The 69309-nt window shown below is 52.1% G+C and overlaps 3 protein-coding genes and 1 non-coding gene across 5 annotated transcripts; 2 read left to right on the forward strand and 2 right to left on the reverse strand.

Moving 5' to 3' along the window:
• Window positions 1–876: 876 nt before the first annotated feature.
• Window positions 877–18181, reverse strand: Rab3il1 (RAB3A interacting protein like 1). Of its 2 annotated transcripts, XM_076844685.2 has the most exons (11): window positions 18015–18181; window positions 10285–10537; window positions 9736–9831; window positions 9570–9647; window positions 8739–8957; window positions 7867–8013; window positions 7283–7411; window positions 7071–7183; window positions 5585–5684; window positions 2550–2616; window positions 877–1906 (listed from the first exon to the last, which is right to left on the reverse strand). In XM_076844685.2, exons 1-11 carry the CDS (start codon window positions 18023–18025, stop codon window positions 1824–1826), a joined length of 1296 nt encoding a protein of 431 aa, XP_076700800.2. In that variant the 5' UTR covers window positions 18026–18181; the 3' UTR covers window positions 877–1823. The 2 variants fall into 2 exon arrangements, with proteins under 2 accessions (XP_076700800.2, XP_076700801.2); XM_076844686.2 differs by lacking the exon at window positions 7867–8013.
• Window positions 18182–27403: 9222 nt separating this feature from the next.
• On the forward strand, window positions 27404–27486 carry Trnaa-cgc (transfer RNA alanine (anticodon CGC)). Its single transcript has one exon. It is a non-coding gene; the product is annotated as a tRNA-Ala (tRNA).
• Window positions 27487–48545: 21059 nt separating this feature from the next.
• Best1 (bestrophin 1) lies at window positions 48546–56718 on the forward strand. Its single transcript, XM_076842932.2, has 9 exons — window positions 48546–48697; window positions 49897–49991; window positions 50466–50699; window positions 51234–51388; window positions 51774–51851; window positions 52141–52293; window positions 53643–53723; window positions 54012–54163; window positions 55806–56718. The coding sequence occupies exons 1-9, from the start codon at window positions 48546–48548 to the stop codon at window positions 56716–56718; spliced, it is 2013 nt and encodes a 670-aa protein (XP_076699047.2).
• Window positions 56719–57930: 1212 nt separating this feature from the next.
• Window positions 57931–60413, reverse strand: Fth1 (ferritin heavy chain 1). Its single transcript, XM_076847328.2, has 4 exons — window positions 60099–60413; window positions 58707–58853; window positions 58319–58444; window positions 57931–58229 (listed from the first exon to the last, which is right to left on the reverse strand). The coding sequence occupies exons 1-4, from the start codon at window positions 60210–60212 to the stop codon at window positions 58065–58067; spliced, it is 552 nt and encodes a 183-aa protein (XP_076703443.1). The 5' UTR covers window positions 60213–60413; the 3' UTR covers window positions 57931–58064.
• Window positions 60414–69309: the final 8896 nt, after the last annotated feature.

A 69309-nucleotide genomic window follows, 5' to 3' on the forward strand; every position in this document is an offset into this window, starting at 1 on the left:
AGGGAGGCAGCAAAGGATTCGTATCACAGTGGAGTGGGAAGGGGACAGGGGAGCAGTGGGGTGCTGAGGAGGCAGGAGAATCCTGAGAAAAGGCTACTGGTCAGGGAGGGCAAGACAGAGCCCTGACCAGTCCATAGCAGAGCTGACCGACCAGCTGAGTTGGCCAAAAGCAAAGTCCCAAGGAGGCACCATCTGCCCCCATGAGCAATGACCCATCGCAGAAGCTGCTGTGCCCTGCTGCCAGGAAAGTGTGAATTCCTACAAAGGAGGCCAGGCACAAGCCACCTCCTCAGTCCCACCCTGGGTCCCCAGAGGCTCTGGTTACCCCCACCTTTTTCCACCTGCAACTGCTGCCCCGCCTAGAGCTCATCTCCGACCCAGACTGGCAAGTCCAGAGCTTCCCTAATCCCCACCTGTGCTGCGAGCAGACATGGCCAATCCATCATGCTAACGTCCTGCCCAGCCCCGGCCGTCTCAACGCCTTTGGCTCTGTGCTCCCCACGTCTAGAAGTCTGGAACAGGCTCTCTGAGGGTTAGGACAGCCGGACAGAACTGTCCAAAGTGCCGCAAAGAGAGCCCCAGCATGGTTCTCCCCAACAGCAGGCTGCTCCTCATGGAGAGAGGGACCCGAGAGCATCTCCAACACCCCGTAACTCCACGGAGCACAAGGGGGGCTCAAATGGTCTTCCCTACAGTAAGGAAGTGGTGGTGGTGGCGGAGGGAGGTGGCTTCAGGATTTGGGTTTAATCCCAAGCACGAGGGCAGGCAAGGAAAGGATTTGGTTTCATTCCTTCAGATGCCCAAGCCCTGGCCAGAGCCCCAGGGTGCAGCAGTGAAGGCAAGCAGCCGCCTGGCCCTACCAACAAAGCCCTCCTTTATTAAATAGAGATCGCGTTACATTCCATTCAGAGAAGGAAATCAGGGCGTGGTGAGGGACATGTCCAGGTTGGATCCCCTAACCTTGGTCTTGGTAGGCTGTGATGGGGGTCAGGGAGGGCCAGGTCCTGCCTGCCCCACTTGGCCCCACATGCAGGGGTCCCCGTTGTATGAGGGGCTAGAAACAGGCATGGGTTCCTGAGGCCCTCTCTGCATCTCACTCTTGGAGAAAAGCGACCTAGACCTCCAGTAGTTTGGGGAGAAGGGACTCCTGGAGCCCAAGCTGAGATGGGGGAGGAGGGGACGGGGGGCCTTTATGAAGGGGGCGGAGGAAGGGCCCTGACTCATCTTAAGAACGGTCTCAGTTCTCAACCATATACAGGCTGGAGGGAAGAGGCCCTGCCAGCCCCTGCTGCCAGAGGCCCTTGACATGGCCAGGGTCACTGGGGCAGTCTGCTGAGGGGCCACCTGGGAACTGGGTGAATGATGGCCACAAGAAGGTGCTGGTGGCCCAGGACCTGAGAACTGAGGTGGCGGATAGCTGGGAGACCCAGCCACCCCAGGACAGTCCCTTTCTGAAGAGGTGGCAGCAACAAGGCACCTGCAGGCAGTAGCTCCAGGACCGGGGTGGGGTACAGACTTCCAGGGGTCCCTCCCAAGGGCTGAACCCCTGAATATGGCTCCTTGGTCTTCGGTGCTTCCTGAAATTCTCCTGGTGGTTGCAGAACCCAGTGGGGGAGACAGAAGGGTCATTTCATGAAGTCCAAGTTTGACTGTCCCTCTGTCTGTCCCAGGATGGGTGTCTGGTGCTGTCTCGGTGCTGCCCTATGGCCTGGCCGTCTGTCCATACTGTCAGTGTCTGCTCAGGGCTGGCTCCAGGACTGCACTTGGTGACTGTCTTGCGGCAGGCATGCTCCAGCTAAGAGCCCTCTTGAGCCGGCCGAGCCCTAGGCCTCCAGGGGGAAGAAGCCAAGCTTGGCCAGGGACATCTCCTTCCGCAGCCTCATGACCTCCCAGAACATGGGCTCTGCTGTAGGTAGACAGAGGGACAGCTCAGGGTCATCTCAGCAGCTGGCTTGGCCCTCTCCCCTGGCAGTGGGCGGCAGCAGATATGACACCTCCCAGTCTGACCAGTCTATGCTTGCACACGGTGCCCCACTCAGCAGTGATGACGGAGGCCCCAGGACGGCAGTTGACAGGTTACCAAACACTTTCCAGCCCTGACTCGGGGCTGGCGTGGGTCTGGGAGGCATCGGCCCCTCAGAGCAGGCAAAGCCTGGAGGCCAGTGAGCCCGCCTTCTGGCGGGCAAGGAGGCAGCCACAGTGGGTGTGGGGGAAGATTCACTGGAGGACCCCACTGTGCGGGCCCTTGAATGCCAGGCCAATAACGGGAAGACTGTCCCTGGAGGACGGGCAGGTGGGACTTCTCTGGTTTGCTGCCCTGGTGGAGAAGGGCCCAGAGGCTCCTACGGCTCATCTCTGTGGAATTCTGAACCCAGGAGGATCCTAATCCCTTTAGACCCACATCTCCTCCTTTGATTGCTTCCTGGGAAATGAGCCCCAGCTCCTCCCTCTGCCCTAGGGCAGGTGGACCCAAAAGGCCTCTGCGGCACTGCCCTGCTCCACCCCTCCCTTGGGTGCCATCCCTACATTGGCCACCAGGGGGTGCTCACCATCCTGCCGCACCAGGCCTTGCTGGATGTAGCGTATGTAGGTGAAGAAGTTGCAAACGGCAGTGATCTGCAGGCAGAAGTAGGAAGATTATGACCTGCCAAACTCCCACCCTCGGGTTCCCCAAAAAGCCACGTGGACCTGAAACAGCAGTAGGTTCCAGGTCCCTGGCAGAGCTAGATACCACTCCTGGCCTGGAACAGGGCTGGGGCTTTGAAGTTTTAATAAACAGCAACAAGATTACTAGTACTGCTCTAATAAGGGCAGGGCAGCCACAGCGCGCTGCCTGTCCATCAAGCATGGGTCTCAAATGAGGCATGCTAATCATTCCCATCTAACCTGTGGAGAAATCAGAGTCCCCAAGAACAAAGCACTTGACAACAGCAAGCCCTGGAGCTAATCAGCAGCTGAGTTGAGCAATGCAGCCAGGTAGCCGGTAGCCTGCCCCAGAGTCTAAGCTCACCTGGGGAGCTGGGCCTGCTGAAGTGGAGGCTGGGCAGTGTTATCATACCAAGAAAGGCGAGGATTCAGTCTCTCTCGGGGCCCTCCCAGCCCTGTGTTATGGTTCAGATATGAGGTGTCCCCCAAAACCTCATGTCAGTCAACGCAATAATGGTCAGTGGTGAAATGATTAGCTGTTAGAGCTTTACCAGAATCAGAGGATTAACCCAATGATATGGATTAACTGGGTGGTAACTGTAGGCAGGTAGGGTGTAGGTCACCAAGGGGTGTGCTTTTGGGGTTGATATTTTGTCCCTGGTGAGCTGAGCTCTCTCTGCTCCCTGCTTGCCGGGTCCTGAGCTGCTCTCCTCCACCTTGATGTTTTGCTTTGCCCCAGGCCCAGAGTTATGGAGTTGGCCATCTATGGACTCAGCCTCTGAAGATGTGAGCCAAATGAACTTTTTCTCTTCTAATTGTTCTTGTCAGATTTTTTGGTCACAGTGAGGGAAAAGCTGACTGAACTATCCAGCCAGCACCTGAGGGCCCAGTCGGTCCTGGGGCTGCTCCATGCCAAGCCCTGGAGACCCTCCTTTGGCTCAGGTACTGTCACAAGGACTCTCTTACAGTGAAGAAAGAACTGTGGGTCCCCTTCCCAGGGGCCATCCCCAGATTGGGGGGGGGGGGTCCCTGTCCCAGCGGCTGAGAATGTAGGCCACTTGTGGCTCACAGATGTCCCCTTCTGCATCCCATACCCTAGCAGAACTAATGACTGACTGGCATGGAGGGTATGTGAGGCCTGCCCCTCGACTAGGGTGGAACCAGCCCTGTGCTCTAGAGTCCCCGTGGGTCCAGCTGAACATGTGCCCTGAGGCCCTGTCCTGGTGTGGCTCCTTTCCCTCCCCTATTCTGTGACCACCACTCTCCTAAGAGTTGCATCAACTCCCCATCTTGGCTCCAGGGAGCCCAGTGGTACAGCGTGGGAGGTGGCCTGGCAGCTGGGCCCACAGCAGCCCTTGTGGAACAGGACTCTGGGGGAGGGATGTCCCATGTGTGGGGCACAACTTGGCTGGGGGTGGAGAAGGTTGCAGGAGGGGCTGTTCACAGGAGCCGGGAGCCTAGCGAAGGCAGGAGGTGCAGGACAGCACGAGGGCCGGCCAGGCGTGCTGGGCTCTGCATGGGGGTGAGACGAGAGCAGCCCAGGGTGGGTGTGCACCAGGCAGTGGCTCCCGCTACAAGCTCCTGAGCAGGAATGGTGGAGCTGTCCCCTGGGACTGTGCTCCTCCTTGTCAATCCCACAGGTCTGGATCTCTTGGGGTGGGGACCATATCCTAAAATGCCAGACCCTCCTCAGTTTACTTCCTATCCTCATTTTTGCCCAGCACAGCTGGACACCTAGGCCAGGAAAAGAAACAAACTAGTAGATGTGATTTTGCAGGGCACAGGAATGGCTGGCGTGGGCCCTCTGCTGAGCTCTGGTTGGGATTTGAAAGGAGCAAAGGGGACCTGCGGCCACAGAACAAGGCTCTGGGCACCAATCCATGGGGCAGCAACTACAGACACAATGCAAAGCTGGGAGGCCCCAGGTCTAGGCCACATGGCCCTGGGCACACCCCTTTACTTTGCAAAGGGGCACACTCCTTTCCTGTAAACAGGTACTCACTCACCACCAGAAGAGTTCCTTTGAGTGTTCGACAACATGTGCAGAAACCAAGAGCAGACACGGTCCCTGTCCAGCCGTGGGGCCCCTCTGTCCACTCTGGTCCTGCCCTCCCAACAGGGGCCTCTGGCAGGTCAGAGGGGGAGGTGGTGCCTCACAGCCCATCAGCTTTGCATGTGGGTCAAACATGTCCCCTTCCATCCTCAATCCTCTTACCACTCAATGGTGGGGCAGAGGAAGGGGAATCCCCAGCCTCAACCCCCAGCTGGGTAAGGTCCCCTGACCCAACCTGGGGGACTGCAGGTGGCAGATGGGATTTCTGGAGACCTGCAGCACCCAGGCCTGATCACAGCCTGTGTGCCAGACACACCCCTGAACTTCCTCAAATGCCAGAGCCCTAGCCTGGGGGTCTGAGCATGCAGCTTTAACCTGAAATCCAGCCACTCTCTTGATTAGGTTACTAATCAAAGGACAGAGGTGTGGATGCCACTCCCAGGAGGACATTTCTTACATAAGACCAGGTCTGGAAGACTAGAGGTTCTCCTGGTGACTTTGAGAAGGCCGTGTGGCAGGCTGTGGACAGCCTCTAGAGGCGACAGTGTCCCTGGCCAAGAGTCCTGAAACACGGGGAACTGAATTCTGCCAGCAGCCACGTGAGCCTGGAAGAGAACCCTGAGCTCAGGAAAGAACACATCCCAGCACATCCCTGCCGAGCTTCGCGCAGACTCCCGGCCCTGGACAACAGCAAGACGGGAGCAGTGCATCGCTTTAAGTTTGCAGTCATTTGTCATGTGGGAAAACAGATTATCACGCCTGGCCTGTCTGTGGCCCACGTCTCTGCACCTCTCTGAGCCTGTTCCCTGCTCTCTAGACTGAGGTACAGTCCAGTTGTGCTCCCAGCCCAAGGAACCGAGGGACACATAGCGAAGGATGACTCACCCTGGCCCGGGAGGATGGGGAGATGTAGTAGTGGCTCTCCGAGTCCCCGAGCCGGATGCGGTGGCGGCAGATGCGGGCCAGCCCACTCAGGGCACACGTGCTGGGGGGACAGCAGAGGTGGCCGTGAGGCCTGAATGGACTTATGCAGAGAGGCAGGCCAGGGGACGTGGGGTGGGCCTGGCCTCGCCTGCCCCGCCAGCCCCTCAGGGTTCTCTGCTGCCTGCTGACCAGCTCCCGCTCAGAGCCCCACCCTGCACCCCCCTCTCTCCTTAGTCAGGCCTGGGCGAGCTCATTCAGCACCTTCAGCCGCTCATGTGCAGGGCCACCTGGGCTGAGCGGACAGCCCACCATCTGGCCTCCCACTCTCTGGCTCCTCTGGTGGTCCCAGCCTCCATAGCTAACACTGGGCATCGCCTACGGGGGTCTCTCCTCCCCTCCACTTGGTGAGCCACCATGTCCCCAGGTTAGGTCTGCCTTTAGCCCTGATTCCTCAGCTCCTGGCCTCACCTCCTCCGCTCTCCTCCATGTACCGGCCAGACGCTCCTCCCAACACCCACATCTATCTATCGCCCTTCCCCGTGGCTTCCCTGATGCCCAGGAAGTGGTTATGGAGGGTTCCGAGTCAAAGGAGGATGAAACACCATGGCTTATCCCCCTGACCAGCCTCCTGCTGCACATGACCATAAATGAACCAGAGCACCCTCCTTCCAGCGTCCCTCCGCTACAACATACGAAAAGCCAGCCTCGGTGGCTGATGCCCAAACCTGCACAGCCTCAGCCCCGGTGCCCCGCCCACCCCACCACTCTGACCCGGGCCAAGGTGCTCCCATCCATACGCAGCACCTCCTGCCCTCCTGCACTCTGTGCCTCCACAGGAAGGGCTCTTCTCTCCCTGGCTAACTCCTCCTTCAAAACCTGGCTCAGCTGTTCCCTCCTCCAGGATGAGGCTCCCCATGGTGCTGCCCCTCCTGGGCCAGGTCTCGGGCTGTCCAGGGGACTCCTCCCCACACTGTGCTTCTGGTTCTGCCCTGGCCGTTGTGTGCTGCCACTGCCCCTGCTCAATGCGGGGTGAACAGTGGGGAGGACAAGATGCCAGGGCCACCGAGTTACTGATTGGCAGGAGGCAGAGCCAGTCACTGACAATCACTTATGTGTTGACTGGGGTCCAAAACCCCCGGTGGGAGAGACAGGGAGGGGCAGGGCGCATGCAGAGGTCAGCCAGGAAGAGCCTGGGCTGGGGGCGGGGCTGGACCCTGATGTTCTGTCACACATGCCTCCTGGCCCTGCAAGGGGCAACTGTGCCCCTCTTATCAGGTCACCACGTTCCCAGGCTAGGTCAAGCACCAGGGGCCCCTGCCCACCCTGGGGCCCTACAGCAGGCCCAGGCAACCTGAGCTCGGCCTTTCCCGACCACCACCTCGGTGCGGCTCCAGGCCCCGTGGGGGCTTCCCCATGGTGCAGGGAAGGCTGAGGGTGCCCAACTTACTTGGCACTGCCACAGTCCACCTCAGCCGCCTTCCCTGTGGGCAGGGGCTGTGAGGCCACGGGCTCGATGGTGAGCGTGTTGTCCTCCACGGCGGCCCGGACCAGCGCCGAGAGCTGCAGCAGACCAGGGCAGCAGGTGGAGCGGTGAGGGCTGGGCAAAGGGGGAGGGGCGGCTGGGCCGGGCCTCCCGGACGGCCGCCCTCCCCGCCTCACCTCCTGCATGGTGAAGTCCAGGCAGGGGCCCACGTCCTCGCGGTACACTCTTTCCAGGAAGGGGCAGGCCTTGTCCAGCGTGGGCGACGCCCTCCAGGCCTGGAACTCTGCAAACAGGGTCGTGTCCACCTAGCAGGGAGGGAAAGCGAGGTGGTCAGGGCAGAGAGCGGGCATCGCAGGGGAGGCAGAGCTAAGGGAGAGGAGAGCCAGGGAGGTGTGGGGCAGGCTCAGCAGCCACCAGACTGTCCCCAGCAGCCGTGCAGGGGAGCCGCATCCAAGAGAAGAACTCTCTGCCCTCTACACCCAACAACTTTTAATTCAAAGTTTTGTTCCAGGTGTGCTTTAAGCTTTCAGTGCTACGAGACTCCAGATGTGGGTCCCGCCTCGTCCTGATGACCCTCACTGCCTCTTCAAGCAAACTGGTGGGAACCCACAGGTCCTTGAGGGCACGGGACACACTCAGGCACATACACACAGGCCTCCTGCTGCCCACTCAGAGGGGCAACTGTGGCCTGCCCTGGGCTGCATGCAGTGTGTGGAGAGGTAGCGGGGCAGACGGGACGGCCCCTCTCTGGAGCCATTACCTGCTGGGAAAAGGAGAGAGAGGTGGCAGAGGTGGGGGCTGCGGGCGGCTCCCCGGGCGGGAGCTGCCAGGCCGGCTCGTAGGTGAGGTGGATGGCCTTGCTGGGGATCACGCAGAGGAGCAGGGAGAGGAGAGGGGGAAGCCCAGGCTGGGCCATGGGGTAGACAGACAGACAGACAGGTGGACAGAGACAGGAGGAATGAGGAGATATCAGTGTCCGACTGGAAGCTCAGAGCTCAGAAGTGGGCCAAGAGGTCTATTTGCTCCTCCTCCCTGTAAGCTCTGGAGACAGACAGAGGACAGGACTGAGCCGGGTGGGCTGGACACGACACCCGGGAAGCTGAATCCCATTACACCTGTCTCGGTGTCCACTCGATGTGGCCTGAGCTGGCTCTTGACATCAGTGTGTCATTAGTTTCTCCCGTGGTCCCAGGACACTCCATTGACCACAAGAGGGAATGAGGGTGCTAACAGGTGGTTTCGTTTGCCTTGGGACCTGTAGCCATGAGTGCCAGCCCAGCCAGCTCAGGAGAGACACCTGTCCAAGGCCAGCTTGTACCAAGAGCTGCCGAGGACTCTGAGTACAAAGAGTGTCACAAGGTGGTCCTGGGCCTTAAGGCCAGAGAGCCCAAACAGAGCCCCACCAAAGCCAGTCCAGGTGCAGAAACTGCCGCCTGCCGCTTGGAGCAGACAGGGATGATTATCAGGCCCCAGGCTGGACACTCTAGAGACCAAAGGCTAGACACCTCAGCACAGAGAGGGGTGAGCCAGACTGCAGATCACACAGCAAGGGCGCAGGTGTCCTCATCGGCCTCTCCTCTGTCACTGGGCACTCCGTTCCCTCCCATGCCCACTGCCCACCTGCCTCCTTACCTCTTTGCCCTCCTTGTCTGGGGTGAGGGTGTGCCCTGCAGCGGGGCACATGACAGGGCAGAGGGTGCTACTGGTGCTCTTATGGCGCGAGTGACCCTTTCTGGGCCCAGCCTTGGTGGGGCTCAGCAGCTGCGGGTGGAGCTCTCGGTTGGGAGAGGCTGGTGTGGATGTGATGACCAATGTCTTCAAGGCCGTCACCTCTGCCTGCAGCATGTCGATCTGGCCCAGATGGATGGCTGTCAACCTAATCCAGTTGTCACCCCCCTGGCTCCCACCATCCATCGGCCCAGCGCGGGACAGCCTGTGCCTAACAGCAACCAGCGCCTAACCCCACCTGCCCCGGGGAAACTGAGGCTCAGAGAGGCGAGGTGGCCGGCCAGAGGTCACACTGCAAACAAGACTTTGTGGGGAACAAGTGTCTGGGAGCTTCCCTGGTGACCCACTGAGTGTTCTGGGGTCCCTGGAAGGCAGGAGCAGCCCTGCTTCACATTTTCCTGATGATCCAAAAGGCTCCAAGAGAGGAAGCTCCTTGCCCACTACACGGCCAGACCCAGGTTTCTGCTTTGCTAAGGAGGGTGGGAGGAGGGAAGAGAAGTTCCAGCAACCCCAGGGTCCTTCCAGTCCCCAGGAGGCTCCAGGAAAGTCTCAGTGGTTCAGAAGGAACACTAGTGGGGTCCAGGGCTCTGGGCTATGGGATCTCAGACACCCCCACCTCCCTGGGCTGGGGCTGGCCTGGAGGATCTGGTTGGAGAGCCCAGGCCAATGCTCGGGGTGGGGTGCGCCCTATGGCGGGCGCCCCAGGCTGGCCTGGGCAGGGGGCACAGGCCTCACCTTGCCCCGGGCCTCCTTCAACTGTTTTTCTGATGCTGCTTGCTTCATGTTGGCTTCCCGAACCATCTTGTGGGCTTCCTGGAAGAAGGCAGCCTCCATGTGAGTGGCTGGGAGCTGGACCCCCGGGCCATCCGCCCCGCAGGCTGTGCCTACCCGCCGGGCGCACCTCGAACAGGCTGGCCGTCAGCTCCTCCAGCTCCTGCTCCAGCTGCTCCCGCACCCGGCACAGCCGCTCACATTCCTCGTCCTTCAGCTTCAGCTCCTGGGACAGAGGGGACTGTCAGCCTCGTGGGAGGCCCCAGCCCCGGGTGGGCCCGGCCATCGTGAGTGGGGCTCTGGGCTGCCAGCCGACTTCCTTTGGTGCCCCCCACTCTGACATGCCTCTTCCACCAGCCGGCAGCGCGAGACCCAAAGCCCACCCGACAGCCCCTCGGATCAGGGAACAGGTTTTCAGACAAGTCAAGGTCGCGTGAGAGTCACTAAAAAGACTCGGAACGCTGGAGCGTGGCCAGATGGCCAAGCCCATGAGGGCCCGGGTTTGAGTCCCAGCACCCCCCCAAAAAAAAGACACAAAAATGGGTTCCTCCTTTGCAGTTCTCAGGTGCCTGCACTGGCCTGGCTTGCAGTTGGCCGTGTCAGTCACGGTGTCACCGTGTCACCTGTCATGGTGTCTCTCGGCTTTCCCAGGCTGGCTCCTCCTCTCCGAGGTCCCTACCTTTTGGGCTTTGTGCAGCTCCTCCTTCAGGAACTCTGAGCCCTTTTCCCGGATCTCCATGGAGGAGCTGCGCAGGCGGGACACGTCCAGTGGGGCAGCCGCGGGCTCCTCCTCCCCTTGGGTCTTCTCCCCTGCAGAGGCCTCCACCAGGGATCCTGGGGACTCCCTGTGGCCTTTGCAGGAACCCACGTTCTTCCAGGGGACAGGGACAGATGCGAGGGGTGGAGGGGGGGCCTCGTCTGGCTGGGGTGGGCTGCAAGGCAAACAGAGGCATCAGTAGACACAGGGCAGGCTTCTGAGACCTGACCGAGGGACAAGCCCCGGGTACCACACCTGCCACCTGGCCTCCGCCTTTCCATCTGTAAAACGGGACCACAGGCCGTAACCAGGCTGTCACGAAAGCATGTTGGTCGAGCACATGTTCTCTTAGGGGCAAGGACGGGGCTCTTGAACCTTTGTCAACCCCCAGCCCAGGGACTGGGCCGGCAGCAGATGCTTAGCACACAGCTGTGCTCAGTTTGCGTCTGTCGAACAGATGACTGCGGATGCTGAGGATCGGTCTCCACCTTTACACAGCAGGGAGATCCAAGTGACTGTCAGCCCCAAGGATGGGGGTGTGTGTGTGCGTAAAACCTCGTCACCCGGGAGGCACTTAAGTGAGAACTACCTTCATTGATAGTTAGTACAAATTCAGTGATGTAGTTAATATGAGAATTAATGCAAATGTCAATACGAAATAGTTATTACAAATTCCACTCCTTTGGGTGGGGGGGAGTCAGAGAGGAAGCCTGAGGCTAGAGTAAGCAGGAAGATTCTGCAAATAGCCCAGGCAACACAGACCCACTTCCTGTCCCCCTGGACTTTGTGGGGGGCAGTTCCAACTCTCCCCTGGCCTACAGTGTATCCTCCGAAAAACACCCCCTTCTCTAGGCCTCGGACCTCCCGACCCTGAGGCTGAAGACGCTGGAGTGCTGGGGCCTCTGCCCTCCACCCGCCCCCCAGCCACACTCGCCCTCTGGAAGGGGATCCTGCGGAGGGAAGGGCGGGAGGGCTCGGCCAGCAGGGGTTTGTGCCAAGACAGCACCTCTGGATTTGCTCACTCAGCAAAAGCTGGGGGCTCCTGAGCCAGCAGCTTCTGAGCAGCGGTGGCTGGGCTGGTAGGGTGGGGGGCTGGGCTGGTAGGGTGGGGGGCTGGGCCTCCGCTGATAACAGTGGGGAAGTGAGGGGAGGGGCCCAGAGAGGCCCACTGGAGGAGAGGAAGGACAAGGCCAAGGAGACGGGGACTTGGGATAACTGAGGAGGAAGGGTGAGAGGCTGGTCTGGGGCCTGTCCCTCGTCCCTGTCCTCAGGTTCCCAATAAGGCCACCAAACAGCTTCTGAACCCTAGCCTTCCTCTTGGTAACACAGACACTGCGCACCCAGAGACTCCAGTCTTCCACACGGCCCTGTCCTGCTGCCCACTGAGCCTGCCCTCTGCCTGGGAACTGGCCCAGCATGGGGCCTCCAGGTCCTGGGGCTGGACTTGGCCTGGCAGGGACTTGGCCTTGATGAATGAGGCCAGGAATCCAGGGTCCACCAGCTGTGGTGGTGGGGGGGTGGGGGGTCTTGTTGGCACAGGGTCTCTAAGGCTGGAGGGGCTCTGGCAGGTCCTTCAAGCCCCCTACAGTTCTACTGTGGCCCCACGGGCTGGGGTCTGTGCCCAGGGGGTCACACTGTGCCAGGCCCCATCCAGGGTGCTCTGTCCTCATTCAGGACTCTGCGCAGCACTTACAGATGGTTCCCATTCTACAGATGAGGGGAGGGAAGCTCAGAGGGGGAAGGGACTTGACAGGTCAGTGACAGTGCCAAGACAGGCAGTCAGGTCTTCAGCCCAGGCCCAGAGCTTCCTGACCGGTGGCCCAGCAGGGTGGACAGGAGCATGAGTGTTGGAATCCATGCCTGTCTCAGGATCAGGGACTGCTGCGCCCCGGGGGACTCAGGAGGCTCCTCCTTGGCTGCCACAGGGACATCTGACCCAGGTCCCTCCCCAACTGCGGTCACCACCTTTCTAGGAGGGAGAGCCTGGGCCAGGAGAGCTGTGGCCAAGAGGACAGCCAGGCTGTGTCCTGGGGTACCTACGTGTGAGCCCCTGGAAGTGTTCTGAAATCCTCCGATCCAGCCACCCCTGTGGGGTGGGGGTTAAAACCCTGGAGGAGGCGCTGTAAGAAGTCACTTGACATGGTGCCAAGTGAGCAGTGTTCAATCCACAGCCAATTTGACAGAGACCATCGCCTACGGAGGCTCTGGGTCCCTCAGCTGAAACCCCAGGCCCAGAGAGAGGGGAATGTACTCCTGGAGGGCTCTGCCACTCAGGTGGCATTAAGGCCACGCCAGAAGCAGCAGATCCCATTGGATGGGGCTACCCACTCTGACAGAGTAAGAACTGCAATCTAAGGGCCAGTGGTGACCCACAGGACAGCCTAGGACATGGGACAGGATCCCAGGTCTCAAACACCAAGAGCTGGTGCCTGTCCCCAGGCAAGGACCTCCCTGGAGGACCTACACCCCACTAGAGGAACAAGACTGCCCGCCCTTCCCCAGGGACCAGCGTGGGCCTCTGGGTCGCAGGGAGGGCCTCCAAGGGCAGGGCTGGGGCTGGGGCTAGACATTCCCCCCAGGCTCTCCTTCAGCTCCCTGTCAGGGGGATGGACCTACTTTGCAGCCAGAGGACACAGTGGCCCAGGAGGCCTGAGACAAGGTCTCTGGGACATCTTCTCTTCCCCCGGGTGGAAAAGCCCAGGCTCACATCCTAACGACAGGAAGCGTAGGGACAGCAGGGCCACCCCACAGACACCAGCTCCCCATTGCCTGGGCCACAGCAGCAGGAGTGAGAGAGGAAGAGGGCCCAGCCTGGGCTGGGAGGGAAGCTCCCATCTGCAGACCCCCCTCCCCTCCTACTTCCGGACTGCGAGGCCAGCTCCTGTGACTCAGAAAATTCAGAGGAAGGGATGATCCAGTCCTCCAGGTCCAGCAGAGCTAGAATCCCCGATCCTCCTCACCCTGCAGCCTCCTGGAGCAGGGGCTCCCAAACCTGGGTGTGCCTCAGGCATCGGAAAGGGTGGCCACCAGGTATCCCTAGCCCTCGTCAGGCCCATCCCTATAGGAACAGAGTCCTGTTTCCAGGAAGGGTCTGCCTAGGGGTGGGAGCTCCTCAGAGTCAAGGTCAGAGGTAGGTGGGTGGCCAGCATCTCCCTAGAAGTCAGGTCCCAAGCCCAGGGAGCCTGCAGCTCATACAGGAAAGGCCACACGGGGCCACTTCCCCAGGAAGCACACAACCAGGGGGAAAAGCAGACTCTGAGGTCCTCAGCCCACCAGGCCTGCCCCGAGGGGCCCCGCTGGGTTTCTGTCCCACTCACAAAACAGCAAAACAAGGACTCCAGGACTCTGTGGCCCCCAGTCGCTCAGTCACCCTGACTGGGCCAGGAGAGCCTGGTCAGAGGCCAAAGAGGACCCAGTGTGGCCCTCTGAGGGTTCCACCCTTCCCTGCCTGCCAGACCAGCCTGCCCCTTGATAAGTGCCCAGGATGTGCTCGCAGTCACCTTCTGCAGTAATGGGCAACATGGGTTCACAAAATAAGCAGGGAAGGGGACACTCAGGACAGCTCTGAAACTGGGAAAAGGGCCGAGCAGGGAGGACACACTGGGAGCTTGACCCTATGCCCAGGGGCACCAAGTCTGATCTCCAGGCAAGCTGCAGACACCTGCCCAGGGCCAGCTGAGACGGACACTCAGGGTGACCAGGCAGACTGAGGCGACCGAGGCTGATAGCCACAATGTGAAGGGCTCCCAGGAAAGGTTCTGTGGCCAGCCTACCAGCCCAGCACAGGTCAGAGAGGGCCGATCTTCAGAGCAAGACCCACCAGCACACAGGGTTCCCACGCTTTGGACCATGTTCATGGCAGCCCACTGCCTGAGCATCCACAGGTGTTACTGGTGGGGACTCAAGACAGCACTGCGGAGGGTGCATTCTCCACCCTGGTTCAAACAACCAGGCACCTGAGGTTCAGAGAGGGTTGGTGACCTGGCTGGAACACCCAGCAAAGCAGCAGCAGGATGGGGATGAATCTGGAGTGCAGGCACAGTGTCACGTGACCTGTCATCGGGAGGAGAGGGGATGAAGGATGGTTTCAGAGAAGTGAGGCAGGATGCGGATGGGGTTTGAGGAAGTTTGAGATCGGACTAAGTGGGGGGTGGCGATGGTGGAGGGTGATGCCCAAGGAGGCTGTACCAGCCAGGCAGGCCCTGGCCTGGAGGGGACAGACAAAGACTCTGAGGGGGAACCATGGGAGGACAAGGGGGTCACAGAAAAAAAATACATTAGAGTAATTGATTAATTAAGTAATTAAACAACAAGGAAGAGGAGGATGAGGGAATCGGTGGTCCCCATGATGGAAATGAGGAACTGGGACAGGGCTCTCGGGGAAACGAGAGGGGGTGACGAGGCATCTGGGAAGTGGCACCGGCTGCGGGTGGCTGAAGGGGAAAGGCAGGACAGAGGCAGCTGTTGGGAGGCCCTCCCACAGCTCTAGGCAGGGCGGGGGGAATACAGGAGAGCGCAGAGCAGGACCTCAGGGTGGGAGAGGGGGCTGTCCTCCTGGTAGAGCCCGAGCTGGGCCAGGATCCAGGATCCAGGCAAGGAGGGGCAAAGGGAAGAGCAGGAGCCAGGGTGGGCCGGGCCACTCCCAGGAGGGGCAAACAGGTTGGGGGAGGGCCTGCCTGCAGCAGCAGGTCCTGGTTGGAAGAGGAGGAGGGAGGAGGGGCAGGTCAGGACACGTGGAGCAGGTAGCCAGGCCAAAGCAGATGGGAGTCTCCCTCTCTACTCTAGAAGGCAGGGCACACGGCACATGCCTCATAATGCCTGAGAGGGATCCCCATGCATTCAGTCTAAGAACAGACACCCCAAGATTTCAGCCATCCAACATGGGCCTAGTGAGCACCTATCATGTGCCAGGAACCCCAGGGGCCCTGATCCTTCCAGTCTGTAGGACAAGACAGACTCCAGGGGAACATCACTAAGCCCCCTGCTCCCCACATTCTATTTCATTTTGAAGCCCCCACCCCCCACTTCACTTCCTTCCCAAAGCCTATCAAGCACGAATCTGGTGCAGACACAGGAGAGCCCAGGACAAGCAGGGCTCTAATGAGGGTCTGAGCCCTGTGTGCAAATGTGCTGATAAAGGATCAGCAGGAAGGACACCAACACCTGTTGGCAGGAGGGCAGGCAGACCATGGAGGGCTTCTAGGAGGTGGCAACAGTGAGCACTCACTAGAGATAAGTATGAGTAGCCCCCAAGCTGTCAAGTGGGAACACTGAGACCAAGGGACTACACCAATGTCATGTGGCCACTTGATGGTAAAGAACCAACCCAGATTCTGGTCTCTGCAGATCAAGTCTCAAATACCCAGCAATGTGTTAGGTGTAGAAGTACCTTAGATGCCATCCCTACCCCATCAACCTGAAGCAGGTTTCGCACCCAAGACCTCGGACATGTGAAACCATGGCAGATGGGAGAGAAGCAGCACCTTAAAGTCAGACTGGTGGGAGCTGCCTGCAGCAGCAGGTCCTGGGGGGGCGGGGCTGTGGAGCATGTAGCCAGGCCAAGCCTCTCCTGCCACTGGGTTCAGAGTCCAAGGCCCATGCTTGAGAGTCTCAAGGGAGAGGACACCCCCCCCCCCCCCCCCGCCCGCCCCCAGCTCCTGCAGAGTCCAGCTACTGCTGCCCACCCCAGGAGAGCAGCCCTAAGTCTAGGGCCACAAGGGGACAGGGAATGGGACTTGTCCATGAACAGTCACCCAAGAGAGACCGCAGTTCTTGGACAGATGCGGAAGCTAAGCTCCAGAAACACAGAGGGTTAGCCAGGTCTCCCAACTCCTCTAGGACCAACAGCCCCCAGGACACACGTCCCAGAATTGTCATGAGCTTCTGGGGTCACAAACACAAGTCATTTAGTGCTTGTGCAAGTGTGACCCTGAGAAGAGTCCTCCTCTGCTGCTGGGATCTGGGTGAGCTCTTAGGACACCAGGCCCCAAGTGGGTGCTGGCACCTTGACCCCTGATCCCTAACTCTCTGCCTTCATATCCACACGAGGGATCCATAAAAATGCAGTGCTCAAGGTAACCCCCAAACTCTGCCTCTCTAGGGTGCCCAGCTCCTCATTCTATCCATACTTCCCATCTGCATTTATGAAGTCCCTGCTGTGTGCTCTGTATCCAGCTAAGTCCCAGAGGACCCACAGGTCCACATGGGAAGTGTGCCGTATTGAGGACTGCAGGTGGAGGGGTCAGTTTGGCAGCCTGGCTCATCTACGAGGGTCCTGGAATATGGCAGACAAGCCCTTCTCTAAAACCTTGAAACTCTTCCTCTCTCCCTACAGAGAACATCCATCTACTGGGCCTTGTCTGACCCTAGCCTGGGTGCCTCCAAAAGAGGAGATTCTTGAGGATGGAATCACTGCTACCCTACAACCTACTTATTTCACCTAGAGGCCCAGAGAAGGGAGCCCATACCCCTAGGGTCACACAGCAATTCAGGGGTTGTGTTTTGCCTCAGTCCACCCAACACAAAGGGTCACAAGATTCCTCCAGACAAGGCTGCTCCCCAGACACGTTTATCCCTAGGGTAAAACCCATTTATCCCCAGGTAGGATTGTCCTAACCTCTCCAGGCACCACAAAGCCCCTTAGTCACTTTCTCCCTAAGCCCAGCCTCCTTCCCCCAGGGCATAATTCCAGCAAAGAGGCTCTCCTTCAACTCTCTGCCCCTCAGGAGGCTCAAGCCTCCCTACACCTCACACCTACCAGGGACCCCTGTCTCACAGCTCCTTGGGGATGAAACCCCATTACTCTCTGAGCCCCTCAGCTCAAGTTCTGCTGGGTGCCATGGAGGAAAATGGATCCAGCTTGCCCATTTGTGGGTGTGGGGGGTGGATTGGAGGAGTGTTACCCACTCGCCTGGTGTGGCAGGGAGGGAGCTGGGTCCTGGGACAACTCATCTGGCCAAGTGCCTTACAAGAATACACCCCCAGGACCTAAGTCTTTCCAGTCATGGGGGAGAGAAAGTGCTCCCCAACTCCATGAAAAAATCTCAACCTTTCTGCACCCCCAGGGCAGGGGTCCCTCCATCAAACCGGCGGGGAATAGGAACCACCTGCGAAACAATGGTCTAAACAGAGAGGGGTCCTGGGTCCACTGGAACCCAGGACCCAGAGCCTATGCTGGCCCCTTTCAGGCCACAGGGAGGTCCCAGCCACTCTACAGCTCCGGCAAGAGGCTTGGCCATCAACTTGCCTGCGACCTTGGAGAGACCCAGCTCCTCTCTCCCAGCCCAACTGCTTTCCGAGAGCTCATCCAGCGAGTGGAGGGGTGTCCCTCCTTTAGGTGCGCGCCCCAGGTTTACTTTGGCAGGCACATACCAGCACCCCGTCCCCCCACCGCCACCGTCACTCGCCCTCCCGGTGAGCTAGGAGGAGCTGGCTCGGTCGCCCTCCACACTCCCCACCCCGAAACCCCCAAACGCTCCGAGGACTCTTCCATCTTCCCGGCTCCACGCCGGCTCGCCCGACCTCAGCCCCAGGCAGGGCTGGGGGCGCAGACCGTCCCGGGTGGGGCGCAGGCACGGCGGGACCCCCACTCTCCCGCCCCAGGAGGCAGCGGCGGCCGAGACCCGGCGCCGGCCCCCAGCGCGCGGACCCACCAGCTCCACATCCCGGTCGAGGTGCCCGGCGTCGGCTCCCCGCGCCGCTCCGCGCTGCGTCCCGCCCGCCGCCAACTCCGCCCCGGGCCGGCAGGGTGTCCCGCTGCCTGTCAGTCCCGCCCGCAGCCACTCGGTCGCTCTGCGCCGCCTGGGACCGCGGCTCCGGCGCCCGCCGCGCCCCGCCCCTGCCCGAGGCGGGTCACGTGGTCGAGGGGCGGCCCCAGGACACGTGCCCGGCCACGCCCCTCCGCCCGCCGGACGCGCCGAGCTCGCCCTCGCTCCCGGGCCGCCCAGCCCCGCTGCGGGCCGCCGAGCCGTGGAGTCGGTGAAGAACGGCCCCTTGATCAGGCACCCGGTTCTCTCCGCAGCCCCCTCCGCCCGGCACAGCGCAGGGGCCTCACAAAGGCGGCGAGTCCAGATGCCCCCGGGATTGTCATCGAGGCCCGCAGACACCCTCCTACCCACTCCTCCGTCTTCCAACCACGTGCTTCTTCCCGGAGCTCCCTCCCGGCTCAGCATCTGCCCCTCAGTGACACTCCGCCTCAGCCCTACTTTGGGGATCTTTATCCCCAGGGGGTGTCTGTCTTTGGCCCAAGCCCCTCACCCAACCTCCCCAAACAGGGGCCTGCCATTCTCCAGCCACTGGACACCCTGCCCATCCCTGCTCTGCCCCCTTTCCACCATCTAGCCTCTGCAGAACAACACGGCCCACACGTGCCCCTCGAGTCCCGCAGTCTCTGGAAACCTTTACCCGAGTCTCTGACCGCTACTCTACCTGCCTGCCCCTCAGCCCCCGCTCCCTGACCATTGGCCAGAACTTCAGTCTGGACCTGGAGCCAGTGAGGGCAAACTCCCTTCTCTCCTGCCAGTGACTGGGGCTTCTACCATCTGGCTCTGGAGCAGGACTGAGGGTTGGAGACAAGGACCTTCCCCTTCCAGATGCCACCAGAACTATCGGTGCTACTCTTCCAGGCCCACAGACCCTGGGGCCCAGGCTGAGTTCTTGACTACTACGCTGCAGCCTAGCCCATGTTTGAGGGTGACAGGTCTTCATTTGGGGGACACATTTCATTCACTCATTCATTCAGCCACCCCTTCTGAGCACAATCTATGGGCCTTACAACCATGACAGGAGGGCCTAGAAGGGAATTGTACAGATATAGACCCTGCCCTCCTGGGACTCCAATTTGGGATCCTCCTTCCTCAGCCTCCCCAGTGGCTGAGACAGGTGCATACCACCACGCCCTGCTTGCCTAGGGCATGACTTGCAATCCATGGTGTCTCTGGTCAAAAGAGAAAAGGGTGCTCCTTTCCCACCAAGGTACAGGACTTGGTGAGTGGAGGCCAGGCTGGATTTCCTGCCTTGCCCACTCCCTTGGCCAACACCTTATCCAGTGAGCAACCTGGACAGCCCTCTATGGCATCCCTTCCAACTTTCCAGAACCATTCAGCCCAGGCTCCTACACAGGGTAATTGTTTGCAGGATTATGGCTTCCAGAGGACAGGGACCAGCTTGTTGGACCTGTGTTCCTCTACCCACCCGAGTTCAGCACAGATGTCAACATGTCTATTGACTTGCTTCCTTCACCAGCTAAGCCTTGAGCAACTGTTGTCTTCCTGCTCCTTGTCTGTTCACCTTTTTCTTCCTTTTTTCTTCTTCTGTGCAGTCCCGGGGATGGAACTCAGACCTTGCAGATGCCGGCAAGTTGTCTGCCCCAGTGAGCTACATTTTCAGCCCTTTTTATTTTAAGACAGGGTCTCGCTAAGTAATTACCAGGATGACCTTGAAATCTTGTTTTAGGCATAGAAGGAGGAGACACAGAAGGAGCCCAAAATAGAGCCTTGCCCTCTGAGTCCGCAAGCCCGGGCAGGAGATAACTGATGGTAGCCCTGACTAGGGGAATCTAAGGGGTGAAGAGGTTACAGCCCCAGAGAAGAGTCCGCAGCCTATGAGGGCCCTTGAGAGAGGCCTCAAAGGACAAGTGTGTGGTCACCATTCTGGGAACGCTGACATCCAATTACTAACCAGAAATATCCTGTCCTCTGTGCATCCAGGCGACTGCCTCTTCCCAGAGCACAGTGAACCCTGTTCTTCCACTAAAAAGGGATGGGCTCAGAGAAGTTAAGGTACCCGTCTGATGTCGCACAGCCAGGGGTGGTGAGGGCCAGTCTGCTTACACCAGTTTTCCAAAAAGAATCAGCCCCCAAACCAGAGGGCTCACAGGACACTGCAGCTGCCTACAGTCAGAAGGGGGGCCCAGCAGGTAGAGAGGGAGAAATAAAGGTGTTTCCTCTGCCCACAAGCCACTGCCCTCTTCAACTTCCTTCCTGTATGGCCCCTGCCATTCCCATGCCGGGCTTGGTGGCCTTAACCACAGAGACTTAGCTGAGGGCAGGTGAGAAGCCTGGGTGACCCAGTCCCCGATTCTGGACTTAGGGGTGTCCTTGGCTCACTGTGTGGCCCAGAGTGAGTGCCTTGCCCTCTCTGAGCTTCCATTTCCACTTCTGAACAACCATCAAGTTGAACAAGGCAATCCGAGCTACTGGCTGGAGGTGACCTTGTAAGAGGCTCCTGAAACTTGCTCATAGGTCCATGCCAGCACCCTGTCGGGAGCCCAGCTTCCACCTGCCCCAGTGTTCACGCGGTGGCAGGACCCCGTCTCCCATGCCCCAGGTCTCTAGCTCACCTGCCTGTGTCCCAAGACTCCTCTCCCAAGCACTTCAAAAGGGCAGGACCCGGGCCTGATGGGGCGTAGCGCACAGTCCCCGAGCTCATGGCCAGGAACACTGGGCATGTCCCTCTGGCCGGGCACCCGGTGGGCTCCTTGGAGGCATCCATTCTGGAGGGGGGGAGGTCAGGTGGCTGGTGGCTGCTCCCCGCCCCAGGCGATCCCCACACTAACCTTTGCTATCTCTAGGAGCAGCAGCCCCAGAGGGCGTAGCCTCCCAGATGGGCCTCTATCTCCTCGACCCATAATTATTAACTCCCAGACTCAGAGCAGCAGAAGAGTCAGGGGCCTCCTTCCTGGGCTCTGGGCCAGGGGGGTGGGACGCTTCCCCTCGGAGCCTGAGGCCCTGGGCTTTCCCTAGGCACAAAGGGGGCTGCTGTCCCCTCTCCTCCCAGGTGGACACAGTGGAGAGAGCCTGTCCGGCTGGTCCTGTGGACAGCTGGCTGTGTGGCCTTGGACAGGCCCTGGCCCACCACCCCAGCCTCAGTAGCCCTTAACACTTTAGCCACCATGACCAGGGGACAGTTCTGTGAGCAGGTGGCAGCTCAGGCCTGGAGTCAGGCTGCATTCAACCGCACTTCTAGCCCCTCTGTGTCTCAGTCTCCCCAGTGACACTGTCACCCTCTGAGGTGCCCCAGGCCAGCAGCCATGACCAGACACCCTCTAAGCCGCCCGCCTCCCCACACTCTCCCCTCGGCCTGCCATTTCCACCCTGTCTCTTTGCTCATCCCCCGTCCTCCAGGAAGCTGTCCCCTCTGCAGCACAGCGCTGGGCCTCAGCTTTGTGTCATGAACGTCCTTGGGAACTCTCAGATCCTCTCGCAAGATCCTGACGGCCTTATCGCAGAGACCTGCCTGCTCTCCTCACAGTATCCTTCTCGGCACCCTCTGGCCCGGCGCCCGGTCAGCCTCGACCCCTGTGTGGAATGTCTGTAAGTCTGTCTGAATTCTAATCCCCCTTCTGCCCTTCTCTGGCTGGGTGACCTTGGGCAAGTCACTTAACCTCTCTGGGACTCGGTCCAACCATCATCTATAAAATGGGAAGGACACTTTCCCCCTGTGAAGTTGTGAATCAAAGAAAGAAAGTAACCTTGGACAAGTGTCTGCCACCACGGTGTTGAGTGGAAGCAGGGTTTCCTCTCCCCTTCTCCTTCCAGCTCCCTCTTCTTTCATGTCGGCCTCTGCGAGGAGCCAGCCCCCCGCTGCCCCACCCAGCGGATAACAATATCTCCCCGGCTTTGGGCTTCCAGGCTCTCAGCCTAATGCAGACCAGATGCCGGCCTCCCCTTCCTGCGGGTGAAGTTTCCATGGCCTGCTCCCACCCCCTTCCTGTTTTTGCTTCTGGCTCGTCCCCCCACTAAACCCTCTGGTGCCCCCACCTTCCTCTGCCCGGCAACCTTGGCCTCACCTGGAAACTATTAATGGAAACAGGAAGTGGGAAAGGGGAGCATCTCCCATCACCCCGACTTGGAGGAGGGGACGGGCTCAGCCCACTGCCCGGGACAGCCGAGCCCCGCAGCCCCTCAGGGGGAAGCTGAGGCGGGGACAGGGTGCCGTGCAGAGAGGCGCTGCTTTCTGGACCTGAGACCAGCCGGCTTACAAGACCTCACCCTCAGCTGGAAACTTGGAAAAATCAGGACCAAAAAGGCGCCGGCCCTGTCCTGCAAACCAGGCGCTGGGCTGGGCTGGAGTTCCAGTAGAAGCCGTCGCCTCCAGGGGCTGCGTTCCCGCCTGGCCTCCCCCTGCCAGGAGCCGGCCTGGCCACGAGGGGAGGCTCAGGAGGCTGCCCAGCCACCTCCAGGCTGGACGACGGGAGCCAAGTGTGCACACCTGGCTGGGCCCGGGCGCCTGGCAGGGTGGCCTTGGGCAGGCCCTAGGGACTGGGTGTTGGTGGCGATTGGGGAGGAGGGGGACTCTTCCTTTGTCCTCTCAATCCTCTGACGCCTCAGGGCAGCCAGGGTGGCCCTCTGAGTGAGGACTGCCCGTTTCCATGGAAACAGCAGCCCAGGGCTGCTTCTGGCCACTGCTCCCTGCTCCAGCTGTGGGGAGTGTTTGGACAACTGGGTGGAATGTTCTGTAGCCAGAATTCTCCCAGGATCCCGGCTCGGATTTCAAGAGGGAGGGAGGGAGAGAGGGAGGGGAAGATGCGGTGTGGAGGGAGGGGGTCAGATGTGCCTGCGGAGACCACAGCTACCCCCCTGGCCGGGGTGTGAGCTGGAGTCAGGCCCAGGTTCCTTGGGGAAGGGCAGGGCCCAGGGTGGAGGCTGCGATGGTGTCAGAGATTTGGTCAGGCCCACGTGGTGAAGTCAGGCCCTGGGGACAGTCTGGGCTGAGAGAAGGGCTGGGCCCAGGAAAGCACTTTGAGAACACTAAGACCCTGGGACACAGTCCCTTTCCCCATTTTGCAGATAGAACAGTTGGAGTCCTCAGGGCCAGGAAGTCCCCACCTCACCCTCAGCTGCGGAGACCCAAGCCACAGCAGGGAGTCCTCGTCCTTGCTCTTACACAGAGGTATCTGCAGCCTCCGGGAGCCTCGCATCCCCCTCCAGGGCAGAGGCCCTGAGAGCCGGATTCCTGTCCCATCTCCTAGAATAGGGCCAAGATCCCCCAGTCCCCCAGCCCAGTGCCCAGGCCTCCCGGAGCTTGAGCCTCGGTTTACGCAAGCAGAAATCGGGAGGATCCGCTTAATTTCACTGAACTCGCCATCATACTGTGGGGTGGTGGTGGGAAAGGGGCAGGGGTGCGGAGACCTCTTTAGAGACTTCATCTCTCAGTGAAGAAGCCACGGCAGCTCGAATGGAGAAAGGAAGGAGGGGGATGTTTCAGACCCGATAGTCCAGGAGTCCCATCAAGGCGCCTGGGGGCCTGGACTGGCTCCCCAGAGTGGAACCTGTTGGCTCACTCCGGCCTGGCCTGCCGGGGAGGACGTCAGCCACCTGATCATTGGAAGGAATTCCAGGACCAAGCCTTCTGGGGAAAACACAACTACCTAGGGAAGGTGTGACCCAGAGCTGGAGACTCCCGTCCAAATGGCGGAATGTGGGGTGTGGCAGGGACGGTCCCAGGATGGGTGCCTAGGCAATCACACCCGGTTCCCCCTGCAGTGGTCCTTTACTGCTTTTGGTGCCCCTTTTAAAGATTGGGGCCCGGGGAGGAGGAGGAGTGTCGAGGGATGGAGCTGAGGGAGAGAGAACTTGAGGTTCCACACCCAGGGCTAAAAAATAAAAGGGGGGGTGGTGGTGGTGAGGGGGGAACTTGAAAGAGGAAAGGATTTGGCCACTGGCTAACAAAATGAAGGATCTTAGATTTTAATCCAGGCTTGTCTGACTTGAAAGATTATTTTCTTATCCCTTCGCCATACACCCCCTCAGGAGGAATCATAAGGTGAGGCTTTTTAGAGAAAGTAGGGCTTAAAGAATAAACAAGATTTCATTATCTATTTAGAAATGGAGGGGTCCCCCGCACAGTGGTGCACACCTCAAATCCCGGTAACTCAGGAGGCTGAGGCAGGAGGCCAGCCTCAGCAACTGAGAGAGACCCTGTCTCAACATAAAAAACAAAAAGGGCAGGGGATGTGGTTCAGTGGTAACGAGCCCTTGGGTTCAGGTTTGGGGCCTTGGAGACCAAGTTAAAGAATTTGGACTTTATTCTAAAAGCTCTAAGGAGACTGTTAAACATTTTTTAGCAGGAGAGAAAAAACGATCAGAGCCCTTCTGGCAGTTTGTGTAAAGAAAAAAAAAAAAGCGAAGGACATTTGTTTGTCCAGAATCTGGGAAAGGACTTTCTTCAACTTGGAAGTGTTTAAAGAGATCTCAACAGACAAGAACCAATAGGTCTGTTGACAGTGAAATGTAAAAGTTCTTCATCCTGTTGAAAGCAAATAACCAAAATTAAAAGGCAAGTAACAAAGGGAAAATATTCTCGGCCAAAGGCAAGGTGTCAACATCTTTCCCTTGAGAGAATTGGCAAAAATCAATAAGAAAAACACGGAAAGCCCAGAGACGTACCATTCATTTATTCCATCGATTGTTCGATGGGCCCCAGCGCCAGGTGCTGATGCAAGGCGAGTAAACAAGACAGAGTTTCTGCATTTGTGAAATATGTGATCCGGGAGGGTGTCTGTCATGTGTAGGGGGACATCTCATTATAGCTGTGTGTGATGGGTCAGGATGCGGGGAGAGCAGGGTGTTCTGGGAATATATTCAGGAACTCAACCTGGATGTGGGGCCTGGAAAAAATTCCCGAGGGGGAGGATTTGGGAGTGGAAAGATAAGAAGCTGGCATGAGAATCAGGGACCAGATCATGTGGGGCTTTGAATACTGAGATTTCAGATTTTATACTAGACAAAGGGGAGTTATTGAGATTTAAACAGGAATGTGATGTGATTAGATTTATACGTCCAAAAGATGGCTCTAATGGGGGTGTGTGGAATGGGCTAGAGAGTCTCTATTCCTAGGATGTGGTGGACTTGGAGCAGCGGGGAATCTTTCTGCTACAGAAAAAGCATATCCTCAGCCAGACATGGTGGATCTGCCGGTAGCCCCAGCTACACAAGGGGCCAAGGCAGGAGGATGACGTGATCCTAGGGGTTAAGAGGCCAGCCTGAGCAACATGGTGGGCACACACATGCATGCACACACACACACACACACACACACACACACACACGCACACACACACGCACACACACACTATCCTAGAGAAAGAGAGGCCATGATTCTTTGAGGCCTTGTTGTCCACCAAGATCTCCAAAAGCAGCTGGGGTTGCAGCTAGTGATAGAGCACTTGCCAAATACATGTGAGGGAGGCACTGGGTTTAATCCCAGCACCACCTAAAAATAAGTTTAAAAAAAGTATTGTGTCCACCTACAACATCAACAACAATAACAACAACAACAAATCTCCAAAAGCTGCTTCCTCACTCCCAAAAGCTGGGAGCTTGGCCAAGAGGGAGATTAAGGGCTGAATCTTGGGCACCTCGATCAAACTAGGACCTTCAAGGAAAATTGAAGCGTCCCACGTTGGTGGCATCCCCTGGCTCCCGACAGAAGCAGATGGAAATATTCTCTGGAACAAAGTGTCTACGTTGTGTATGAGATTCCCATTGGTTAATATCGGGCAGTGAGCTCCCCGTCAGAGATCACTAGCACATAAACATGTGAGCCACGTGAATGAGGAGCAGAAACCACACACGTCAGATCTGGATGCTGTAGGACTCCAGATAGTGCAGTCCTATATATAGAAAGGTCATGTATGAATTGAAGATGAAAAAGCAATTAGATTATCAAGGAGAACTGGATGATTGCCCAACAGTATGAGTACACTTAATGCCATTAAGCTGTACATTTTAACATGATAAAGGAAAAACTTTTTTTGTGTGTGGGGGGGTAGTACCAGGCACTGAATCCAGGACCTTTCACACAGTCTAGGTGACTGCTCTGCCACTTTGAGCCACACCCCAGATCTGTTTTAATTTTTACTTTGAGGCAGGGTGTCACTAAGTTGACCAGGCTGGTCTGGAACTTGTGATCCTCCTGTCTCAGCCTCGCTACTCGCTGGGCTTACAAGCATGTACCACTGTGTCTAGGGGGAGGGTGGGGAAGACATTTCTGACACACTTAAGCATAAGGTATTGTTCTAGCCTGGATGTGAGGTGTCCCCCAAAAGATCACGTGTGAGACAATACAAGAAGGTTCAGAGGAGGAATGATTGGGTCATCAGAGTCTTAACCCAATCAATGAGTTGATCCTCTTGATAGGATTAACCGGTGGTGGCTAAAGGCTGGTAGGTGTGGCTGGAGGAGGTGGGTCACTGGAGGCTTGGCTTTGGGCTCTATATTTCACATCTGGTGCGTGGAACTTTCTCTGCTCTCTGAGCAGCATGTGGGCTGCTTCCCTCTACCACACTCTTCTGCCCTGATGTGGGCCTCACCTTGAGCTCTGAGGAGTGGAGCCAGCTGCCTGTGGACTGAGACCTCTGAAACCGTGATCCCCCAATAAACTCTTCCTCCTCTACGGTTGTTCTGGTTGGGCCTTTTAGTCACAGCAGGGAACAAGCTGACAGTGTAGAATGGAGATCCACAAAAGTTACCAGAAAAAAAAAAAAAAAAAAAAAAGAAAGGTGGTGCCCCTATATCAATAGCTGAGCTTTAAGACCAGAATATTTTATTTACTAACAATCTTTAAAAATAAAAGCTAGATTCACAAAAGATATGACTGTTCTAAATTAGTTCATGCCTGGCCAGGTGTGGTGATCCATGCCTGTAATGTCAGTGGCTCAGGAGGCTGAGACAGGAGAATATGGAGTTCAAAGCCAGCCTCAGCAACTCAGGGAAGCCTTAGGCAACTCAACTATCTCTAAATAAAATACCAAAAAAAACCCCAAAACAACGGCTGAGGATGTGGCTCAGTAGTTAAGGGCCCCTGGGTTCAATCCCCAGTACCATAAATAAATAAATAAATAGATAGATAGATAAATTCATGCCTAAAAATACTTAAAGCAAAAATCATTAGAGCTACAGGAAGAAATTAGGCAAATCTACCTTTAAATTATGAATACCAATGGAACTCTCTCACTAACAGACCTAGGAAGCAAAATGTCAGAGGTGGCAGCAGCAGAAACCTCTGGCACTGGTAATAAAGGTCAAAATATGAAGCAGGGGCTGGGGACATAGCTCAGTTGGTAGAGTGCTTGCCTCGCACGCACAAGGCCCTGGGTTCAATCCCCAGCACTTCCCCCCAACACACACACAAAGGAGCATTAGTTCAAAGCTAATTGAGAATCCCATCCCTAGGTCCTCTCCCTGCTTCATGCCACTGGAGACCTTCCCCTTCTGAGTTTAGCGTAAGGCTGGGAATTTTCCTCTGGAGATGGCGAAACAGAGTGTCCCTGGGCCACCTCCAGAGATTAAGCGATTGAACACATGCTGAAAACAGACCCCCAGACCTCTTGTGTTACTCAGGGGCCAGCAGGGTGGCAGAACTTTACCTTCCAGATGTCCTTCTTGGGGCCTCTGGCCAGCCCAGGAAGGGAGCCCTAAGGTCAGTATTCCCCAGCAGACATCCAGCCGAGGACGTCACATTGTGAAGGTCAAAGCCAACATGCTGAGCAGTGGCCCATCAGTCGTTGAATGTCCTCTCCCACCACCCACCTTTTTTTATTTGGAGATGGGGGTCTCACTGTTACCCAAGTTGACATTGAACTTGGGATCCTCCAAGCCTCAGCCTCCTTCTTAGCGGGGATCACAGGTGTGCACCACTGCACCCCGCTAAACTCCCCCCATTCTGAATAATGAGCAGGCGACGGAGGATTATTAGCCAACCAAGGAGAACCTCTAACGTGAAAGGAACCAAACCCAGGAAGCATGAAAAAGCAACTTGCAGGAAACAGAGGCTCTGCAGGGGGAAGAAGGGGTGGGGGAGGGGAGAAGGGAAGAGCCAGCTTTAGTATCCTCAGAGAGAACTGGCGCATTGCATTCCTGAAATAAGAACTGATTCTGTGAAAGTAAGCATTCGGAGAGCTTGAAGAACTCTTGGAATCAAGGTCTATCTTTAAAAAGTAAGGCAGCTATGGGAACCCAGGAAGAAGCGTACAACATTGATGGAATATTCAAAAAACAAGCAAAAAGAAGGAAAGAGAAAATAGAGAAAGAGAACAGAGAAGATGGATTTAGGAGGGTTGATACCTAATTTACAAGAGAGAACAGAAATAAATGAAGGAACACAGTATCCAACAATTCAAAATCATTTCCGAGAACTGACGTACATGAGTTTTCAAACTGAAAGACCACCCTCCTTGTGCCTCAGAGAGGTGACGGAGCATTTGAGACCACTGGGACAAGAAGAAGACGGGGCAAGCCCCATAAACACGGAAGGAGTCAGAACAAGGGGTTTGGAATCAGAATGGATTTGAACCTCACCACAACCCAAGAAGCAAGGAGACAGGAAAGACTACCTCCAAAATTCTGAAGGAAAAGCATCTCCAACCTAGAATTCCATGATGACCCAAGTATCGTTCAAGTATGAGCAGAGGATAAAGGGACGTTTGTGTATCCAAGGCCTCAGCAAAACTTCCACACGCTAGTTTCTCAAAAGAAGCCCAAGGGTGATGCTGTGGCCTAAACGTGGCCCTCGGACTCCTAGCCGGAACTGAATTGCTAATGTGATAGTATTAAGGGGGGAGGGGGCTTCAGAGGGTCCTTAAGTTATGAGGATGGAGTCCTCTTGAATGGGATTAGTGGCCTTATAAAGTGAAGGGAGCAGCTACCGCCTTTTGCCTTTCCACCTGTGTCCCCTCCTCTATGTGAGGGTGCGTCAAGAAGGTGCCGTCTTGGAAGCTGGGGTGGGGGGTGTGTGGGGGTGTGTGGGGGTGTGGGGGGTGTGGGGTGAGGGGGTGTGGGGTGTGTGTGTGGGGGTGGGGGGTGGAGCTCTTACTAGACCCTGAATCTGCTCCCACCTTGATCTTAGACTTCAGTTAGCAGATTGAAAACCAAAGACAATAAAAAGATAAATAAAATAAGATACTCAAGTCCAAAAATCTTATCCAATTATAATTTTAAGCCCCAAATTTTGTCTTCTAAATGAAGTATGGGTAAGAGACCGGTATAATCCCTTTTTATTTCTGGAATTGTGGAACTAGGAAAACAAGGCATCCATTCCCCAAATGCAAGGTTGGATTGGCACAGTATAACAGTTACAGATGTCCCCACTCCCAAAGAGAAAATGGAAGAGAGAAAGGAGTCCTGGGTCCCAGGCAATTCCAAAATCCAACAGAGCAAATTCCATTAGGCTTGGAGGAGGTGAATCCTCTGTGACCCACAGTTTCAGCCTTTGCACCTGCGGCTTTGACCTCTGGGCCTGAAAGTCATCCCTTTGAGCAATTCTTCCTCTTTCTTTTCTTTCTTTTCCTTCCCCCACCACCCTTTGTTTGCAGTACTGGAAACTGAACCTAGTGGTGCTTTACCACTGAGCTACACTCCCAGCCCTTTTTATTTTTTATGTTGAGACAGGGTCTGGCTAAATTGCTGGGGCTGGCCTCGAACTTGCCATCCTCCTGCCTCAGCTTTCCGAGTAGCTGGGATTTCAGGCGTGCACCACCACGCCCGCCCAGCTCATTCTTCCTTTTCTTAAAGGGCAGCACTTGTTTGGAGCTGAGCAGTTTTATAAACCTGCTTCCTGCCTGTAGAACTCTTGGAGACCATCAACCTTTCTTCCTTTTCATTTTGTTGGTTCCTCTCTCAGTCTAGACGGCAGCATTTCTGCTGGGATACCATTCTTTAAAATCTTGTGGTTCTCCTGTGTATTGCCACAGGGAACTGCATCACTAAATAAAAGGGTGCTCCACAGATCCTTCCTGGGGAATCTGCTCTCTATTCTGGCTTGTGCTGACATGATTCAGTGGATCTGTGACTCAGGCACCTAATACCCTCAGCAGTGGCAAAAGGTGTCGAGCCTCACCAACAGCCTGCCCTTTAGCACACCCTTTCCTAACAGTGCACCATCTCATTTTAGCATCTTTCACAATCTGGATGGGCTGAGACTATCCTAGATCATCAAGTGCTGGTTCATTTTTCGCTTGACAGTTCCTCTTGGAACTCTCTGTATCTTTTACCACACTCATTAAAAAGAAACCAGCCTGCACCTTCAACTCTTGCTTGCACGTCACCTCAGCTAAATATCCAAGCTCATCACTTGCGAGTTCTGCTTTCCATACAACTAAAGGGCACAGTACAGTGAGACTTCCTGACACTACGTGACAGGGATCTCTTCTCCAGTTTCCAGTAACATTTTTTCTCATCACGAGCAGCCTTAAACATTCATCGTTCTGATCAGTGGGTTTCTTCTGCCATGCTTCTCAAAATTCTTCCAGGCTTTCTGGGAGTGGTGGTGCACAACTGCATCCTAGCAACCCAGGAGGCTGAGGCAGGAGGATCACAGCAAGTTCATGGCCAGTCTTAGCAAGACCCGAAGAACTTAGTGAGATCCTTCTCAAAATAAAAAGGGCTGGGGATGTAGCTCAGGGGTTAAGTGCCCCTAGGTTCAATCCCTGGCACCCCATCCCCTCAAAAATCTTCTAGCGTCTACGCATTACCCAGTTCCAAAGCTTACCTCCACACATTTGGGTATTTGTTACAGCAGTACCCCACTCTGGGTTCCCAAATAAAGCTGTATTAATTTTCTACAGTAACTGTAACAGATGATCACAAATTAGGTGGATTTAAGCAACAGAAAATTTATTTTCTTGCACTCTTGAGGCAAAAGTCAAAAAATCAATAGTGCTAGGCTGAAAGGAAGATGTTGGTAGCTCAGTGTTTCTTCAGAAGCTCTAGGGAATAATGTGCTCCTTGCATCTTCTGGCTTCCTGTGGGTGTCAGAGTTCCTGGTGATGGCGACATCCACCCTCTATGAACTCACATTCTTTGAATATGAATTCTTCCTTGCTCTGTGTCACATCTCTTTGCTTTCTTCTTATAATGGGACATTTAGAGCCCAACTTAGAGATCCAGGATAATCTCCCCACCTCAAGATTCATAAACTTGATTACATCTGCATTAGATCCTGTATAAGGGAACCACGACAGGTTTCAGAGATTGAGAGCTGATATCTTTGGGGAGCATTTCCCCACTCCCCACAGTTATGTTCATGAGATGGAATATTATACAGTGGTGAAAATGAGTAAGCTGTGCCCACATAAATTATAGGTGAGTCATAGGGACATAATTTTGAGTAAAAATGATGTTCTAGAAAACTGCATCACAATCATATACTCCTTTTTATACTTTTTATTTCTTTTCCTTCTGGGATATAAGCCTCATAAAATCAAAGCCTGGTTTTGCTCACTGCTGTATGTTGAGTGACTGGAAGAGTGACTATTAGGAAAAGATACCAAACAAATTATTGCTGAAAGGATGAATTTTAAAATGAACTTTTATGAAGACTAATATAAGTAAACAGAAAATCTTGCAATATAATATTGAATGAAAAAAATATAATGCAGATTTTATATCCGGAATCATTATTTTTATGTGAAAATTCTATGTTTAAAAATAAAGGACCAGGAGCCGGTTTGTGGTAGCAAATGCCTGTAATCCCAGTGGCTCTGGAGGCTGAGGCAGGAGGATTGCGAGTTCAAAGCCAGTCTCAGGAATGTCGAGGCACAAAGCCACTCGTGAGACCTTGTCTTTAATAAAATACAAAATAGGGCTGGGGGTGTGGCTCAGTGGTTGAGTGCCCCTGAGTTCAGTCCCCGGTACCTAAATAAATAAAGGACCGGCACCAGCCTCACATGGGCTCAATTCCCAGCAATGCAAAAATAATTAATAAACCGTAATAAAAACAAAGGACCAGATGTCAGCAGAGAAGGCAGAGTCGGGGGCTTCAGGAGTCCACAGGGGTCCACAGGGCTGCGGAAAGCTCCCACGTGGCCCTGAGGATAGGAGTGACCGTGCGTCTCTGGGGCTGGTGTGTACAGAGGAGAACCGAGAAGGGCCTGCACTCCCACCTCCAGCGGATCTTCAGGTGCTGCGCCAGGACAAAGTGAGAGCAAGACAAAGCTGTGGCTGAGTATCCGAGGTGTGTTTCGCACACGCAGCCATCTGCAAGGACTGTTGTTCCATTAACTAAGAGAAGCTGCCAATTCACTGTGCTAATGGATCGTAGGCGACTGGGGTCACACACAACAAAAGGACAGACTTTATAAAATGGATTCAGAAAAGTTGCTAATGGAACGACTACCACAAACCCCAACAACAAGGCCTGGGGTGGCGGGGAACCTGCTTTCCAGAGTGGCTACGCCACAATATTCAAAATTTCCATTTTAATGCTAGGCAAGGTGGTACACACCTGTGATCCCAGTTATTTGGGAGGCTACAGTGGGAGGATCACAAGTTCAAGGCCAAACTCAGCAACTCAGAGAGACCCTGTATCAAAGTAAGATAGAAAAGGGGCGGGGGAGGTGGCTAAGTGGTAGAGCACCCCTGGGGTTCAATCCCTCATACGGTTAAAAACAACAATGACAACAAAAAGTCCAGTTCAGAACAACACTGATGAGCATTCAAAGACACAAAGAAATTATGGGGGAAAATAGAGAAATCCTTGAAGAAGCTTGGTGCTGATAACGCCAAGGTCGCGGGTTCGGTCCCCATACGGGCCACCAAATGCCGCAGTCTGGCTGGGCACAATTCAGGAGCCACTTGTCAAAAGAAACAAACTTTATTTTTAGAACACACACCAAACCACCCAGCTCCTCAGGAAAAACCTTCAGAGCCCAACTGCCACCACTGGCTTCCCACAAGCCTCTCAACCTCCCCCACTCCTCCTGCTCTTGAGGCTGATTGGCTGGGTCGTGTGGGCAGCCAAAAAAAGACTCCCAATGAGCAGCTCCGTGGTCTGAAAGGGCGGGGAAATAGCCCAATGAGCATCACCACAGAGGAGCCAATCAGTTGGCAGCTAGAAGTTTGCTGGGGCCACTGTGAGCCAATCATCAGCCAGCAGCTGGAAGTTTGCTGGCAGCTGGAAGTTTTTGCTGGCAGCTGGAAGTTTGCTGGGGCCCCTTCGGCTGTGGCTCTCAATATCTAGATATTGGATCTCATAGACAAAGATTTTAAATCAACTCTTCAAAACATATTCAAACATCTAAAGAAAACTGCTAAGAGCCATAGCACCTTTGGTTGAAAGGTGACGCCAGCAAGCCATTGAGATGATATGATTATGTTAAGATCTGCATTCATATGGATATTAGACTCCTGCTGTCCACCTCGGCCTGCTACGGGACTCCTGGAGAGTTCCCATTGGTTGGGGAAGTGCGGTAGGAAGGAATTCTGGAGGAGGGACTTCCTGTTGGGGTCCAGGAGAAGGCTGCGTGTGTCGGTCGGCAATTTTCCCGGGAGCATATGGGCATTGGCGGCTGTTTCAAAAATAAAGTTTGTTCCTACTTGAGTGGCTCGTGATTTTGTGCCCAGCCAGACTGCGGCAGAAAACCACATGCAAATATTTAAAGGAAGCCATAGTAATGATATCTCACCAAATAGAGTATACCAATAAAGAGATAGAAATTATAAAAGGGAAATCATCAAAAATTCTGGAGTTGAAGAGTGTAATAGCCAAAGTGAAAGATCCACAGAGGAAGTTCAGCAATTGATTTGAGCTGGCAGGAGAAATAATTAGCACAACACATGCTCCATGATAGAGCAATTGAGATCAACCACCTAAGGAAGCAGAAAGATAAAAAGAATAAAGAAAATGAACTGAGCTTAAGAGATCTGTGGAACATGATTAAGCATAACAACCCATGCATAATGGAAGTCCCAAAAGGAGAAGAGGGATGAGAAGGTGTAGACGGAATATGTGAAGAAATAATGGCCCAAAACTTCTACAATTTGTTGTAAGATATAGTCTATCCATTAAAGAAGCCCAATGAACCCCGGATAGGATAAACTCAGATGAACACTAAGACCCACTATAAGCAAACTGTTAACAACTAAAGACAAAAAGAATCCTGAAAACAGTAAGAGAAAAGCAACTCATCACATATAAATTAACTTCGATAAGATTGATGATTGAGGGCTGGGGCTGTGGCTCAGTGGCAGAGCGCTTGCCTCACACATGTGAGGCACTGGGTTCGATGAGTAAAATAAAGTCCATCAACAACTAAAAAACAAATTAATGATTGATTGAGTACCAGAAATCATGGAGGCAGAAGGTGACAGGATGATATCCTGGAAAATTGGGGGAATATGAAGATCAGATTCTAATTTCATACCCAGCAAAACTATCCTTCAGAGATAAAGAGCCATCTTTATCCTCAGGCTGATTTTAAAGGATGAAAGTAAATCAAAATAACATGAAAAATGAAGAACACCAACAAGTCAAGGCCACTCTAGAGGTAAATACACGTCACGCTGAAGTTTGGATCCTGAATGTCCTCCAAAGGTCCATGTGCTAAAGGCTTGGTCCCCAGCCTGAGGGACTATTGGTTTGTATTAGGTAGGTAAAAGTGGGGAAGGTCCCAGAAGGAAGTGAGGTCACTGGGGACATGGGTGCCCTTATAGGAAAGATTGGAAACCTGTGCATTCCTCTCTCTTTCTTTCACTTCTGAGATGCTATGATGTGAGAGGCTTCTTTCCACCACACACTTGGCACCATGATGTGCTGCCTCACCACAGGTCCAAACGCAATGAAGCCACCAACCGTGGACTGAAACTTCTGAAACCAGGGGCCCAATTAAACTTTTTTTTCTTCATAAATTGCTTATCTCAGGTATTTTGTCACAGTGATGAAAAGCTAGTTAAAACAGATTACTATGACAGTATTAATATATTTTTAATTTTTAACTCCTCTTTTTTCCCCCTTATCATTTAAAAGGCAACTGCAATAACCATAAATCTACACTGATGGACGTACGACATAGAAAGACGTACTTAGTGGGGACATAAAGCACAGGGGATGAAGCTATAAGACTGCAAAGTTTTATGTACTATTGAAATTAAGTTGGTATTAATTAAAACTAGATTATTAAAAATATGATGATTTTCTGGGCATGGTGGCACATTACTGTAATTCTAGAAACTCAGGAGGCTGAGGCAGGAGGATTGCAAGCTTGAGGCCACCCTCAGCAAGTTAGTGAGTCCCTGTCTCAAAATAATAATTTTTTTTAAAAAAGGGCTGGGGACATAGCTCAGTGGTGAAGCACCCCTGGGTTCAATCCCAGCACACACACACACACACACACACACACACACACACACACACGAGTGGATGAGGTGGCACCCTTCAGTAACCAGTGACTCAGAAGGCAGAGGTCAGGAGGGTCACGGGTTCAAGATCAAGTCTCTCAGGGAGACTCTTGTCTCAAAATAAAAAGTCCTGGTATGTGGCTCAGTGGTAAAGTGCCCCTGGGTTTAACCCCTAGTGCTGTAAGAAAAAAAAAAAAAGTTAATGGTGATCCCCAGGACAACTACCAAAGAAAAAACTAAAATAGTCTAGTAAAATTAATAAAAAGGAAACAAATAAATACATTTTTAAAAAAGGAGCCAGGTGTGGTCCCATAATCCAAGCGGCTTGGAAGGCTGAGGCAGGAGGATTGTGAGTTCAAAGCCAGCCTCAGCAACTTAGCAAAGCACTAAGGAACTCAGTGAGACCTTGTCTCTAAATAAAATACAAAATAGGGCTGGGGATGTGGCTCAGTGGTTGAGTGCCCCTGAGTTCAATCACTAGTACCAAAAAAAAAAAAAATCAAGATTAGCAGAACTAATGTTTTGTTTATTTATTTTTGGTACCAGGGATTGATCCCAGGGGCAACACACTACATCCCCAGTCTTTTTTATATTTTGTTCTGGGACAGGATCTTGCCTAGTTGCTTGGGGGCCCTTTTATATTGCCAAGGCTGGCCTTGAACTTGTGATTTTCCCTTTTCAGCCTCCCAAGGTGCTGGGATAATAGGTATTTGCACACCACACTCAGCCCAGAACTGATTTTTTAAAGTCTTGATTCAACTCTGCTGTCTACAGGAGCTTCTCTTTAGATGGAATGACCCACGTAGGTTGAATGCAAAAGGATGGAGAAGCTTTTGCATCAAAACTAACCAAGAGACAGCCCAGATGGTCACACTGACATTAGAGAAAAGTAGACATTAAGACAATGGTTGTTACAAGAAACAAAGAGAGACATGACATGAGGATAAACGACTCGGTCCATCGAGAACACACAACGATCATGAACATATACACTCAGATAATAACAGAACTCCCAAAATATTTGAAGCGGAAATGGATAGAATCAGGGTTAGGAGTGTAGGCCCCCCTTCACATTGCAACAGCAACAAAAGTGTAAGGAGTGCACAGAATCACAGGGAAAAACAGACCAGCAAGAACACTTGGAGACTTTCAACATTCCACTTTCAATAAAGGGATAACACAACTAACAACTACACACAAAATAACAAAACAAAACTTGAACAACAAGAAAACATAGTTATACCTAACTCTTCCCAACAGCAGCAGAATAAACATTCTTCTTCTTTGTCTGGGTTTTTTTTTTTTTTTTTTATGGTGGTGGGAGTGGGGGGGGGGTGACCAGAGATTGAACTCAGGGCCACTCGACCACTGAACCACATCCCCAGCCCTGTTTTGTGTTTTATTTAGAGACAGGGTCTCATAAAGTTGTACCTTGCTCAATTGCTGAGGCTGGCTTTGAACTCACAATTCTCCTGCCTCAGCCTCCTGAGCCACTGGGATTAGAGGTATACGCCACCCCAGGCTGAATATTCTTCTTAAGGGCACACAGAACATTCCCCAAGATAGGCCATGTGTCAGACCACAAAACAAATTTCAATAAATTGAAAGACTTGAAGCCATATGAAGTATCTTCTTTTACAAAAAAATAGAATAGAATTAGAAATTAATAACAGAAGAAACACTGAAAAAAATCACAAATGTGTCAAAATTAAATAACACATTCTTAAACACCCAATGGATTAAAGAAGAAACCACAAGGGAAATTAGATAAGATAAATGAAAGTGAAAACTTAGTGTATCAAAACTTATGAAACACAGCAAAGGCATTACTTAGAGGAAAAGTAAGAGATACAAACACCTGCATTAAAAAGAAGAAAAATCTCAAATGAATAAACTGAACTTCAAATATAAGGAAGTAGAAAAAAATAGGCCCAAATCAAACAGAATAAAGGATATAATAAAGATTAGAGTGGATAAAGGTTATGTAGAGAGAAATAACAGAAATCTGGGCATGATGGTGCACACCTGAAATCCTAGAAATTTAAGAGGCTGAGGCTGGAGGATCACAAGTTTGAGGCCAACCTTAGCAATTTTGTAAGGCCCTTAGCAACTTAGGAAGAACCTGTGTTCAAAAAAAAAAAAAAAAAGAAAGAAAGAAAAGGGCTGGGAAAATGGTTCAGTGGTAAATCACCCCTAGGTTCAATTTCAAGTACGAGAGAGAGAGAGAGAGAGAGAGAGAGAGAGAGAGAGAGAAATAAAGAGAATGAATAACAGGAAGAATCAAAACAACAAAAGATGGTTCTTCAAAAACTTAACAAAATTGGATTTTTCACTCGAGATAGCCTGCATTCTCCCTTGAATGTATACCCCTTGCTTTCCTAAATAAATCCCTGTGTCTTAAAAACAAACAACAACAACAACAAAAATCTCCAAAGTCAATTAACCTTTTGTTAGCTTGACCAAGAAAAAAGAGAGAAGACTCAAATTCAAATTTGGAATTAATTTGCTATAAATCTTACACATATAAAAAGAGTTATAAGAGTACCATGAACAATTATATGGCACCAGTAGATAATCTAGATAGAACGGACACACTCCTAACAACTCACAAACTACCAAAACTGACTTGAGAAGAAGTCGAATACCTGAATAGCCCCAAACATGAGAATGAATCAGTAGTCAATCAAAAATTTCCAATAAAGAAAAAAGATGAGGACCAGATTGTTTCACTGGTGAATTCTCTCAAACATTTTTTTAAAAAAATAAATAAACACCAATCTTTTTCAAGCTCCTCCAAAAATGAAAGGAGAGTATACTGCATAACTCATTCTATGATGCCCGTATGACCCTGCAACAAAAGCCAGACAAAGACATCACAAGGAAAAAAATCTACAGACTAACATCCCTTATGAATATGAATACAAAACCCCCCATGATATACTAAAAAATTAAAGCCAGCAATTTAGTAAAAAGGATTTTACATCATGGGATTTATTCTGGTCACGCAAGCAAGGGAAGTTCCACAAGTGAAAAATCAATCAGTATAATATACTATCGTATTAAAATAATGAAAAATAGGCTCACACTCATCTCAATTGGTGCATAAAACTAATTTCACAAAGCCTACATGTTTTCATGACAGAAATACTCATGAGACTAGGAATAGAAGGAAACTTCCTCAACCGGGTGAAGGCAGTCTGTGAACACCCATAGTTGATATCATGCTTAATGGTGAAAGACTGAACGTTTTCCTCCTAAGACCAGGAACAAGATAAGGGTGGCTAGCCTTGCTCTTTCTACTCAACATGTTACTGGGTGTTCTAGCAAGGGCAGTCATAGAAGAAAAAGAAACAAAGGCACCCACATTAGAAAGGAAGAAGTAAACAACATTATTCACATATGGCCTTATCTTATATAGTGAAAATCTGAAAGAATCCACACGGAAACCATTACAGTTAGTAAATGAATTCACCAAGTTGCAGAACACAAGACTAAACATATAAAAATCAGTTATATTTCTATACATTAGCAATCAGAAATCCAAAAATAAATTTAAAGAATAATTCTTTTCATAATAGTATTTTTAAAACCCCACAAAATACTTAGGGATATTTTTAACCAAGGAAGTGCAAAATTTATATACTAAAAACTTTAAAAACATGATTGAGCAGGATGTGGTGGCCCATGCCTGTAATCCCAGTGGCTCCAGAGGCTGAGGCAGGAGGATTGCAAGTTCAAGCCAACCTCAGAGATTAGTGAGATCCACTTTTTAAAAAAATATATATTTATTTTTTATTTTAGTTTTAGGTGGACACCATCTCTTTATTTTATTTTTACGTGGTGTTGAGGAGGGAACCCGGTGCCTCATGCATGCTAAGCAAGCACTCTACCATTGAGCTATAATCCCAACCTGAGATCCACTCTTAAAACAAAAAATAAAAATATCTGGGGAATATAACTAAGTGGTAAAGTGACCCTAGGTTTCACACACACACACACACACACACACACACACACACAGAGAGAGAGAGAGAGAGAGAGAGAGAGAGAGGGAGAGAGAGAGGTGGGGGGATAGAAAGAGAGGGAGAAATTAAAAAAAAAAACACTAAATAAGTGAATAGATATTCCATGTTCATATGTTCATAGATTGGAAGACTTAATGTTATAAAGATGGTGCATTAGTCAGCTTTACTTTGCTATGACAAAATACCTGAGATAAGGGAGGAAAGATTTATTTCATTCATGGTTAGTTTGTTCCATTTTTTCTGGGCCTGTGGTAAGGCAGAATATCATGACAGGGAACAAGTCGGGGGGGAGAGAGAGAAGGGCCAGGTCCTCGTATGTCCTTCAAGGGCACACCTCAATGATCTATCTGCTTCCTCCAACTAGACTCCACCCACTAAAGTTTCCACAACCTCCCAAGAGTGCCGTCAGCTGGGCAGGGAGCCTTACACATGAGCTTTCGGGAGGCAATTTAGATCAAAACCATAACAGATTGTAAAGCAAACCACAGAGTCACTGTAAAATATTTGTATTTTGTCCTTTTTGATGCTATTGTAATTGTTATTGTTGTTTTGTTCCCCATTTCTGGGGATTGAACCCCAGGGTCTCCTACATGTCACATAGGTGCTGCACAGCTAAGCCATATTCCTGGTCCCAATAGAATCGTTTTCTTAATTTCATTCTCAGATTGTTCATTGCTAGTGTATAGAAATATAACTGAGTTTGTTTGTTTTTCTTTTTTTTCATTTTGGCAATACTGGGGATTAAACCCAGAGGTAGTTTAACACTAAGCTACATACCCTGCCCTTTTCATTTTGATATAAGTTCTTGCTAGATTGCAGAGGCTGGCTTCTATCTTGCAATGCTCCTGCCTCAGCCTCCTGAGTTGCTGGGATTACAGGTGTGCACTACTGCCTCTGGCTCTGCGGTGTGTGTGTGTGTGTGTGTGTGTGTGTGTGTGTGTAGAATTGTGGATATAAGTCAGAGTCTCAAGCATGCCAAGCAAGCTCTCTACCACTGAGCTGCATGCCCAGTCCCTGATTTTTGTATTTTGTATGTGAAAGTTTTCCACTAAATTTATGTGGATTTTTAAGGAACCGTGAATAGCTAAAGCAATCTTTTTTTTTTTCTTTCCCTCCCAGTGCTAGGGATGGAACCTAGGGCCTCGCACACGCTAGGTAAGTACTCTGCCACCGGGCTACACCCCAGCCTTTGAGGAAAAAAGAAACAAACAAATTTGGAGAATGCACACTTCTTGATTTCATGTTTTTTCCCTAAAGCTACGCGATCAAAACAGAGTACTGGCTTAAGGACAGACATACAGACCAGTGTGATACGATGACAGTCTGGAAGTAGAACCACACGTTTTCGACAACGGCGCTGAGACCATGCAGTGAGGAAAGAATATTGAACCAGGAGGTGCACGGATAACTAGACATCCACACACAGCAGAAGGGCGCTGGGCCTTGACCTCACAGGATGCACGAGAATGAGCTCAAGATTAGTCAGATTTCTAAGTGCAAGACTTAAAGCTATAACATTCTTAGAAGAAAACACAGGGGTAATCCTTTGTGACCTTGGACTTGGCAAGGTCAAAAATGCATCAGAGAACTTCCTCAAAAAAGTAAATAGAGCTGGATAGGATTACATCTGTAATCCTAGCAACTTTAGAGGCTGAGGCAGGAGGATCGTCAGTTCCAGACCAGCCTGGCATCTTGGTGAGATCCCATTTCAAAAAAAAAAAAATGTAGTTTAGAGGTCGTTTATGCCTAGCATGTGCAAGGCCCTGGGTTTGATCCTCATTACTGCAATAAATAAGTATGGATATAAATAAAAAGGGAAATTTTTAAACGAGCAAAAGTTTTAAATAGACATTTCTCCAGTGAAGGTATACAGTAAGTAAAGTAGTAAGTAAGTAAAGGAGAAGATACTCCCCATTATTTGTCATTTGGGAAATTCAACCCTAAGCCACAGAGAAGCCACACATACTACTCCATGGGTTTAAGATAATCAATAAACAAATGGAAAAGGTGAATTTTATAGAATAGAAATTTTATCTCGGTATTGAAAAAAAAAAAGAAGGAAATATATCAAAATAATTACCACTGGTGTTTCTCTTTCTTTCATTCATTTTTTGTTTGTTTGCTTGTTTGTTTTACTGCTCTGTAGTTTCCTAGTTATTTATATAATAGCATGTACTTTTTTTTTAAAGAGAGAGAATTTTTTTAATATTTATTTTTTAGTTTTCAGTGGACACAACATCTCTGTTTGTATGTGTTGCTGAGGATCGAACCCGGGCCGCACGCATGCCAGGCGAGCGCGCTACCGCTTGAGCCACATCCCCAGCCCCAATAGTATGTACTTTTGAAGTGGAAACAATGAATAATTTCAATCTCTCTTGTCATGGTCTGAAGCCAGCAACTGGGATGTGCACCTGTAATAATTATTAAAATGCAGGTTCTGATCAAGGAGGGCTCAGGTGGGGGCCCAAGATTCTGCATTTGCATTTTTTTGTTTTGTTTTGTTTTGTTGTTTTTTTTCTTTGCCATTGAACTCCATCCACGGCCCTTTTTATTTTAGGACAGGGTCTTGCTAAATTGCCCAGGCTGGCTTCAAATTGGCAATCCTCCTGCCTCAGTCTCCCTAGTGGCTGGGATTACAGGCATGGGACTCCACAACTGGCCAAGACTTTGTATTTCTAACAAGTTTCCAAATAGTGTGGATGCTACTGGGCCTGAGACCTCAGTTTGAGAAGCCAGGTTCTCGAAGATGGTAGCAGGAGGTCAGAGACTGATGAAGCAATTCACTGGCCAACAGAGAAGAGGCTGTTGCTTCTGGATCCCTCCTCCAGGAATTTATTTCATGCAGGACATATTTACACTAAAGACTTTTTCATTGTAGAATGGAAAACACCCGAGGGGTGTAGCTCAGTGGTTGAGCACATGCGTAACATTTATGAGGCCCTGGGTTAAAAAATCATTCCTTTTTTTTATGAGTAATTCATATTTAACCGAGTGTCCTGCATTTGTGTCTGCTAAGTTGGATAGCTCTAGGCTGGGGTGGACAGAGCCCTCGGAGCCAGCCAACCTGTGTGGGAGGTAGGTAAAGGCAATTTCTTTTTCTTTTTGGAGTGCTGGGGATCACACGTGCTAAGCAAGTGCTGTACCACAGAGCTATATCCCCAGATTTTATTTTAATTTTAAATTAAAAATTTTTTTTTGGTACTGGAGATGGAACCCAGGGTGCTTTATCACTGAGCTCCATCCCCAGCCCTTTTCTTCTTCATTTTGAGACAAGGTCTCAGTAAGTTGCTCAGATTGTCCTGGAACTTGTGATCTTCCTGCCCCAGCCTCCCAAGTTACTGGAATTACAGGGGGGTACCACTGTGCCTGGCTGGTAAAGGTGATTAAAAAAAAAAAAAAAGTTTTTGGTACCAGGGATTGAACCCAGGGGCGCTTAACCACTGATCCGCATCCCCAGTCCTTTTTTATATTTTATTTAGAGACAGGGTCTCACTGAGTTGCTTAGGGCCTCGCTGAATTTCTGAGGCTGGCTTTAAACTTGACATCCTCCTGCCTCAGCCTCCTGAGCCACTGGGATTACAGGCGTGCACCTGTAAAGGCGATTTAAAGCCGCTGTCTCGGGGTCCTGTTGATGTGACAGAGTGGCAGTGTGGCTTACTTTTTCTCTGACTTGCCCTTGTCCATCCTCCCCCAAGTCTGTCCACGTATGACAGATGGCCAGCCCTACCTATCCCCCAGGGCTATGCACCAACAATGAGATGACATCATTCCTAAAAGGCGCTCCGTGGACTGCCTGTCCCCCAGTAAGTGCCCAGGAGGTGGAGAGGCGATGGTTTCTTCTCTTCTTTCCCTCCCACGATGCCCCGGCAGCGCCTAACCCAGTGGAGCAGCCGAGCTGCGCGGCTGACCCAGCCAGTGACCTTGGACAGCCTTTCTCCACCTCTGACTCCCGGGGACCCCAGGCAAGTCGTTCTCCCTCTCTTTCCTCCGCTTCTTTGTCTGCAAGATGAGTGACTGGATGAGAAATCGCGGACATTTGCTCACAGCTGTCAAGCTCAGATGCCCATCTGAAATGAGGAACTGCGGCCACCGACCCGTGGTAGGTGTGTGACGGCAGCCAGGCTGTCCAGGCCCCGGGCAGTTCCTCCTCCTCACCTGCCCATTAGCCCCAGTTCTAGTGGGTGGAATGGGGCGGGGTGGGTCTGTCCTCACCTGGCCTCACTCAGCAGAGTCCATGGAGGTCTGGGCCACTTGGGGATCTCGGCCTTCTCCTCAAGGCTGAGGGTGACGTCCCTCACCTCTGCTTGAGCCGGCTCTGGCCTCTTCTGTAGTAATCCGCGGTCTCTGGCAGCCCGGGGCTTCCTGGAGCCAGAACCAGGTGAGTCCCATCCTTGCCCTGCGCCTCTGCTCCTGGGGGCTCTTCTGGAGTGGCCAGAGGTCACGTGTCCACCTGTTTGAATATCCATCTCTCCAGCCTTCAGGGATCAGGGCTGCCTGACTTCAGGGTACAGATGCTTTTTGGCCTTCTGGGCCTTGGTTACTTCCGGGTGGGCAGTACCCCTTCCCTGTCCAGCTGTGCCCAGCCCCCTCCATTTCTCTCTTGGCTTCTGCCCTGTTTGTTGATTGGCTCAAGAGAGAGGTGTGGGCAGAGGCTGGAGGCAGTGTCAGGCCTGGTTGGCCCACCCCAGAGCCCCTTGCCCATTGTCCCCCGCCAGGCCAGGTCTCTTCCTACCTGTCCAGCTGAGGCAGGTCCTCTGTGAGGCTGGAAGAGAAGGCTATGGTGTCCTGCATCTGGAGCACCATCTGCCCAGCTCTGCTCTGCCTGTCCTAGACATGGCTCTCTGTGAGGGGGCTCCTGAGCATGGGCTCTGCTTTAGTTGGTTTCCTGTGTGCACCCCCATTCCTCAGACCTCCCTTCAACCCTGACAGACCATTATCCTGGGCCTCCACTCTCAGAAACAGAGCTCCACTGCTGAGGTCCTCGTGGGGAGCAGAAGCACAGAATCCAAAGTCAGAAGACAGACTTCAGTACCAAGCCAGTCACAGCTGTGTGACCATGACCAAGGCATGACTGGAGTTTCAATGTCCTCTGTAAAATGTGGATAAGATTGTGATACCGAACTGTTCCTCAATAATGCCCCCATGCCCTTTCATATTTCTCCGCTCGGTGAACTCCTACACAAGCTTCAAGACCCAACTCAAATGCTCCCTTCTCTGTGAAAGTTTCCCTAACCCCTGTGCACTGGGCACAGATCGTAGGCCTTGCAGTTCCATTCGAGTTCTTCAAGTGTTTTCCTGGTTTTCATTTGACTATGAATTCTCAGAAACAGGAGACAGAATAGGCTCCATTTGGGCATCAGAGATGCTGTGTTGAATGACTACCTTGTGGAATTCTTGCAGGGCTCAATCCTGGGGTCCTTCATCTAGGCTTGGCTTGGGTCACCTGGTGACTGTGGTGCCTTTAAGCTGTGCCCAGTTGTACCCATTTTCATGGCTGAGACCCAGTGGGAGAGACCATGACTTGTGAGTGTTTCTACCGACATTCTGGGGCAGGGAAAATGAAACAGCACAGTCAGGAGGTTCTGGGGTTCAAGGGAAAGAGAGGAAGGTCTTCGGTGTCTCCCAGCTCCCTCTCAGGGTTCTAAGGCTGCTGGTCAGGGTCAGGGACAGTCTTGGGGTTGGTAGCTGATGGACCAGGCTTCCCAGACAAGAGCCAGCTAGTCAAGGGCGCCCTCTAGGGGCAACCACAGGGGAGGCAGGAACCTGTCCACAAAGGCAGGATTCTTCAGAGTTTCGTGGTGCCCAGGCATTGGGACAGACGCGTGTTTGACTCTAAGAATATACGTATTAATCATCTGGTGGGTGGAAAGCTCTCTCTGGAGTGTTGGCATGCATCAGTGAAGAAGGAATACAAGGTAGAGAAAGAACCCCTTACAGCAGCGGTTCTCAGCCCAGATTGTGCATTAGAACCACCGGGAAAACTGCAAAAATACCACCCCTGAGCTGACAGAGTTTGCATCTGTAGGGTGGGGCACAGGTACTAGTGAGTGTAGCTGTTCCCCAGGAAATGCAAATGGGCACCAGGCAGGAGAACACTGGCTTGAAGTGTTCACTAAGGCTTGCCATTCATTATCCTCACCTGGTCACTGGGGCAGATGTTATTGTCCTATTTTGCAGAAGAGCAGACTGAGGCCCATGTCACCTCTCTGCCTTCCCTGTTCGGTCTTCCTTCCTTCCTTTTATATCTTTTCCTTTCCTTTTCTCTCTCTCTCTCTTTCTTTCTTTCTTTCCCTCTACTGGGGATTAAACCCAGGGATTCTTAACCACTGAGCTACATCCCTAGCCCTTTTTATTTTGAGACAGGGTCTAAGTTGCTGAGGCTGGCTTTGAACTCACCATCCTCCTGCCTCAGCCCCCTGAGCTGCTGGGATTACAGGCGTGAGACACAGGACAGCTCCCTTCCCTGTTTTAGTCAAGGACAGGCAGGGGAGGTAAGGAGGCAGCAAAGGACTCCTACAAGGCTGTCCCTGATCTCCTAGAGATGCTCCATGACAACAATGTGGCTTTGTTTGCTGTGATTAGAAAAGTTGCCAAGGTCATTGCAAAACAGGTTTTTATTGTCCTCTTTGTTGTCCCTCCACCTCCCCCCCACCCACCCACCCACCTCTGATCAGGGACAGAGAATCGTCAAGGCAAAAGCAGTGTGTTCAAAAATCTCCTGCAGGCTCAGTGTAGGTACTGCTTAGGGAGTAAAGTCTGAGAGGTGGGGCCATAGGGCAGGGGGAGAGGAAGGGGAGGAAGGAAGGGAGAGTGGATTTATTTTAAGACTCAAGGTCATGTTGTAATCAGGGCTTCTGGAGGTGTGGTCCCAGGACCACTCACATCATGCTTCCCTCAGTACCTGAAAAAAAATGTAACATTCCCAAGGGCACAGGGTTAGCCTCTGGAGAAAGATCCTGAGATCTGCATATTTACTAAACACTGGGCAATTCTTGTTGCCACTGAAGATCAAGAGCCACTGCTGCTTGGAATTCTGCTCTTCTGCCTTAGTAATCTAATCTGAGTATGTTGGGTAGATACCCATCATGCCCAGAGGCTCAGAAGAGCCTCCAAATGGATTAATGTATTAAAATATATCAGATCAGCTGCTGAGAGTCTAACCAGCTGCCCCTGGGGGTCTGAGCACTCGCTCCCACTTTGCACAGTCTGGCTAGAAGCCAGCCCCATAAACACCAGGACGGCTTTGTCATCTCCCCCCAGGCCTGGTCTCCACTCATGGGCTCCCAGCCCCCACCTCCTTCCCTAGCTGCGCAGCACCTATTAACAGATGCTGCTAACCAATCACAGCCTGTGATGTCACCAGCAGCCAATCAGAACTCCTCACCAGTATAAGCAGAATTCTGTCACGCGTACTGAGATGATGAAATTCCAGCGCAACACCACCCTATTCAGACAGGGACGCTGAGGCAAAAGAGGAGCAGAGTCCTATCCAGGGTCACCACATAGGTCACTGCAGAGCCAGGGCTAGAAGCCAGGACTTCTGACAGTAGCCCAGTGCTGGTTCCCCAGCCCTCAGGGTTGGCCAAAGCTCCCTGGGTCCTGGATAGAGGGTCCCTCCCTGGGTAGATCCTGGAAAAGGAAGATAAAGCTCAGCACTGTCCCCACGGTCCCTGCAAGACCTCAGGGGTCAGGATGCAAGTGGAGCAGACCCCTCAACCTCTGGATTTTAGGGCCATGGTACAGGAACTGTTGCCCCAGATTGCGGCTCTTAGCTCGACCCCGCAGGAAGGAATTAGAGGTACCTGGCCAGGCTGAGTGGGCTGCTGCTTCTGAGCAGATTACAAGGAGGGGCCGAGACAAGGGCTCCTTTGTGGAGGCCATGGCTTAGGGAGTCAGGTGATCGCTCAGCACACATGTATGTGGGCAGTACCAGCCTCCCCATGTGGGCAGGGGCACTGGCTATAGGGTCTCAGTCCCACCAGTCCAGTGGCCAGAGCTTTCAAGGGATCGTCTGACCAGACTGGAGCCCCACCTGTGAGTAGGGGGTGCCCCACGTGGACAGGGCTGGGGCTTTGAGGGAATACAGGGGTGGATGATTATACACAGAGTACAAGTGCAGGTGTGTGGGCTTCTGCAGGTCCTGAGGTGGGGAATGAGCTTGGTGTGCACCAGGCACAGAGACATGGTTTGTAGCTGCATCAGAACAAGTGGGGGAGGATGGAGATTCAATCACTGCTTCAAATAAAGTTTTATTGAGCACCTGCTATGAGAACAACACAGGAGCTTCCATTTGGAGGAGGAAAGAGGCAGCAAGCAGCAGGTATCTTGTATAATTTATATTTGAGTGGGGATAAATACTAGGTTGGAAAAATCAAACAAGCTGGAAGCACACTGCTGGTGGCAGTGAGGTTTCTAGTAGGATAGCCGGGGACATCCTTGCTGAGATGTCATGAAGTGGGAATGAGTCAGGCAGTTCCCTCCGGAAGAGCATCCCCCAGGCAACTGGCTCAGCAGGTGGAAAGGCCCTGGGGCAACCATTCAGTAAATTGGAACAACCTTGCCAATCAGGCTCTGTTCTGGGAATGGGGTCACTGGCAGTGGACTGGGCTGCCTGGGTCCCTTACTTATTTCTCATTCCAGGTAGTTGAGGGAGCGTAGGGAACAAGATGAGCTCAGAACAATGCCCGACTCAGTGTGTGGACATTGCTGTTGTTGTTGTCACTGTGCAAAATTAAGGGCACCTGCCCTTAATACACAGACCTGCCTGTCTTCCCTGCCAAGGTCAGGGGCAGCCTCTGGGCTCACTTTCTTGGGTCCCCACCTCCCACAGGCAGTCAGAGGTGGAAGGCCCTTGAAAATGATCCCCTTCCCCTGCTCCCAGTGTCCAGGTGGGAGGGCTGAGGCCCCACGCAGGGAAGCGTCCTGGCTAAGATCATGCATGAGTCCCAGACAGGAGCCAACTAAGGCCTCCCCTCCCACTCCATCAGCACCCTCTCTGCCTGCCCACTAGGACCCACGCCCACCTGCTGCAGCCCAGTGCCTGGCCATGACCATCACCTACTCCAGCCAAGTGGCCAATGCCCGCCTGGGCTCCTTCTCCCGCCTCCTGCTGTGCTGGCGGGGCAGCATCTACAAGCTGCTCTACAGAGAGTTCTTCATCTTCCTGTTCTGCTACTACACCATCCGTTTCATTTACAGGTACAGGTGGCAGGGCTGGGGCCAGGGCCGGGCCAGAGCCTGGGAGGGTGGAAACAGGTTCGAAACTCTGCTGGGCCCTTCCAGTGTGCTAGGGAGCATACGTGCCAGTCAACTATGGATCTGATCTGAGGTCCTGGCCAGTACCTGGGGACTGGAGCTGGGGCCTGGGGAGAGAAAAGAAATCAGATGGCGGGAGAGGGGTGTGGCTCAGTGGTAGAGTGCTCACCTAGCATAGTGATGCCCGGGGTTCAATTCCCAGTGCCACACGTCTCTCTCTCTCTCTCTCTCTCTCTCTCTCTCTCTCTCTCTCTCTCACACACACACACACACACACACACACACTTACACAGTTCACATATATACATATTTCAATAAAAAATGCTCATCTAAACAATAAAATGTAGGACAGATACATATGCAGAATATATGATAGCACTTTAGTTGAGAAAACTTTAATGATTACAATGGATTGAAAAATATCAAATACCTAAAAGTTCTTTTTTTTTAAATGGTACTAGAGATGGAACTCAGAGCCTTATATATAATAGGCCCCTAAATTTCTTAAGTTTATATTTATAACAAAGGTTGGTATTTATTTATTGGTACTAGGGATTGAATCAAGGGGCTTAACCATTGAGCTACATCCTCAGCCCTTATTTTTTTTAAGAGAGAGAGATTTTTTTTTTAATATTTATTTTTTAGTTATCGGCAGACACAACATCTTTATTTGTATGTGGTGCTGAGGATCGAACCCAGGCCGCACGCATGCCAGGCGAGGGCGCTACCGCTTGAGCCACATCCTCAGCCCCATTATTTTTTTATTTTTAGGTAGGATCGTGCTAAGTTTCTTAGAGCCTCCCTAAGTTGTGAAGCTGACCTTGAACTTGAGATCCTCCTGCCTCATTCCCCTGAGTCACTGAGATTACAGACCTGCGCCACTATATTTGGCCCACCCTACTTTTAAAAAAGACCACTCGTTTCAACTTGCTTTTAAACAACTGTCCCTGACAACTGACCCTTTACAAGGGTCCCTCAGCAAGCCCTTCCTTCCCGTCAGCCGGGGGTTGGTGTGAGGATTCTCACAGGGGCCTGCGGGGTTTGTCCTGGCTCAGGCCGGAGGTGGGCCCTGGCCCGGGCTGGACCTGCGGCCATCTCAGCCACCTCCTCACGGCGCGCGCACACCCCCGTGTCGCCCTCAGGCTGGCCCTCTCGGAGGAACAGCAGCTGCTGTTCGAGAAGCTGGCTTTGTATTGCGACAGCTACATCCAGCTCATCCCCGTTTCCTTCGTGCTGGGTGAGCGCCCCCTTCCGGCCGTGCGGGGTCCGGGGCCGCCCCAGCTCCCGGCAGACCCAGGGCGGACCAAGAGGACCTGCGAGTGAGAGAGGCAGGCCAGTGGCCGGGTGGCTCCGTGCAGGCCAGGGACACGTGCGAACGGCTACAGGGAGACTAAAGCCAGGCGGCGGGGAGGCCGTCCTGCCGCGGCACTGCAGGCGCGGTGTTCCGGGGCCGCGCTGGGAGCCTTGCGCAGGGGGGAGGGAGGGCGCGGGTGGTGGCGGATGGCTGGGATCCCAGGGCCAGATGACCCGAGGGGCTCTCGCGCCTCCGTGCGAGGAGGCTCTGACTGCCGTCCTGTCCCGAGAGCCTCCCAGAAAGGTGGGGGCTGGGCCCGCTCGCATTAGAAAGATGGAGAAACCGAGGCATCACCGGGCGCTGGCCTCTGGCCACAGCCCAGCCGCTCGCCCCTCGCCCCTCGCCCCTCGTGCTCAGGTTTCTACGTGACGCTGGTCGTGACCCGCTGGTGGAACCAGTACGAGAACGTGCCGTGGCCCGACCGCATCATGAGCCAGGTGTCCGGCTTCGTCGAGGGCAAGGACGAGCAAGGCCGGCTGCTGAGGCGCACGCTCATCCGCTACGTCAACCTGGGCCACGTGCTCATGCTGCGCAGCATCAGCACCGCGGTCTACAAGCGCTTCCCCACCTTGCAACACTTAGTGCAGGCAGGTGGGCGGAGCCAGGAGTTCCGGGGCGGGGCGGGGCGGGGCCAGGCCTGGAGTGGCAGGAGCTGAAGATGGGTGGAGCCAGAATTCCCTGAACTGGAGGATTGGGTGGGGGACCTGGGAGCAGAGCTAAACAGGTCAGACGCTTGAAGGTGGGGCGAGGCCAGAACATACGCTCGGATGATAAGGGTTTGAGGTAGGGTCACAGACCCTAAAAAAGCTAAGGGAAGGGCTGGGGACTTGGGAACTCTGCCCTTCTGATCTGATGTCCAGTTTCCAGTCTGGAGGTCTGAACATCGTTCTCTGGCCTCCCCCTTGCCCTTGCCCATACCTGACCTGTCTCTGGTGAATAACAGGCCTCTCTCCCATGCTTAGTCCATAATAGCACATAGCAGGCATCCAGTGATTATTTGTTCAAAGAAAGAGGATAGCAAAGGAACTCGGCCTAAGGGGCCGAAGGGCTGAGCAGGGCCTGGCTGGTGCTGGCCACCTCTTCTGCGGTTCTCCCACCTGCTGCCTTCTTCACTCTACTCTGCAGGCTTTATGACCCACGGGGAATACAAGCAGTTTGAAAAACTGAGCTTGCCACACAATATGTTCTGGGTGCCCTGGGTGTGGTTTGCCAACCTGTCCACAAAGGCCTGGGTTACAGGTCGAATCCGGGACCCTGTCCTGCTCCAGAGCCTGCTGAATGTGAGCCCACTACACAGATGGGGCAGGTGCACAGTGGGGAGGGTTGTGGCCTAGGTAGAACAAGGTTTCCTACAGGGGGAAAACTGGAACCCCTGAGGGTCTTCCCAGAGCCTGGGATGGGGGTGCAGGATCTTTTCCAACAGGTTTCTGCAGCCCGAGGGAGCTCTTCTCCCAAGATCCCTTCAATCCCCTAAGTGAGCCTGTGAGGTCCTGGTTCCTTTTTGTTAGAAGAGGAGACTGAGCCCAGAGAGGTTTAGTGAGCTGTCCATAACCTCACAGCCAGGACTGGACTAAGAAACCAGATGCTGGTATCTGGGGGAAAAGTGGAGATGAACCCGGGGGAGCAGGCTGTGGTCAGAACCCCATCCTTTCCTCTGTTCCTCAGGAGATGAGCACCTTGCGCACGCAGTGTGGACATCTGTATGGCTATGACTGGATCAGTATCCCGCTGGTGTACACACAGGTGAGGACTGGACTGGTGAGGCTGCTCTTTGGGAAACGGAGGCTAGGAGGACCCAGGAAGCTGCCTGACTCAGAGGCTGAGCGAAAGGCTGCCTCCAGGAGTTGGAGCTGCACCTTGAAAGTTTTCTCTAGTGCCAAGCTCATGGCGTCCAGGCTTTTGCCTGGCCCAGCCCCGCAGAGGCAGTGTGGTCACACCTGTTAAAGAGGAGAGAACAGACCCAGGCTCGCCAGTGTGGTCCCGGGGTCCCTCCTAGTCTTCTTGTGCCACCTCCTCCATTTTCTCCTTCCAGGTGGTGACCGTGGCAGTGTACAGCTTCTTCCTGGCTTGCCTGGTTGGCCGGCAGTTTCTGAACCCGGCCAAGGCCTACCCGGGCCACGAGATGGACCTTGTTGTGCCGGTCTTCACGTTCTTGCAGTTCTTCTTCTACATGGGTTGGCTGAAGGTGAGCCTCTGGGCTGGGGGTGTGGCCAGAGGGTCATGGCCAGCAGCTGCCTGAGATGAGGATGGAGAGCTGGGAAATGAGGGTTTCAAAGGAGGAAGGTAGGCTGCTGGGCCCGGCCACCCCCTCGGGGTCATGCATTCCCCGTGTGTGTTTACACAGGACAAAGCGGAGATCCAAATCTCAGGGGCCAGGGGCCGTGCTTGAGGTCTGACTGATCCCAGGGCTTCCCTGAGGCCAAGCGTGTAGTGGGCCTGGGAGACACAGGGAAAGTTCCATCAGTGTAACCATCTGGTGCCCCAGAGGGTGTTCTCCAGGGTTTGTCCAGAACAGGAGGAATTCACGGGATAAGGTTGCAGTGGCAGGCCCTGCTGTCCCCTCGGATTTGTCCCCCCTGCTTACAACAACAAAAGCGGTGAAGCTGACTACCCCAGTGCCCTCTAGAAGGCACAGTCTCCTTTTCCTTTCCCACCCCCACCCCAAGTCTCTTGTCCAGCTCCTTCTTCCCCCAGAGCCAGGACCCCTAATGGGAGCTCAGAATGACCATGTCTGTCTTTTGTCTTTCATTCTGTTTCCTACTCACTCTCCATCCTCTCCTCTCTTCTTTTCTGTATTTGTTTTTTGGTAATGGTGGCAGGGATGTCCCTTTCTCCCCTTTTTATCCTTGTATCTCTCTCTCTCTCTCTCTCTCTCTCTCACACACACACACACACACACACACACACACACACACATGCTCCTATTCCTCCTGCATCTTTTGGTTTCTAAAGATCCAACCAGATCACACCATTTCATCCTTGAAATTGTCCAGGGTGCCCCGGTGCCTTGCCAGGTGTCCCCTGGACCCTAAGGCCGATCATCACCTCTTTGAGGAATTTGTCAGGGTATTTTAGAGATTAGTACCCAGGAAACTGGAACCTAGACTCCTCGTGAATTTGACACAGCCTCAGCATATATCTCAGTTCCGTTAGCAAACAATGAATAAATACATGTTTGAAGGTATGTATGAGTAAATGAATGAGTAAGTAAGATTACGAAACTCCAGGTGAGATATGTGAGATGAGACAGAGATGGTGACTCAGTTGAGTGACACCGTTAGGGACAGATGAGGCATTCAGGGAGGAACTGGCTAAGGAGAATCAGAGAGGTTCAGGGTCTAGAAGGCAGGAGCGTATGTGTCGGTGGCCCCATGTTGGGGGGCTATAGCCCTATGCTGTGGCAATTGGAAACAGCTGTCAGGCAGGAAGAGTGTCATGGGGTGTGGAAATGGTAGGATCCAAGGCTTGAGGGAGGGAAGCAAGAGCCTCAAGGATCTCTACCTGAAGGTCCCCAGAGTCTCACCCATCCCCAAGGTGGCAGAACAGCTCATCAACCCTTTTGGAGAGGATGATGATGATTTTGAGACCAACTGGATCATCGACAGACACTTGCAGGTATGAAGGGAGCTCACACCATGGACCCAAGGAGGCGGACGCTGCAATTCCGCAGGGAGGCGTCACAGGGAGTTACCCTCCCTTGCCACGCCCCACTTTGCAGCCAGCCATTCACTTACAAGAGTCTCACCTCAACTTTTGAGGTTTGCAGGGCATCAACCTCTCCATTCACAGGTTGGGAAACTGAGGTCCAGAGAGGGAAGTAACTTCCCCAAGTCATCAGGCAAGTTCATGGTCATGTCTGGCTGACCTTTCCATTGGACTTCCTCCTCTGTTCCTGGTGGCCAGGTGTCTCTGTTGTCTGTGGATGAGATGCACCAAGATCTGCCCCCCCTAGAGCGGGACATGTACTGGAATGAGATAGAACCCCACCCACCCTACACAGCTGCTGCTTCCCAGTTCCGCAGACCCTCCTTTTGGGGCTCCACATTCAACATCAGGTGGGCAGTGCCAGGGAACTGGGTGGGAAGCGTCTCAAGTGCAAGGGCCTGAGAACTTAGAACAGCTCTTGTGAGTACCCGTTGTGTGCCTAACAGGGCTAGGCAGGATACTGCATTCTGTAGAGATATTAACTATTTTTTTCTTCCCAATCATCCTGCTTTGTTAGTTTTCAGATAATCAAGTTCAAGTTCAGAGGGGTTAAGTAAGTTGCCCAGTCCACAGTCACATAACTAGCCAAGGGCACGTCTATGCCAGTTGTCAGGTTCCACTCTGCACTTCACCCTCAACTGAGCTATGAAAGGACTCCTTAGGCGAGAAGGGCTCTGGGGAGCCTCTGGTCTTAGGTACTCTCCTTCCTTGTCTGGGCTGGAAGCTGACAGGAAAGGAATTCAAGAGCAGCTGGTGATCAGTGATGCAGTGGGGATGTTAGAACTTGCTTCCTTGCTCTAACCAGATCGGTTTTTTATTTTTTGTTTTCAACAAATTAAGGTGTTTGGGTGGAGGGTGGAGAGTGGAGTGGGGTTCTCTGGGATAGGGGAGGGGCAGCAAGCATGTCCAGGCAGAAGGCAAGGCCATAACAGGTCTCCCTGAGTAGGTTCTCCTACGAGTAAAATCCTCAGGCCGCGCACAGCAACCAAAGCTTCCCCTGTACAGTCTCATTTCCCCAGTGCTCTGAATCTCTCCTGGCTGCTGTGGGCTAGAGGGCCATTTCAGAAAGTCCTCTGCCCCTGGGTGACAGAGACGGCTTTGGAGAGTGTTTGGCTCATGTTGGGATCCATATTAAGGCCATTTTCCGCAGTATCCAGCACTGTTCTCCTTTTGTTCTTTTAAAAACTAAATAGCCTATTAGGCTGCAGTTAGGATGGAGTCCATAATTAGTGTGAAGAAGGGTGGAAAAGCAGTCAAATGAAAGCTGGTGACTTGTCTTGCTCAGGAAGATTTCTGGAGGATGAACTTGAGCCCTACATTTTCTGCATCCCTGCAATTGAAGGCCAGGGTGGGGGAAGGTATAAAACAGAAAAATAACAAGGAATACTCACTTAGCGAAGGGAGCTCAAACCCCAAACCAAAACTCTGGGTACCTGCCTGGGAAAACAGAGGTCACCTTTGACTGCCTGAAGCTAAGCCTTGGGGTATGGGAGAAGTTGGTGGCCGGAAAGGCAAGCCCCACTCTGGCCTAGGTAAGCTCTCTGTTGCAAAGGAAAGGTCTTGGCCCCCCAAGAAGCTGCTGGAAGCCAGACTTGTCTCTTGGGGGGTGATGTTCTGCAGTTGAGAACATCTCTCCATGGCCTTGCCTGTAGTCCCTCCTAGGCCTCATCTGAAGCTTCCTACTGAGGACCAGTTGTTCTGATGGTGTAGAGGAAGAGGCTTCAATGGGAGGAGCCAGTGGTGAAGAGGAAGTCCCTAGATGCCAGGCTGGAGGAGGGGGCTGGATGGTAACAGTAGGCCAGAGGGAGCGGAAGAACTTCTAGGTGAGGGGGCCTTGAGACTCACTGGGAGGTACAGGAGAGATTAGGACAGAGGCAAGAGCTGTGGTACCATGAGGAAGGCTGGGACAGAGAGAGGGAGAAAGGAGGGTGAAGGAAAGGTCAGGCCTGAGTCCTTTGACCCCCCTACTCAGCCCTCAGTGTCTTTTTCCAGTCTGCAGAAAGAAGAGATGGAGTTTCAGCCAAATCAGGAGGACGAGGAGGACACTCACCATGGTATCTTTGGTCATGATCATCAAGGTGTCATTAGTCACCTCCTAGGGCTGCAATCCCATGACCACCACCCTCCCAGGACAAACTCCAAGACCAAACTACTATGGTCCAAGAGGAAGCCCTACCTCCACGAGAGTCAACCCAGTAAAGACAAACAGAACCCTGGGGACCAGGAAGACACCAAGGCCTGGAAGCTCAAGATGGTAGATGTCTTCAGGGATGCTCCACTCTACGAGAGGCCAGGCTACCACAGTGCCCCACAGACGCCCCTCAGTCGCACGCCCATGGTCTTTCCAGAACTGTCAGCACCCTCCGGGCTGCACGGCATCACAGGCACTGATACAAGTGACCAAAGCCCAAAGCCTGTGACTTCTGGGGCCAAGAACCATTTTGAATCGCTCCCAGATGATGGGGCATTGAGGGAGCACCCAGAAGTACATCATGCAAGGAAGAAAACCGTCGAGTTTAACCTGAAGGACATACCAAAGATCCCTGAAGGTCATCTCAAAAGACATTCGCAACGCTTGACAAGCAATATACACACGATCCTCGAAGATCCCGTAGATCCCGCAGCTCCCCTTCACACCTTGGAAAACAGGTCTGTTCACCCAAACCAGGGTCATGGCATCCCTCTTCCCTACCCCAGCTTCCCATGGTTTCATTACTGTGAGAATAGGAGGGATCTATGCCCTGACTGGCTGGGAGTATGCACTGGAACCCTGAAGTGTTGTGGCCGGGTGCTTATACTCAGTTCATCCAGGAGCTTGACGTCACCAGAAGACTTCTTTGGGATTCACGGAAAGAATATGAAGTTACACTTACAAGGATGCTGGGGGAGCGGGATGGCAGGTTAGGCCTAGATGGGCCAGGGGTGGCTGATAGAATACTGTGAGGCTGAACCTGGGCTCATCACTATCACCAAGAAGTGACTCACTGCCCAGTTAGGAGGTGGCAAATGAGCACTTTCCCAAAGGCCTTCATGCTGGGACCCAATCACTGGAAGAAAGGGTGCTGCCTTATCCCAAGAACTGGCAGATGGTAGTTTATTGGAGGAATAGAGTAGACAGGATCCAAGGTCCATGAGTTGCATCTTCTTACTGCTTTGGGGACCTCACTGAACTATGTCCCAGTTTCATGCTTCCTTAAGCTTCAAGTTGTTACAAACCCACTTCCCTTTATTCTAGATTTCTTGAATACTTTTGCCCAATTAGAAACATCCTACTCCAGCATCAATCACACAAAGAGGAAGTCTAGCTTCCCATTTCTATATTCTCAGGCAGTTTCTTTCATGGTTAGAACACCCAGCTTTATTGAAAACCCCAAAATAAAGTGGAGGGGGGGTAGGGCAACAATTTTGGCCTTGCTTCTAGGGGTATACAGGGGATTTTTATAAATCATCTGTGGCTTAAAATTTAGTCTTATGTACCTTCCATACTCATATCAACTTTCTCAATTTTTCAATAGGAATGAACTATATTCCTAGCTTCTCTCTCAAGGGGGATGCCTCACCAGCCTGGTCTTCACCTGCCTGTAATCAGCGGGACACTGATCCAGTCATGCCCACACAGTTGTCCACATTGGAGTATGTTCCCATGACAGCCGGATTTAAATGGCTGGCTTAATGGACAAGTAACTAGTCCAGGACTACTTCAGCCTTTGATACGTTAAAAACTGTATAAACTAGGGGCTGGGGATGTGGCTCAAGCGGTAGCGTGCTTGCCTGGCATGCATGTGGCCGGGTTCGGTCCTCAGCACAAAGATGTCGTGACCGCCGAAAATTAAAAAATAAATATTAAAAAAATTCTCTTAAAAAACTGTATAAACTAGAATGAACCACTGGAAACATGTAATTCATAACCATGAGTCCTCAGTCCTATTTGAATTCAACACACCCACACCTTGTTATCTTTCCTCAACTAAGGAGTCTAATAAATAAGAATTCTTCTAAGTATTTGTTTAGTGTGATTGACACTTAGGGAATCTGAAAGATTGCCAAGACAGATTTTTGGCCCATCCCACAATTTCAAACACAAGAGCTGGGTACCAAATTTCTTTATTTGAAGGAATGGTACAAATTAAAGAACATAAGTGGATGTTTTGGTACAACTTATAGAAAAGGTTAAGGTAACCCCAATATGCATGCACTGCCTTGGTGACCAGGGAAGTCACTTGAACGGCTATGGGAAAGTCAGGCTGAGGTTTAGCTCTCGTTATCACTGTCTCCCAGGGTGTGCTTGTCAAAGAGATACTCTGCCATGCCGGATTCTGGGGCTCCCATCTTGCGCAAGTTGGTTACATGGTCACCCAATTCTTTGATGGATTTCACCTGCTCATTCAGGTAATGAGTCTCAATGAAGTCACACAACTAGAAAAAGAATCAGAAATTACTGGTTAGTTTTCCCAGCCACTGGTCAGTGATTTCTTCCACTTATCCCCTGGGTTTCCAATACTCACGTGGGGGTCATTTTTGTCAGTGGCTAGTTTGTGCAGTTCCAGAAGTGACTGGTTCACACTTTTCTCCAAGTGCAAAGCACATTCCATTGCATTGAGCCCACTCTCCCAGTCATCACGGTCTGGTTTCTGAATAAGAGGAGGTTAGGTCAATTCATCTGTAGTCTCTACCAATCAGCCCCCAAAACAGCAAACTCCTAACACACCTAACCATTCTGCTTGGGTGCCTTGACAACTTCTGCTTTAACATCCTAACCCACTACTATTTTCCTACTTTAGTTGAAATGGCAGATCTAAAAAGGCACAAAAAAACCAAAGCCCATTATGTCATCATTTTTTAAGTTAAGGGCAACTGATAGTCTGTAGGACACCCCTAAGACCTTTTGTTCACCTTGATATCCTGAAGGAAGATTCGGCCACCTCGTTGGTTCTGCAGCTTCATCAATTTCTCAGCATGTTCCCTCTCCTCATGAGATTGGTGAAGAAAATATTTGGCAAAGTTCTTCAAAGCCACATCATCACGGTCAAAGTAGTAAGACTGAAAGTGGAATGTGAACACATATGTTTAAGGATTCCCACAAGAAAGAAGCTGTACCAGTAGGTAGAAAAGGTTGCTGCTACCAAAGCCTCTCTTTCTCAAAGCACAGCAAGAAGAGACCAGTGCCTTAGGAGACTAGGGGCAGAAGTGTTCCTGGGTTAACTCAACAGTAATTAATTTCTGTTCCACAACAGAAAATTGAAACTTGATCCTTGAAAGTTTATTACTTCAAGGTTCCTTTAGAGTATCATAGGAACTGACTGCAGCAGAATGTCTTCAAGATCTGTAGTAGTGTAGAGGAAATTTCTTAAGCCAAATATGATTAAAGTCAGAGTGCTGGAGTATTGACTCTGTACTTTCAGCCCATTTTCCTGTTCCTTCCTGATTACATGTTAAAACAAGCTCTAGAGCTTGCCAGTTGTGCAGTACATTGCTGACTTGTAAAATTAAAGCATTGTGCCACATGACAACTGAGGACTATATATCTATAACAATTATTACCAGCAGAAATAAAAAAATTGATTTCCAGTCTTAAGACACTAACTTCTACCACTCAGCCTGAAGTAAGGAGCAAACCAATTCCACTGTGGGAACAACTTCCTTGCTCAGTAACTGTTGGTGGACTTTATCCAGGAATTACAGGTTCAATTAGTGGGCCACAACTCCACGACTCTCTGGCACAAGAAGGATAAAGAAGAAAGCACCCGGAGGCAAGTATTCCAAGGCTCAAGGTCGGGTGCCACTTCCATGACTGCAGAAGGGGAGATTTTTAGCGATAATGCTTCAACACAAGTGGGTCTTCGAGATAAGTAGAACAGAGAGGTGGAGACCGCTGTTCAGAAAGGGGCCGGGGTAAACCCACAAGAGATAAGCAACTTTGTATCAACCCCAAGGCTGCTGCCATTCGACACCCTTACCCAGCAGGAGGCTGGGAGCTGGGCACTCCAGCAAGCTGAGGGCCTACGAGTCACGTGATCGGCGGTGGAGGTCGAAAAAGGAATGCAAAAACCCACTTTCCTAACCGCTGGGCCGATCGTACCGGCTGCCAGTCTCTAAGAGGGGATTGCAGAGGCGGGCCTCGTCGCGGAGGGAGCCCTCCCCCAGGGACTGTTGCAAAGGGCCAGACTTTCTGCGCCAGCCAAGTCCTGGGAGACCTCGCGCAGCCTCCATTTTCCAGAAGGGCGCACGGAGGCGGGGAAGCCCGCTGCTGGCCACACCCCCGCCCGCCGGCCCGCCCGCGCTCACCATGGACAGGTAGACATAGGAGGCGTAGAGCTCCAGGTTGATCTGGCGGTTGATGGCGGCCTCCGAGTCCTGGTGGTAGTTCTGGCGCACCTGCGAGGGGGACGTGGTAGCCATGGCGGGCGGCTGAGGAGAGGCGCGGCGCTGGAGCGGCGGCGGAGGCCTGGGGCGGTCCGAGGGCGCTGTGAAGAGGTGGCGAAGGGCTGCTGGCTCTGAGCGGCGGCCGGGGTGGGGGTCGAGCGCCGGGTTCCGTCCAAGCACTGTTGAAGCAGGAAACCGCGGCGACTCTCGGCGAAGAACGTCTGGCGCAGACGGCACCCGCCGGGCTCTTATAAGGGTCTCGGCGTCAGGACGGCCCTGGCCAATCAGCGCTGCCCGCCTGCCGGGCCCCGCCCCTTCCTGTGGGCGCGCGGCCGCGGGCGGGGGCGGGGGGCACTGGGGTGCGGGTCTGGGCCGCCCTGATCCCTGCGGGCCGTGGTGCGTTCTGGCTGAGCTTGCTGCGGGGCACTCTCTGGGCGCCCCTGGCACTGAGGGGAGCGTCTTTGAGCTTTTAGGGTCCTCTTAGTGGGGTTACAAAGAAGACTGGAGGAGGGGCGGGAAGCCCATCCTGGGGCCCCGGCTCCCGTGGAGCCCTGGGTCTTGGAACCAAGGAGGCAGAAGGCGAGAGAACGGGTGCTTCCCAAGCCCTAAGCCAACACCCCTAGGCACTTGGCCAAGGGCATGGTGTTAAAAATCTTGGCCGTAGGGAAGCAGATTCCACACCCGAGTAATTACCTCGTAATGCAAGTGGAAAATGGGAGATGGAAGCGTGGCCTGTGGGTGGTGGGTGAGTCAGGTATTGGGATGGGAAAGGGCACACTTTCTCTTCCTCCAACTCTAGGAAGGAGCACAGTAGCGAAGTGGGGGCCCGCAGCCGCTCTCTCGGGCCTGACCCAGCCTTCTGATCCCAGCGACATGGCACCTTTTGCTGAAAGCAAATATGGCTCCGGGTGCAGTTTAAACAACAAAGGCTGGGCGGATCGTGTTTCCCGAGAGACCGCCTTCCTCTGGGAGTCCCCCTGAGTCGTGGGGCTGAGCCACCTGGGTTTCTGAGAAAATCTCTGGTGACATTCAAAGCTCGAAGACGATGTCCGGGTTATAAAGAAAGGAGAAGTGATTTGGATCTGGAAAAGGAGCTGATGCTCAGGCCATTTTGAAATGGCCTTTTATCTTCCCAGTCACCTTTCTAGTTGTCCTTGGAGAAAAGCTGATGGGGCTGACTGGCAGGTGACAGATCCAAGAAATCCTAGAGGGCAAAGCCACCCTGTGTGGCTTGCATCTGTATCCCAGCACAAAGTGGATGTACATTCGTGGGTAGCTGAACTGAGGGTTGACCACCTCTCCTAGATAAGTCCTGCATTCCACCATGTTTGCTTGTCTCAAGTCAGGTGTTTTGATCCTAGTGGGAGGCCCATGAAGACCTTTTTCAGGATATTCACACATTTGCAACTGTAAGCTGGACTTCCAAACATTTTTCTTTCTTTTTTTAAAGCAGCTGTACTAAAACATTAAAACAAGTTGCAGATAGAAATATGATGTCTCTTTCTCAGGTCTTTATCATATTCATCTTAAAACAAAGTATGTTGCTTTCAGAAAAAAAAAAAATAATAATTTACCAGCACCAGAGTCATAAAAGCAGGAGAAGGATGCTGGCCAAGAGGTGCCTTACTTCACCTGGGATAGGAGGTCAGGGAAGTCTTCCCTATGAATGATATTGAGCTTTGATAAATTTGAAGAAAAAGTTACTACTGGAAGGCCAAGGGGAAGAGAGAGATAGGAAAGAGAATTCCAAGCAGAAGGAACAGCCTTGCCAAGTTGTGAAGGTGTGGAAATGCATGACCTGTTCAAAGTAGCTAAAGTAAGTATGTTGGCCTGGAAGGTAGTGAGATGAAAAGCTTTCCTATATAACAAAAACCATCAGTGAGAGAAATGTAATGAAAGAGATGATGAATGAAAGAAAAAACCTTCAGTTACATTGGCAACAGATGTTTGAAGTACCAGGGATAAAATTCATTATGAAGAAAACAACGTATACTTACTCCTGGACTAGGAAAAAACAAAAACCAACTAGTGTAAGGGAAGAAGCACCATCTCCTTAATGGTCAGCCTCCATTTTGTAAAGATGTTACTTCTCCCAGAAAAAGCCCTATAAATTCAGTGCAGTTTCCATAAAATGCAGTGTATTTTTGTGGTAAAAAATGATAAAATGATTCTAGGGCTAGGGATATAGCTCAGTTAGTAGAGTGCTTGCCTCACATGCATAAAGCCCTGGGTTCAATCCCCAGCCCCCCCCCCCCAAAAAAAAAAAAAAAAAGATTCTAAAGTTTATTTGGAGGAGTCAGTGTGTAGAATAGCTGAAAAACACTTGGTAAAAATAAAAGAGTATGAGGACTGATTTGTTTCCTTGATTTATTTATAAATTACAGTATACATATATATCACAATGAGGTAAGCAATGTGGTTCTTGCACAGGAAATGACTAGACCAATGGAACAAAACAGTCCTACGCATTTATGCATGGGCACTTGGAGGGATTCAAAATTAGGGGAGAAAGAATGAGTTCAACAAATGATGTTGCAATAATTGATAATCATGTGAAAAAATGATTCAGTCTGTATTTAAAAATACATTCCAGATTAAAAGTCTAGTCCTTAGGAAAAAACATCCAAAGTTTGGAGAAGAATTTATAGAAGGTTATCTTTTACAGTTCTAGTGCAGGGAATGTACCTCTGAAGCTGCCGGAAGCCGTGAAAGGACAGTTGGCAGATTTGAGTACTTAAAAATAAAAAACCTTAAAACAAAAGACAGAAACAAAGTTAAAATAGAAGTGACAAATTGGGCTGATGTTATTTGTAAATTAAACAAGATCAAAAACCATAGTATATATTTGTAGGTACGATTCTATGCCATATGCTTTTATTTTTCTTTTCATTGCTGGGGATCACACTCAGGTTCTTGTGGATGCTGGGCAAGTGCTCCACCACTAAGCTACATCCCCAGCCCCATTGTTTTGTTTTTGAGACAGGGTCACACTGTTGCCCAGGTTGATCTTGAATTCCTGGACTTGAAAGATCCTCAGCCCCCTGATTGCTGGGAGTCCAGGCACTCGCCGGTGTAGCAGGCTGTGTTATATACATGTATTAATCACACCTTTCTGTAAGGGATGTTTGGAGGTTTTCCCTACCTCTACAGGTTGTGAGTTCCTGGAAGGCAGGTATTGCTTTGTCCCTGTGTTTCCAGCATTCCCAGCATTTTGCAAGTTCTTGTTACTTGGTGCTCAGTATTTGTTGCGTGAACAGATGGATGTATGATTGAATATGGAGGATGAATTGCAGTCAGGGGAGAGGGCTAGGTATCAGTTGGGGGACAATGGCCCTACACCTCAAAAAGAAAACAGACTTGAGAAAGATGGAGAAGACAGAACACACAGGGTGAGGTGGCTGATTGAATAACATGGGGCTTGGGAGGTGGGGAATGTGTAAGAAAGCCCCCTGGCATAGCTTTCTGGCCTGAGTAGCTGGATGGTTCGTGCCAATCACTGAGCCAGGGAGCACAGAGGAAATGCAGCTGTGGGGGAAGGCTGCTGGGAAGCTGGATGAGCTGAATTTCAGGACGTCTAGGTGGATAGAGCCAGTATAAGGTTGGACCCACTGGAAGGAAGTCAGCTGCTGTAAAAAGTGAATTTCATAAATCAGTAATGGCTCCATGCTTATTAAAACACACACGTGGCTGCAGTAAACAGCATAGCAACACCAGGGACAGCTTATGCTGTGGAAGGTTACTGAGGTAGGCCAGCTGTGAAGGATGGAAGGGAAACTGTGCTCGGGTGTGCTTTAGCTTAGGTCTCCAGCTCACATTTGCAAACTCTGGGTGTCAGAACTACAAGCCATCTCCAAGCCTCTAGATTCTTCCAAAGATGTGGCCTGGTCTTTGGACCTTTGTTGACCAGGCTTCTGACTCCCCACCCTCCTCCCACTGTGGCTCCTCGTGACTTCGAAGAGGCTGGGAGTTTGGCTGGCCTCCCAGGACAGCTGCCTTCCAGGGCCAGGAGCAGAAGGGAGGGCCTGCAGGCCACATAAGAACCAGACTGGTTGTTTCTGGAGGATCCCAGCTCATTCCAGAGCAGAGAGGGGGCTGGTGGTGGGCAGGGCTGTGAAGAGGTGGTGGAGGTGGTGGTGGAAGGCTGCTGCCCCACCATGACTCAGCAGTCTGCTGATCTGGGTGGGTTGGGCTTGGGCTCCAAAAGTGCTTAGTCACAGAGGAGCCAAGTCAGAAGGCCTTCAGGGCTGTGTCTTCACTGTGAGGAGGAGGAGGGAAAAGCCTCCATTTCAGAATGGGACAGACCACAGAGGCTGGACCAGGAACAAAGGGGTCCTCTTGACAGGCCTGACCTGGTGTCTTTTGGCACAAAAGGAGTGTCACTTTTCCTACCGCAGTGCCTTCCAACCTCATGTGCGCTCTCAGCAGGTGCTGCGACTCTCTTTCCCTTCTAGGGGTTGGTCCTCTGCAGTTACAGTTGAGGACACAGTGGACGGGAAGAGTTTGCAGTGTTTCCATTTCCACTGCTTTTTTTTTTTTTTTTTTTTTTTTTTTTACAGATAAGGAGGTAAGGCTCAAAGAAGGCAAGGCTTGCTCAAGGCTCTAGAGTCAGTGGCTGGAACACAAGCTGAAAAATGCAGGAGGGGGCCCGTGGAACACTGCGTGATCGTTAGAAATGGCAAACGTGTCTCCGGGAGGTGTAGATGGAATAATGTTATGCGAAAACAGCACAGCCCAAAATAGTCCCCGCAAGCTGATTACAATGAGAGAGAAAAAAAAAAAATCACAAGGCTGGAAATATAGGTGAGGTTTGGAGGAGAATGGGTTGAGTGATATTTTAACTAAGGAGCTGATTTTGCAAAAGTCCGGGACTCCCCATGAAGTCAAGCGTTGCAGGAAGTTAGAGTCTGGAAATTCAAGAAATTGGAAAAAACACGGCTTAACCCGATTCCGGTACATTTCTGGATGATGCAACCACCTTATTCCGAGAGCTTGTCTTTAAATGATTTCTTGAGAGCCGATGAGGACACGTAGATGCTGGGTCTAGGTACTCAGAGTTCTCCTCTTCCAGAAGGTTAAGGGGCGGAATCCACAATCTGGAATATTACAGGACTACTGAATCAGACGTTCTTTTTTTCCTCTTTTTAAAAAGGGAACTTGGGCCTTACAGCTTCAGGGAAGCCTTCTCAGATCCTGGGTGGGAGAGTCAGTTTTTGCCAGAGGCTGTATCACTTGGGCCTGGACTATTTGTTTGCTTCTCTGGACTTTGAGCTCTTTTTTACACTGTGACCCCAGCACAGGGGCCCTTCCAGTTCTGGCAGTTTTCAGCTCAGATAACTCTCCTCCAATCGTCTTACCCAGTGGAACAGTCGGCTGTCCTTGTGGCCCATAGGCCCCTGGAGGTGGAGCCTGTGCTAGCTCCCTGCTGGGTCCTCCTCGGTGACTCCTGGCACATCTGCCCATATCCTAGAAGCTTCAAGGAAGCCACCTGGCCTCTCTGAGCTTTGATTTCTGTATTTCTCTGCAGCATCTGGAGCCAGGCTTCCTCCAGCACCTCCCCTTGGGGTGCCCCCACCACCACATGCCATCTGCCTGTACCCTCCTCAGGGCGTGCCCACATCACCCAGTCTGTGCCCTTTGGCCAGATTGGGATAAGTGACAGGAGGGATGCCTTGGAGAGAGTGCAAAGAGAAACGTGATTTGCAAGCCTTGGCAGGGCGTCTGCAGCCAGGGCCTGGGAGGGCTCTCTGTGGGAATGGGGACTCCAGCTGCCTTGGCCTTTCACCGTCCATCATGTAGACAGGCACTCACTTTGCCCACACCCCGGGGAGTCTGTGGAAGCCCAGTGCCTCTGAGCTGGTGAAGATTGGGAGGTTGAGGGGGAAGTCTAGAGTTAGAGGTCTCTGTGCAAGTCTGGGAGTGAGGAATCCCGGACTCCTCTGCAGCAACCTGTAGGGAGCAGAGGGGAGGAGGAGACACAGAAGCTTGCTAGGAATCCAGAGTTGGCAGCCTGGGGCAGAGCAGGGTGGGAGCCTGTTCTGCCTGTCGAAGCCTTACTCTCCATCACTTCTGCTTGTACCTTGTGAGACACAAAGGCAAGCATTTCAAAGCCTAGCAGGTGTGAGGCACTGGGTCCAATCATCAGCTCCACATGTAAATAAATAAAATAAAGGTCATTAACAACTAAAAAAAAAAAAAAATAAGTCCTAAAAGGGAGCCCCTTGACTCAGGGACACAATTGTGACTCTTCTGTGTCCCTTTACAGGCCATTCACCCCCTGGGCCTTCTCTCTTGCCTTACGAGGATGTTGCCTTCACACCTCGGGGTGTAGGAAGGCTTGCTCAGCCCAGCCCACCTGCCCCAATTTGTCTGAGCCTCTACCCAGCTCAGATAGCCTCTGGGAGGTTTCCCTGGCTCCCCAGAGTCGAGACTTTCTCTTCCTCGTGCCCTCCAGGTTCTGGACACATCTCCACTGCCCCATGGTACTGCAGTGACCTTCCACACCTGCCTCCCTTGCTGCAAGGGCAGCTCCTGCCCTATTCATGTTGGTGGTGACCCAGCAGGTTATCTTGGTTTAGCTGTAGTCCAGCACTCACTCCCCTTTCCCGTTCTTGAGGGGTAGGCAGCCCCCCTGCCTTCTAGGCTGGTTTTTCTGCTCTCCACGTGGAAGATGCAGAGAATGAGCCAGTCATTCTGCGGTTTGAAGATTACACCACGCAGAGACCCAGGATGAGGCAAGCAGGGCTGGGACCAGATGGGTCATGGGGTAGTGACACCATGCTCACGGGCTTGACCGTGCCAGTTCCCTTGGTAACCACAGAGTGTTTCCTCAACTGGGAGAATTTGTGGACTGTCCCAGGGGCCAGGGGAGGAAGTAAAGAAGGATGGACGTGGTCAGCTCACTACTAGAAAGAAACACCAAGCGCTTCCTGGTAGGGACTAGAGCATTCTTGGAGTCATTGTCATTCAGTAAGTATAATGTGCCGGCCCTGTGCCAGAGGGTTTACACAAAGCAAGGTGACACCTTTGTGGCTGAAACCAGCAACACCTCTGTGGAGTAGGTAGGGCAGGTCACCTGTGCTGTAAGCGGGTTCCTTTCCACAGGAGGAAGCTAGAGGTCACCGAGGTGGAGTGATGGCCTTGCCTACGGCTGCCTGTCACCTGGATTCTCACCCAGTGCCCTGATGTGGCCATGGTGGTGACACCCTGAAATTCATGACACTAAGCCAGAGGTGTGGAGGAAGAAACTGAGATTCCAGTCCCTGGAGGACTTATGAAATACAGGCCTCTCTTGACATCCAGGGAGGGGGTGAGTTCCAGCAAATACATTGTAAGTGCTGTGTAAATAGCTGTTTTGCCATGTTGTTTAGGGAACAGTGGCGAGGGGAAAAGTCTGTGAATGTTCTGCACAGACACTCCTCTCTCTCTCTCTCTCTCTCTCTCTCTCTCTCTCTCTCTGTGTTTTCCATCTCTGGTTGTCTGAATCTCCTGATGGGAACCTCCTGATCGGGAGGCTGACCACATGCACCTATGTGGGGAGCAGCTCCTGCAGCCCAGGGTCCCAGGCAGAGGTGAGCCAGCTCTCACCTTTGACCAACTTCAAGACGCCTGGGTTGGCAGTTGGCACTTTGAAAATATTTGTTGTGAGGCCAGTTGTGGTGGTGCCCGCCCGGAATCCCAGCGATTTGAGAGGCTGAAGGTCCTCCAGCCTGGACAACTTAGCAAAAATCCTGTCTTAAAACAAGTAATAGAAAGGGATGCAGCTCAGTGGTTCAATCCCAGGTTTAAAAAATAAAAAGCACTCGCTATGATCTTGCTAGCAGCAAAGCTTTAAAATTTGCAAAGTTAATAGGCTTATTGGCTTGGTAACGGAGCTTGGTGCAGATTTTGTCATTCCTTGGAAGGCACCACGGGGAATTCCATGGCACGGCGCAGTCAGTGGACTTGATCTCCAGTTAGCTCCCGAGTTTGGCCCATGGCTGACAGGCCTCGGCGGTAACTGGGCAGGCTGGGGACTTCTGGCTGTTCCGTGGCACCCCTGAGCAGGGCAGCTGGGTCTCGGCCCACTCTTGGTGGTGCTTTGGGGTGTGCTACTAAAAGGTAGCAAGAAAGGCTCCTCAGAACTCCCCTGCTCCCCGAGGGCTAGGCTGTTCCCCAGGGCCTGGGCTGGGGCACATTTCTGGGAGCTTGTAAGCAGTGCCTCCGGGAAGATCTCAAGGCCCCTCAGTCCTCCTGGGATCTGAGAACCACACTAACTTTCCCACAGAACCTCAGGCCACTTGGAGCTGGAGCTGATGGCACATCCAGGAGTGTAGGGTCCTTCACCTCCAAATAGGGCGGTGCCGGCTCCTGGGTAGGGGCCTGAGCTCTCTCTGTGGAGGACTTACCGCCTTTTATGTGAACCTGTGGTCTCAGGCTTAGAACCCCGTTGGCCTGAGTCTGGCCACAGCTTTCATTCCCATTTCTGTTTCCAGCTGCCTGGGTGATATTCTAACCCCCTTCCCAACATCCTGCCTTTTAAAATTAACCGGAATCATTGTGTCAAACTAAGCAGCTCTATTTTTTTTTCTTTTTGCTCACCTGTCCACCTCTTTTCAATATTGTGGATGTATGTGCAGTGACAGGAATTCAGATCTATCTATCTCTCTCTCTCTCTCTCTCTCTCTCTCTCTCTCTCTCTCTCGGTCTGGATTTAGTGATTTCTCCAGATTCATAATACCTACCCCCAATGCCCACCCTCCTTGTGGATACTGGATCTAGATTTTTCTCTAGAGAACTATTTCCTTCCTTCCACCCCTGCTATGGGCTAGAATCAGAACTGCCACCATCCCTGGACTCAGGGTAGACATGTTTTCTGTCACTTGCAACAAAATTTTCAATGAATTTATAATTGAAATAATCTAAATGGAAACTAATTTCTTCTTAGGTCACAGAGTTTTCAAACCAGAAATGAGCCTTTGAGACTATCTAATTAAATACTTTCATTCAGTAATTCAACTAACATTTTTAAAATGGTAGCTTTTTGTTTGGCCATGGTCTAAACTAAGAAACTGGGACCCACAGAGAAGAGGAGACCAGCCCAGGGCTGCACAGAAAGTTGGTGACTGAGTCAAGGACTACAAACTTCTTTCGTGAT

The sequence above is a fragment of the Callospermophilus lateralis genome, chromosome 2, assembly GCF_048772815.1.
Source record: "Callospermophilus lateralis isolate mCalLat2 chromosome 2, mCalLat2.hap1, whole genome shotgun sequence".
Taxonomy (NCBI): domain Eukaryota; kingdom Metazoa; phylum Chordata; class Mammalia; order Rodentia; family Sciuridae; genus Callospermophilus; species Callospermophilus lateralis.

Bases quoted from the DNA above. Each gene is read 5' to 3' on its own strand.
- Fth1 (XM_076847328.2), bottom strand. From the start codon at position 60,212: ATGGCTACCACGTCCCCCTCGCAGGTGCGCCAGAACTACCACCAGGAC. The intron at 58,445-58,706 runs GTGAACAAAAGG...CCTCTTATTCAG, and splicing joins TCTTCCTTCAGGATATCAAG to AAACCAGACCGTGATGACTG. The intron at 58,230-58,318 runs GTGAGTATTGGA...TTCTTTTTCTAG, and splicing joins CTGACAAAAATGACCCCCAC to TTGTGTGACTTCATTGAGAC.
- Best1 (XM_076842932.2), top strand. From the start codon at position 48,546: ATGACCATCACCTACTCCAGCCAAGTGGCCAATGCCCGCCTGGGCTCC. The intron at 51,389-51,773 runs GTGAGCCCACTA...TCTGTTCCTCAG, and splicing joins TGCTCCAGAGCCTGCTGAAT to GAGATGAGCACCTTGCGCAC. The intron at 53,724-54,011 runs GTATGAAGGGAG...CCTGGTGGCCAG, and splicing joins TCATCGACAGACACTTGCAG to GTGTCTCTGTTGTCTGTGGA.
- Rab3il1 (XM_076844685.2), bottom strand. The intron at 9,832-10,284 runs GTAGGGACCTCG...CCTCTGTCCCAG, and splicing joins AGCTGCACAAAGCCCAAAAG to GAGCTGAAGCTGAAGGACGA. The intron at 1,907-2,549 runs GTGAGCACCCCC...GTCTACCTACAG, and splicing joins AGGCCTGGTGCGGCAGGATG to CAGAGCCCATGTTCTGGGAG.